The sequence below is a fragment of the Rhinoderma darwinii genome, chromosome 3 (genome assembly GCF_050947455.1).
Source record: "Rhinoderma darwinii isolate aRhiDar2 chromosome 3, aRhiDar2.hap1, whole genome shotgun sequence".
Classification (NCBI taxonomy): domain Eukaryota; kingdom Metazoa; phylum Chordata; class Amphibia; order Anura; family Rhinodermatidae; genus Rhinoderma; species Rhinoderma darwinii.
This window is the reverse complement of record NC_134689.1, coordinates 48,692,815-48,764,903: the sequence shown is the minus strand read 5'-3', so window position 1 is coordinate 48,764,903 and position 72,089 is coordinate 48,692,815. Positions and strand designations below refer to the sequence as shown.

Sequence of the window (72,089 nt, the reverse complement as noted above, 5' to 3'; positions counted from 1 at the left end):
GGCCGTCTCACGGACAACTTATACGCTCGTCTGAATGAGCCTTAAGGGTACTATTAGATGACCCCATATAGGCCGTGACAACGAGCACCGATCAACGAGACAGCTCGTTGATTGGCGCTCGTCTGCTCCTTTCACAAGAAACAATGATTGCTTATGTATGAGGACGACCGATTGCTTGTCCGCATACATTTTCATCATGTCGGCAGCATGCCGACAACGATGATTTTTAGTGCTGCATAAAAGAGCAGATAAGCCGATGAAGGAGCATTTGCTCCTTCATTGGCTGATCGTTGCCCTGATTACACAGGGCAATGATTGGAAACAAGCGTTCATTGGCCCGTGTAATAGGGCCTTAAAGCAGCGTAATGTTATCACCATAGTCTATAGTCCACATTCCTCCCTATTTTACTGAAACAAATAAGTTCTTCTGTGAAAATATAGTTTCCACAGTGTCCATAAAAAAAATTGATGCGTCCGTGATTTTCTTGAAGTTGCTAGAGCTTGTACAGATTTTTGGGATTGTAACCATCATTTTAGAGGTCACAGTACAGGTAATGCTAATGTGTTCATATCCGTTTTTAAGTTATACAGTATACATTTATTACTTATCTTTTTAATTTACTAGGGTTTTCCAATTTGTCCATAAATAATGTTGGATAAATTGTCCTAAAAAAAATCAGGTTGGCAACCCTGCTGATCTATATGGTATGAAAAAACTTAATGCCTCAAATATAAAATGTACATGCATCTATTCTAACAAATAACCTAAATATATTGGCATTTCTGTGATTTGGATACGTTTTTGCTAGAAATAATTCCAATATTATTAGCTATTAAAATGTTCTATTTTAGAGAAGCTCATATTTTCTCATCATTTTTTAAATTTCCATTTAATTATTAAAAATACATATGATACATTTATTAAAGTAACCTCAAGAATAGCAAAACTGCAAAATTCAGTTTGGTCTTGTAGGTCTCAATTACCATTGGTTATGATGGGGCTAATAAAAGTAATCTCCTCTTATATTCTGCTACTTTTTTTATACTAGATGTACTTTAATTATGTGGGCTTTGGCAGAGACTATATTCTCCTTACACATATTGCAGGCAACATATTGTAGGCAGTAAAGTGGGTAAGATAATTTGTTAAATACATGTTCGTAAAGATGTGGGTTAGCGTCTTTGTGTGTCAGATTCTTTCCTTATTGATGTGTCACGATATTAAACATTATTTCTCTCTGATCAATCTTTTTTTCATGTAAATTAAAGAGCCATACTGACTTTGATCTTTCCCTACACGTTTTAATTTTGTGTTTTCTCTTGATTACTCAATATAATTATTTACACATGCAGATAATATGACTCCATTTTCTTAGTTTCATATTAATCCACATCGCTCCTTTACTTCCCAACACTGTTAAAATTCACTGCTGTTTTTAGCCAACGGATCGTATATTTGTAGTAATAGAACTAATTACACGATACAACCTAATGCCATAGGGTTGAAAACTTGGACGTTGTTAAAAGGTGTGTCTTATCATGACAACCCCTTTCCATACACCTTACCAGGAAATATGACAAACATTGAGGGAGATTCCCTGCCCAGGACCCCTCTATTAGCAAAGCAGAGAGCTGCTGGAAAGACGGCTCATGCTCTGTAGGATTCAGCGCAACCACTTGTCACATGGTTGCCCCCATTCCCATGCGACACTGCAGTGAAAATGTGTGGCTGTCTACAGCTTCTCCAGGTGATATCAGCTGATTACCGTGTAATGCCTTGATTTGAAAAGTGTCTGTCCCGTTGGAAGAACTCCTTAAAAGGGAAGGTGTCACGAAAAAAATTTTTTTTATACAATATTGCTTTTAGTATGTCATTTAAAATAAATTGTATTTATTTGTGTTTTTGTGTTGTACTTTTTACTTTTTTATTTCTTTTACTTCTCTATGGGGGCTGGCATTTTTTTTTTCATCTCTGTATGTGTCGATTAACGACACATACAGAGATGGAATACGGCACATACATCCCCATAGAGAATGCGAACGGGAGCCGTTCCATTCACTATGGCGTACGCCGTCTGTGTGGGAACAGCGTATGCGCCGCTCCCACACAGACCAAAAGGAAGGTCTTTGGTAGAGCGACATCCGGCATCATTTTCATGTGGACCGGAAGCCGCGGCCAGACAATAAGATGACGACTTCCGGTCGCGGCTTCCAGCCATATGTTCAAGGCAGTGCAGACGCAAGGAATAGGAGCGGAGGCGGCAGCGGCGTCAGGAGCACGTAAGTTATGTTTGTGCGTGTGATGTGTGTGTATGTTAGTGTATGTTCACACGAGGTCATTACGTCCATAAATGACGGACGTATTTCGGCCGTAAGTATCGGACCGAACACAGTGCAGGGAGCCGGGATCCTAGCATCATAGTTATGTACGATGCTAGGAGTCCCTGCCTCGCTGCCGGACAACTGTCCCGTACTGTAATCATATTTTCAGTACGAGACAGTTGTCCTGCAGCGAGGCAGGGACTCCTAGCGTCGTACATAACTATGATGCTAGGAGCCCGGCTCCCTGCACTGTGTTCGGTCCGGGACTTGCGGCCGAAATACGTCCGTAAATTACGGACGTAATGACCTTGTGTAAACATACCCTTATTGTTAAGGATCTGCCAGGCACAGCTTCTGTAGCCACGCCCATAGGTAATCAGTCTGCACCTGCTTCTATGTCTGTGAGACTGACTCCATCTTCCACCACTCAGGATGGCAGGCTTAGGAGTGGGAGAGCCTATCACAGCCTGGCCAGACGGAGCTAGCTCCCGCCCTCTGTCTATTTATACCTGCCTTTCCTGTTCCTCCTTGCTTGTGATTCTTCTCTGTTGGTTTCCTGGCCCTGCTGCAGCTTCTTGAACTACTTGTCCCTGCTTCGTATTGACCCTGGCTTACTGACTACTCTTCTGCTCTGCGTTTGGTACCTCGTACACTCCTGGTTTGACTCGACTTGTTCACTACTCTCCTGCTCTGCGTTTGGCACCTCGTACTCTCCTGGTTTGACTCGTCTCGTTTACTACTCTTGTTGCTCACGGTGTTGCCATGGGCAACTGCCCCGTTTCCCTTTGTTTTGTGTTTCCTTGTCTGGTTGTCTGTCGTGCACTTACTAAGTGTAGGGACCGTCGCCCAGTTGTACCCCGTCGCCTAGGGCGGGTCGTTGCAAGTAGGCAGGAACTGAGTGGTGGGTAGATTAGGGCTCACTTGTCTGTCTCCCCACCCCCGTCATTACATAATCACAAGCCCATATACCTACTCTACCCTGGTCCCTCACACCACTATGGACCCCCTTGAGACCCTGGTTCAGCAAATGCAGGGTCTCTCACTACAGGTCCAGGCCCTGGCTCAGAGGGTCAACCAGCCTGATGCTACCATGGTAGTGCCCCTCACCTCACCTCTTGAACCCCACCTCAAGTTGCCTGACCGGTTCTCAGGGGACCGGAAGACTTTTCTCTCCTTTCGGGAGAGTTGTAGGCTCTATTTTCGTTTAAAGCCCCACTCCTCAGGTTCTGAGAGCCAGCGGGTGGGTATAATTATGTCCCGGCTCCAGGAAGGGCCCCAAGAATGGGCCTTCTCCTCGGCTCCAGAAGCCCCTGAACTTTCCTCCGTTGATCTTTTCTTTTCTGCTCTCGGACTCATTTATGACGAGACTGACAGGACTGCCTTTGCCGAGAGTCAGCTGGTGACCTTACGTCAGGGTAAGAGACCTGTTGAGGAGTATTGCTCTGACTTTAGGAAGTGGTGCGTAGCTTCTCGGTGGAATGACCCTGCCTTAAGGTGCCAGTTTAGGTTGGGTTTGTCGAACGCCCTGAAAGACCTGCTAGTTAGCTATCCCTCTTCTGACTCCCTAGACCAGGTTATGGATTTAGCGGTACGACTTGACCGTTGTCTCTGGGAACGACAACGTGAACGTTTTTATGTTTTCTCCTCTGACTCCCCCATGATGCCTCCCGAGGTTCCGTTGCTTCGTTCTTCCACGGAAGACTGGGAGGTATTTATGCAACTCGGGGCCTCCGTGTCCCCCCAACAACGTAGAGAGTTCCGCAGGAAGAATGGTCTCTGCTTCTATTGTGGGGATGACAAGCATCAAGTGAACACCTGCCCTAGGCGTAAGAATAAGCAGCCGGAAAACTTCCGCGCCTAAGTGATCATCGGGGAGGTCACTTGGGCGCACAGGTATTTCCCGTAAATATGAAACGTAATAAAATCTTGCTTCCCTTTCAGGTCTCTTTTGGTGGTAGGTCTGCTACTGGCAGTGCCTTCATGGATTCAGGGTCGTCTGCTAATATCATGTCTGTGGAATTTGCTATGTCTCTAGCTATGCCTTTGATTGATTTGCCTAAACCTGTCCCGGTAGTGGGTATCGACTCCACTCCTCTTGCTTATGATTATTTTACACAGCATACCCCTGTTTTTGAACTCCTTGTTGGGTTCATGCATTTGGAGCAGTGCTTGGATTATCGTCCGATTTGGTTTTAGGCCTTCCCTGGTTGCAGTTGCATAATCCCACGTTTGACTGGAATACTGGGGATCTTACCAAATGGGGTAATGAATGCTTGATGTCATGTTTTTCTGTTAATTTTATGTCTCCCCCTGAGGAGGTGAACACGCTACCTGAGTTTGTTCAGGACTTCGCTGATGTTTTCTCTAAGGAGGCCTCCGAAGTGTTACCTCCTCATAGAGAATACGATTGCGCTATCGATTTGGTACCAGGAGCTAAGCTCCCTAAGGGTAGGATATTTAATCTCTCTTGTCCCGAACGTGAAGCCATGAGAGAGTATATCCAGGAATGCCTGGCCAAGGGTTACATTCGCCCCTCTACTTCTCCGGTAGGTGCTGGCTTCTTCTTCGTAGGGAAGAAGGATGGTGGTCTTAGGCCATGCATTGACTACCGTAACTTGAATAAGGTCACTGTAAGGAACCAGTATCCCCTTCCTTTGATTCCTGATCTCTTTAATCAGGTTCAGGGGGCCCAATGGTTCTCTAAGTTTGATCTACGGGGGGCGTATAACCTTATCCGCATCAAAGAGGGGGATGAGTGGAAAACTGCGTTTAACACGCCCGAAGGTCATTTCAAATACCTCGTCATGCCCTTTGGGTTGTGTAATGCTCCCGCGGTCTTCCAGAATTTCATAAATGAGATTTTAAGAGATTACCTGGGGGTATTTCTTGTAGTGTACCTTGATGACATACTGGTGTTTTCCAAGGACTGGTCCTCCCACATTGAGCATGTCAGGAAGGTGCTCCAGGTACTTCGGGAAAACAAACTGTTTGTAAAGACCGAAAAATGTGTGTTTGGGGTGCAGGAGATACCATTTTTGGGTCAAATCCTCACTCCTCATGAATTCCGCATGGACCCCGCCAAGGTCCAGGCTGTGGCGGAATGGGTCGAACCTGCTTCCATGAAGGCGTTACAGTGCTTCTTGGGGTTCGCTAATTATTACAGGAGATTTATTGCTAACTTCTCGGTCATCGCTAAGCCTCTTACGGACCTCACTCGCAAGGGTGCTGATTTCCTCCACTGGCCTCCTGAGGCTGTCCAGGCTTTTGAGGCCCTTAAGAAGTGCTTTATCTCGGCCCCGGTGTTGGTTCAGCCCAACCAAATGGAGCCATTTATCGTGGAGGTTGACGTGTCCGAGGTGGGAGTGGGGGCTTCTTGTCCCAGGGTACCAGGTCCCTCACCCATCTCCGTCCCTGTGCCTACTTCTCCAGGAAGTTTTCGCCCACTGAGAGTAACTATGATATTGGCAACCGCGAACTCTTAGCCATTAAATGGGCATTTAAAGAGTGGCGCCACTTCCTGGATGGGGCTAGGCACCAGGTAACGGTCCTTACCGACCACAAGAATCTGGTTTTCCTAGAATCGGCCCGGAGGCTAAACCAGAGACAAGCTCGATGGGCGTTATTTTTTACCAGATTCAATTTTTTGGTTACCTATAGGGCTGGGTCTAAAAATATTAAGGCTGATGCACTGTCGTATAGCTTCATGGCCAGCCCTCCTTCGTAGGAAGATCCTGCTTGTATTTTGCCTCCAGGTATAATAATTTCCTCTATTGATTCTGATTTAGTCTCTGAAATTGCTGCTGATCAAGGTTCAGCTCCCGGTAACCATCCTGAGAACAAGCTGTTTGTTCCCCTGCAATTCCGTCTAAGGGTACTTAGGGAAAATCATGACTCCGCACTATCTGGTCATCCAGGCATCCTGGGTACCAAGCACCTCATTGCCAGAAACTATTGGTGGCCTGGGTTGCCTAAAGACGTTAAGGCGTACGTCGCCGCTTGTGAGGTTTGTGCTAGGTCCAAGACTCCCAGGTCCTGACCAGCGGGCTTACTACGTTCTTTGCCCATTCCCCAGAGACCTTGGACCCATATCTCCATGGATTTTATCACCGATTTGCCTCCATCTCAAGGCAAGTCGGTGGTGTGGGTTGTAGTAGACCGCTTCAGTAAGATGTGCCACTTTGTGCCCCTCAAAAAACTACCCAATGCTAAGACGTTAGCTACCTTTTTTGTCAAACACATCCTGCGTCTCCATGGGGTCCCTGTCAATATTGTTTCTGACAGAGGGGTACAATTTGTTTCTTTGTTTTGGAGAGCCTTCTGTAAAAATTTGGAGATTGATCTGTCCTTCTCCTCTGCCTTCCATCCTGAAACTAATGGCCAAACCGAGAGGACTAATCAGTCTCTAGAACAATATTTAAGGTGTTTTATCTCTGACTGTCAATATGATTGGGTCTCATTCATTCCCCTCACCGAATTTTCCCTTAATAACCGGGTCAGTAACTCGTCAGGGGTCTCCCCCTTTTTCTGTAATTTTGGGTTTAATCCACGGTTCTCCTCCGTTTCACCTGGTAGTTCCAACAATCCCGAGGTAGAGGTCGTTCATCGGGAACTGTGCACAGTCTGGGCCCAGGTTCAGAAGAACCTAGAGGCGTCCCAGAGCATACAAAAAAACTCAGGCAGATAGAAGACGTTCTGCTAACCCCTTGTATATGGTCGGGGATCTGGTGTGGCTATCGTCAAAGAACTTGCGCCTTAAAGTCCCGTCCAAGAAGTTTGCTCCCCAGTTTATAGGGCCGTACAAGGTCATTGAAGTCCTCAATCCTGTCTCCTTCCGACTGGAGTTGCCCCCATCTTTTCGAGTATACGACGTGTTTCATGCCTCCCTCCTTAAACGCTGCTCCCCGTCCTTGGCTCCCTCGAGGAAACCTCCTGTCCCCGTTCTCACCCCTGAGGGGGTAGAATTTGAGGTGGCCAAGATTGTGGACAGCAAGATGGTCCAAGGCTCCCTCCAGTACCTGGTCCATTGGAAAGGATACGGGCCTGAGGAGAGGACTTGGGTACCCGCCCGGGATGTTCACGCTGGGGTATTGGTCAGGAGGTTCCGCCTTCGTTTCCCCAATAAACCAGGTCCATCTAGAAAGGGTCCGTTGGCCCCTCATAAAAGGGGGGTACTGTTAAGGATCTGCCAGGCACAGCTTCTGTATCCACGCCCATAGGTTATCAGTCTGCACCTGCTTCTATGTCTGTGAGACTGACTCCATCTTCCAACACTCAGGATGGCAGGCTTAGGAGTGGGAGAGCCTATCACAGCCTGGCCAGACGGAGCTAGCTCCCGCCCTCTGTCTATTTATACCTGCCTTTCCTGTTCCTCCTTGCTTGTGATTCTTCTCTGTTGGTTTCCTGGCCCTGCTGCAGCTTCTTGAACTACTTGTCCCTGCTTCGTATTGACCCTGGCTTACTGACTACTCTTCTGCTCTGCGTTTGGTACCTCGTACACTCCTGGTTTGACTCGACTTGTTCACTACTCTCCTGCTCTGCGTTTGGCACCTCGTACTCTCCTGGTTTGACTCGTCTCGTTTACTACTCTTGTTGCTCACGGTGTTGCCATGGGCAACTGCCCCGTTTCCCTTTGTTTTGTGTTTCCTTGTCTGGTTGTCTGTCGTGCACTTACTAAGTGTAGGGCCGTCGCCCAGTTGTACCCCGTCGCCTAGGGCGGGTCGTTGCAAGTAGGCAGGAACTGAGTGGTGGGTAGATTAGGGCTCACTTGTCTGTCTCCCCACCCCCGTCATTACATAATCACAAGCCCATATACCTACTCTACCCTGGTCCCTCACACCACTATGGACCCCCTTGAGACCCTGGTTCAGCAAATGCAGGGTCTCTCACTACAGGTCCAGGCCCTGGCTCAGAGGGTCAACCAGCCTGATGCTACCATGGTAGTGCCCCTCACCTCACCTCTTGAACCCCACCTCAAGTTGCCTGACCGGTTCTCAGGGGACCGGAAGACTTTTCTCTCCTTTCGGGAGAGTTGTAGTCTCTATTTTCGTTTAAAGCCCCACTCCTCAGGTTCTGAGAGCCAGCGGGTGGGTATAATTATGTCCCGGCTCCAGGAAGGGCCCCAAGAATGGGCCTTCTCCTCGGCTCCAGAAGCCCCTGAACTTTCCTCCGTTGATCTTTTCTTTTCTGCTCTCGGACTCATTTATGACGAGACTGACAGGACTGCCTTTGCCGAGAGTCAGCTGGTGACCTTACGTCAGGGTAAGAGACCTGTTGAGGAGTATTGCTCTGACTTTAGGAAGTGGTGCGTAGCTTCTCGGTGGAATGACCCTGCCTTAAGGTGCCAGTTTAGGTTGGGTTTGTCGAACGCCCTGAAAGACCTGCTAGTTAGCTATCCCTCTTCTGACTCCCTAGACCAGGTTATGGCTTTAGCGGTACGACTTGACCGTTGTCTCTGGGAACGACAACGTGAACGTTTTTATGTTTTCTCCTCTGACTCCCCCATGATGCCTCCCGAGGTTCCGTTGCTTCGTTCTTCCACGGAAGACTGGGAGGTATTTATGCAACTCGGGGCCTCCGTGTCCCCCCAACAACGTAGAGAGTTCCGCAGGAAGAATGGTCTCTGCTTCTATTGTGGGGATGACAAGCATCAAGTGAACACCTGCCCTAGGCGTAAGAATAAGCAGCCGGAAAACTTCCGCGCCTAAGTGATCATCGGGGAGGTCACTTGGGCGCACAGGTATTTCCCGTAAATATGAAACGTAATAAAATCTTGCTTCCCTTTCAGGTCTCTTTTGGTGGTAGGTCTGCTACTGGCAGTGCCTTCATGGATTCAGGGTCGTCTGCTAATATCATGTCTGTGGAATTTGCTATGTCTCTAGCTATGCCTTTGATTGATTTGCCTAAACCTGTCCCGGTAGTGGGTATCGACTCCACTCCTCTTGCTTATGGTTATTTTACACAGCATACCCCTGTTTTTGAACTCCTTGTTGGGTTCATGCATTTGGAGCAGTGCTTGGATTATCGTCCGATTTGGTTTTAGGCCTTCCCTGGTTGCAGTTGCATAATCCCACGTTTGACTGGAATACTGGGGATCTTACCAAATGGGGTAATGAATGCTTGATGTCATGTTTTTCTGTTAATTTTATGTCTCCCCCTGAGGAGGTGAACACGCTACCTGAGTTTGTTCAGGACTTCGCTGATGTTTTCTCTAAGGAGGCCTCCGAAGTGTTACCTCCTCATAGAGAATACGATTGCGCTATCGATTTGGTACCAGGAGCTAAGCTCCCTAAGGGTAGGATATTTAATCTCTCTTGTCCCGAACGTGAAGCCATGAGAGAGTATATCCAGGAATGCCTGGCCAAGGGTTACATTCGCCCCTCTACTTCTCCGGTAGGTGCTGGCTTCTTCTTCGTAGGGAAGAAGGATGGTGGTCTTAGGCCATGCATTGACTACCGTAACTTGAATAAGGTCACTGTAAGGAACCAGTATCCCCTTCCTTTGATTCCTGATCTCTTTAATCAGGTTCAGGGGGCCCAATGGTTCTCTAAGTTTGATCTACGGGGGGCGTATAACCTTATCCGCATCAAAGAGGGGGATGAGTGGAAAACTGCGTTTAACACGCCCGAAGGTCATTTCAAATACCTCGTCATGCCCTTTGGGTTGTGTAATGCTCCCGCGGTCTTCCAGAATTTCATAAATGAGATTTTAAGAGATTACCTGGGGGTATTTCTTGTAGTGTACCTTGATGACATACTGGTGTTTTCCAAGGACTGGTCCTCCCACATTGAGCATGTCAGGAAGGTGCTCCAGGTACTTCGGGAAAACAAACTGTTTGTAAAGACCGAAAAATGTGTGTTTGGGGTGCAGGAGATACCATTTTTGGGTCAAATCCTCACTCCTCATGAATTCCGCATGGACCCCGCCAAGGTCCAGGCTGTGGCGGAATGGGTCCAACCTGCTTCCCTGAAGGCGTTACAGTGCTTCTTGGGGTTCGCTAATTATTACAGGAGATTTATTGCTAACTTCTCGGTCATCGCTAAGCCTCTTACGGACCTCACTCGCAAGGGTGCTGATTTCCTCCACTGGCCTCCTGAGGCTGTCCAGGCTTTTGAGGCCCTTAAGAAGTGCTTTATCTCGGCCCCGGTGTTGGTTCAGCCCAACCAAATGGAGCCATTTATCGTGGAGGTTGACGTGTCCGAGGTGGGAGTGGGGGCTTCTTGTCCCAGGGTACCAGGTCCCTCACCCATCTCCGTCCCTGTGCCTACTTCTCCAGGAAGTTTTCGCCCACTGAGAGTAACTATGATATTGGCAACCGCGAACTCTTAGCCATTAAATGGGCATTTAAAGAGTGGCGCCACTTCCTGGATGGGGCTAGGCACCAGGTAACGGTCCTTACCGACCACAAGAATCTGGTTTTCCTAGAATCGGCCCGGAGGCTAAACCAGAGACAAGCTCGATGGGCGTTATTTTTTACCAGATTCAATTTTTTGGTTACCTATAGGGCTGGGTCTAAAAATATTAAGGCTGATGCACTGTCGTATAGCTTCATGGCCAGCCCTCCTTCGTAGGAAGATCCTGCTTGTATTTTGCCTCCAGGTATAATAATTTCCTCTATTGATTCTGATTTAGTCTCTGAAATTGCTGCTGATCAAGGTTCAGCTCCCGGTAACCATCCTGAGAACAAGCTGTTTGTTCCCCTGCAATTCCGTCTAAGGGTACTTAGGGAAAATCATGACTCCGCACTATCTGGTCATCCAGGCATCCTGGGTACCAAGCACCTCATTGCCAGAAACTATTGGTGGCCTGGGTTGCCTAAAGACGTTAAGGCGTACGTCGCCGCTTGTGAGGTTTGTGCTAGGTCCAAGACTCCCAGGTCCTGACCAGCGGGCTTACTACGTTCTTTGCCCATTCCCCAGAGACCTTGGACCCATATCTCCATGGATTTTATCACCGATTTGCCTCCATCTCAAGGCAAGTCGGTGGTGTGGGTTGTAGTAGACCGCTTCAGTAAGATGTGCCACTTTGTGCCCCTCAAAAAACTACCCAATGCTAAGACGTTAGCTACCTTTTTTGTCAAACACATCCTGCGTCTCCATGGGGTCCCTGTCAATATTGTTTCTGACAGAGGGGTACAATTTGTTTCTTTGTTTTGGAGAGCCTTCTGTAAAAATTTGGAGATTGATCTGTCCTTCTCCTCTGCCTTCCATCCTGAAACTAATGGCCAAACCGAGAGGACTAATCAGTCTCTAGAACAATATTTAAGGTGTTTTATCTCTGACTGTCAATATGATTGGGTCTCATTCATTCCCCTCGCCGAATTTTCCCTTAATAACCGGGTCAGTAACTCGTCAGGGGTCTCCCCCTTTTTCTGTAATTTTGGGTTTAATCCACGGTTCTCCTCCGTTTCACCTGGTAGTTCCAACAATCCCGAGGTAGAGGTCGTTCATCGGGAACTGTGCACAGTCTGGGCCCAGGTTCAGAAGAACCTAGAGGCGTCCCAGAGCATACAAAAAAACTCAGGCAGATAGAAGACGTTCTGCTAACCCCTTGTATATGGTCGGGGATCTGGTGTGGCTATCGTCAAAGAACTTGCGCCTTAAAGTCCCGTCCAAGAAGTTTGCTCCCCAGTTTATAGGGCCGTACAAGGTCATTGAAGTCCTCAATCCTGTCTCCTTCCGACTGGAGTTGCCCCCATCTTTTCGAGTACACGACGTGTTTCATGCCTCCCTCCTTAAACGCTGCTCCCCGTCCTTGGCTCCCTCGAGGAAACCTCCTGTCCCCGTTCTCACCCCTGAGGGGGTAGAATTTGAGGTGGCCAAGATTGTGGACAGCAAGATGGTCCAAGGCTCCCTCCAGTACCTGGTCCATTGGAAAGGATACGGGCCTGAGGAGAGGACTTGGGTACCCGCCCGGGATGTTCACGCTGGGGTATTGGTCAGGAGGTTCCGCCTTCGTTTCCCCAATAAACCAGGTCCATCTAGAAAGGGTCCGGTGGCCCCTCATAAAAGGGGGGTACTGTTAAGGATCTGCCAGGCACAGCTTCTGTATCCACGCCCATAGGTTATCAGTCTGCACCTGCTTCTATGTCTGTGAGACTGACTCCATCTTCCACCACTCAGGATGGCAGGCTTAGGAGTGGGAGAGCCTATCACAGCCTGGCCAGACGGAGCTAGCTCCCGCCCTCTGTCTATTTATACCTGCCTTTCCTGTTCCTCCTTGCTTGTGATTCTTCTCTGTTGGTTTCCTGGCCCTGCTGCAGCTTCTTGAACTACTTGTCCCTGCTTCGTATTGACCCTGGCTTACTGACTACTCTTCTGCTCTGCGTTTGGTACCTCGTACACTCCTGGTTTGACTCGGCTTGTTAACTACTCTCCTGTTCTGCGTTTGGCACCTCGTACTCTCCTGGTTTGACTCGGCTCGTTTACTACTCTTGTTGCTCACTGTGTTGCCGTGGGCAACTGCCCTGTTTCCCTTTGTTCTGTGTTTCCTTGTCTGGTTGTCTGTCGTGCACTTACTGAGTGTAGGGACTGTCGCCCAGTTGTACCCCGTCGCCTAGGGCGGGTCGTTGCAAGTAGGCAGGGACTGAGTGGCGGATAGATTAGGGCTCACTTGTTTGTTTCCCTATCCCTGTCATTACACTTATACTGTCTGATTACCACTGTATCTAATCCTCCTACACTGTGCATTCGCTCAGAAAATGGCGGCACACAGTGTAGGAGGTTTGATTATTCAACCCCCTCCTTTCTCCTGGCACTAGCCAGGATAAAGTAGGGGGGATTGTGTGAGGACACTAGAGCGAGTGTGTCTACTCTAAATTTGCAGCATAAAGCAATGAGGTTGCTTTACCACATTGCCAATGCTGCAATTTTTGGAATTGCTCCCTCTAGTGACCAGCACGTGTAAATGTTATAAATTAGAATTAAATTTATAATATTTCCTGTCAAGGTACACTTGTGCAAGGTACAAAAGCATAGCTTGAAGATTCTGGACCCAGGGTTCTACTGGCCCACCAGACTATCAGAGGATCCTCCAGTGGGCCCAGGCTCTGAAACAATAATGTGCGCTAAAGGTACAGCAGAAGACAATGCCACGAGGGCTTACACTCTACAAGGGAAGTTGGGAAGGAGACAGTAGGTAAGGGTAGAAGCTATTCATCCGGTAGAGAAGTGGCAGCAGGGTTATTGCAGGTTGTAAGATTTTTTGAAAAGGTGGGTTTTCAGGTTGCTTTTGAACATTTGAATGGTAGTAGAGAGTCTGTACTGTTAGGGCAGTAAGTTCCAGAGTATAGGTGATGCACGGGAGAAATGTTGGAGACAATGATGTGAGGAGCAGATAAGAGGAGAGCACAGGAATTTACATGTGGGGAGGTATCGGGAGTTTAGGGAGGGATAGGTTATGGACAGCCTTGTATGTCATTGTTAATATTTTTAACAGAATTTGATGGGAAATGGATGTTATGCCCATGGTTGCTGAACCCAGGCATATCCCACCTACCGGCAGCCACGACCGCAGGCCTCTGGAACCTGGCCGGCATCTCCTCCCACAGAAACACTGGAACACACTGCTCTCTCCTCTTGCTGTTGCCTGTAGGGGGCATCAACATCGTCCCTGACTAATCCCAGCACACCCGGCACTTTAAGAAGAACTCTGACCACTTCTACTATGCCTGAGCATAGTCCATTGTCCGAGACGACGTCTGTGTTCAAGTCCAGTTGTTCAGCACAAGCCAGCTTATGATAGTCCGACAGAAGCCAGCTGTAACGTCAATGGCCGCGGACCGTCGTCCTGACTTACCCTGTGATGGCCGCGGCCATGGACCAGCAAGTGCCCGGCGGAATCTCCCTCCTGAATCTCCCTCCTGGGAGACGCCAGCACTCACTTCCTGGTCTGGACACTGTCTGCCGCAGGGTGCGCGAATGGCCTTAAAGGACCAGTACGCGCACAATTGCAGAATGCTTCTGGACTATAAAAGGGGCTCTGCCCTCTCGATCCTTGCCCAAGCATTGTTGTGTTACCTTAAGTTTGTCCTTGCAAATGGTCTCCTAGTGTTTTCCAGTTCCCAGTGTTACCCGTTCCTGCTGCCTGTACCCTGTATCCCGTGCTACCGTGCCTCTGTGCCTCTGTGCCTTCAAGAGCTAGAGTCGTGTTGTGCCCTCCGCTGCATCTATTGTGTCTCACCCTGCTGGGTGTCTCACCCTGCTGGGTGTCTTACCTACTGTCGGAGCCTCATCTTAGCCTGAATCCACTGCTACTGCCTACATTGCCTCAGGTACCCTTTCTGAACTATAGACATTGCATTATACCTGTTGGGCCAGCTGCTATCCCGCTACGCGGTACGCAACAGTGGGTCCACACCCCGCGCCGTGACACCAGCTTCTGATAGTCCGGCACAAGCAACCTTCATATAGTCCGGCACAAGCGAGCTTCCAATAATCTGGCACCAGCGTGCTTCTGATCATCCGCCACAAGCCAACAATCCAAGTACTCTTGCCCTAGTAACTGTTATTGACATTTTGTTTGACCAGCTGTTACTCCAGTGACAGTTTGCTCAGGTCATGGATCCGGCTGGTCAAACCAAGATGCCGGTGCAAGCCATAGAAGCAGATATGCGAGATCAATGCTATTGCCACCCACGTTGGATTTTGATTCAGTTGCTGTCACGCCTACTCCTCTGCCCGCCAGCACTCTACTCAGTTCTGGGTCCGGAATGTCGTTTCTAATTCCACCTCGTTACAGTGGAGATGCAACAACCTGTAGGGGCTTTCTTAACCAGTGCAAGATCCACTTCCAGCTGCACGCGCAAATCTTCTCCTCTGATCTTACCAAGGTTGTGTTTATTGTCTACCTCCTCTCTGGCAAAGCTCTGGCATGGGCGAACCCTATCTGGGAACGTAAGGGGGCGGAATCTTCCAACCTACAGCTATTCCTGGAAAAGTTTTGCACAGTGTTGGAAAAACCGGTCCGAAAGTTTTCCTCAGCTGCTTCAATTCTAACACTCCGCCAAGGGGAATAAACAGTTGGAGAGTACGCTTTTCAGTTCCATACATTGGCAGCAGAGCTTGCCTGAAAAAATTAAGCCTTTATGGCAATCTTCTGCCAAGAATTATCCCCTCAAATAAAAGATGAGCTGGCGGCCCGAAATTTTCCGTCTTCTGTACGCTTTCTAATTCTTCTAGCTACACGGATCGGCGTGAGATCCTAAGAACGCGCCCAGGAAGTTTGTAGCGAAAAAAGGTCATACAGACTGGCGACTAGATTCCAGTGACCTCTGCTACATCCTTCAGTTGTTGTCCCTCAAGAGCCAATGCAGGTGGACAGACTCAGGCTGCCTGACCAGGAGCGGCAGCATGGGATTATGTCTGTACTGTAGCCATAAGGGTAACTTTGTGTGTCAATGTCCCCCAGAAGCCGGGAAACTGCAGCACCTAGGGTTGGTAGGAGGGAATACCCTAGGTGGATCGATGCCAACTGCAAAATTCTTTCCCAAATGATCAATTCCTGTGACATTCTCCACTGTTGTTCCTGTTGCACTCTTTCTGCTTATATGGATTCTGGAGCAGCTGCGAATTTCATCCAACAGATCTTAGTAGACCGTCTCCACTTGCCCACAATTCCTCTGGAGAAACCTTTGGCGGTCACTTCAGTGAATGGTCAATCTCTGCCAGATCCGATTCTTCCCGTCACTAAACCTCTGAAGTTGCAAGTGGGGCAAATAGTTTTTATGTCCTACCAAAAGCTATTAATAGTATTCTGCTGTGTCTGCCATGACTTCGCCTACATGCTCTTGTCCTCGACTGGAATTCCAGAGAAGTCCTCCAGTGGGGATCCCGATCTCTTCACCGTTGCCTACCTCAGATTCGGCCTGCCTGTCCCCTATGCCTCAGACACTCTCTGGACTGCTTCCACAGTATGCCTGTTTTGCAAGAAGGAGGCTGAGGTCCTTCCTCCCCATTGTCTCCACGATTGTCCAATTGAATTGCTTCACCTCCTCGTGGACAGGTTTATCTCTCTCCTTGTCTAAAACCAAGGCCATGTCGGCATATGTCAAGGAGAAACTCGAGAGGGGGTTTATCAGGAAGTCTACTTTTCCAGCTGGAGCCAAATTCTTCTTCGTAGATAAAAAAGATGGATCTATCCGACCATGTATTCACTACAGTGGTTTAAACCAAATCAGTGGTATATCTGGAAGACATCTTGATTTACTCACCAGATCTGATGACTCATCGGAAGCATGTTCGCCAAGTCCTGTCGCAGTTAAGGGGGAATAACCTCTACGTCAAACTCAAAGTCTGTATTCGAAAATAAATCCTTGCACTTTCTGGGCTATATAATTTCAGATCGTGGACTCCAGTTGGATCCAGAAAAAGTGAAGTCTGTCTTAGAGTCACGGCTATGTCCTCAATGTCTCCGTGCCATACAGAGATTTCTTGGGATCGCAAATTTCTATCGTCTATTCAACCCAAACTTCTCATCACTTACTGCTCCAATCTCAGCTCACACCAAGAAGGGAGTGAACTCGAAGGTCTGGACCCCTGAGGCAGAGTCGGCATTCACCAACCTCAAGAGAGCCTTCACTTCAGCTTCCGTTCTTCACCATCCTGATGTGTCTCTGCAGTTCTCGATGGAGGTTGACACTTCTTCCATAGGTGCTAGAGCACTTATTTTTCAAAGAAACTCCAAGGGTAAGGCAGAATCCTCTGGCTTGTTCTCTAAACTGCAACTACTCCATTGGGGACCGTGAGTTACTGGCCATCAAATTAGCCTTAGAAGAGTGGTAGCACTGGTTAGAGGGGGCTGCTCATCCTATTATCATGTACACTGATCACAAGAATCTCACTTATTTACAGTCTTCACAACGACCAAACCCTAGTGTCACGGACACAGTGTTTGTGGACCCACTAGGCCGCTCCGCTGTAGCGGGGAGGCAGCTGACCAGGTCACAGTCTAAGCGGAAGTAATTGGCAGACAGTAATGCTTGGGTACCTGAAATAGTCCGGGCGGTGGCTGTGGCTTCAGCACGGATAAAGGCAGGTGCGGCAAGTGGCGCCAGACGTGGCGGGCAGTATCCGATGAAGCGGTAGACACTTGGCGTGGCAGATGACACTTGGCATGGCAGAAGACACTTGGCGTGGCAGATGACACTTGGCGTGGCAGAAGACACTTGGCGTGGCAGAAGACACTAGACGTGGCAGATGACACTAGACGTGGCAGATGGCACTTGACGTGGCAGATGACACTTGGCGTGGCAGAAGACACTAGACATGGCAGATGGCACTTAACGTGGCAGATGGCACTTGATGTGGCAGGCACAGGAACAATACGGGAACGGTAACAGGGCACGGGTAACAGCTGGAACGGGATACAATAAGGAACCATTTGCGAGACAGACTGGGAAAGACTAACAACGCTCAGGCATCGAACTGGGGGCTGGACCCCTCTTATAGCCCCGGGTACTCACGGGTCAAAGGTCGTTCAAGATGTCCGGTGCGCACGCTGCCCCTTTAAGAGCGGAGACGAGCGTGCGGGCTCCGGCGGAGGTGAGTGGATGCAAGCGCTGGCGTCTCCTGAGGAGGAGGCTGGGGCCAGCGCTTGCCGACTCGTGGCTGCGGCTGTCAGCGGGAGGCTGGAGCGGACAGTCCGCAGCCACGGACATTACAGTATCCCCCCTGTTACGCCCCCTCTTCTTGGGACCGGAGCAAGAGAGAAACTTCTTTAAAAGAGTAGGGGCATTGAGGTTCTCCTCTGGTTCCCAGGACCTCTCTTCGGGACCAAACCCCCTCCAATCCACCAAATAAAAGGTCTTTCCTCGAACTCTCTTGGTGTCCAAGATCTCCTTGACCTCAAAGATGTCCGAGGAGCCGCTGGGAGCAACCGCAGGGCTGGGAGTCTTGGAATAGCGGTTTAGGATCACAGACTTCAGGAGGGAGACGTGGAAGGAGTTGGGAATCCTGAGGGTAGGAGGCAGCCGAAGCTTGTAGGCGACAGGGTTGATCTGCTGCAGGACCTCGAAGGGTCCAAGGAACCTGGGAGCGAACTTGTATGAGGGCACCTTCAAGCGAATGTTCCGAGAGGACAGCCAGACTTTAGTCCCCGGAAGATACTGAGGCGGCTCTCTTCTCTTGGTATCTGCCTTTCGCTTCATGCGATCTACTGCCAGAGGACCGGGTCTGTTGCCAGATTTGCAGGAAGTCCCCATATGCAGAGTCAGCAGCGGGAACCTGTGATGAAGTCGACACAGGAAGAGGGACTCTGGGATGTTGACTGTACACTATGTGAAATGGAGTGGAGGTGGTGGACTCACTTGTGTGGTTGTTATATGAAAACTCGGCCCAAGGAAGGAGCTGTACCCAGTAATTGTGCTGAGAAGAGATGAAGTGGCGGAGATAATTTTCCATGATCTGGTTGATCCTCTCAACTTGCCCATTGGATTGGGGGTGGTAGGCAGAGGAAAAGTCCAAACTCACATCCAGGAGTTTACAGAGTGCTCTCCAGAATTTAGAGGTAAACTGAACCCCCCGGTCAGACACGATGTGAAGAGACAAGCCATGCAAGCGAAATATGTGCTGAATGAAGAGACTCGCCAGTCGGGGAGCAGAAGGTAGGCCGGTCAGCGGGATAAAATAAGCCATCTTAGAGAACCGGTCCACCACCACCCAGATGGTGTTGCATCCTGCTGAGAGAGGAAGGTCTGTGACGAAGTCCATTGCGATGTGCTGCCAGGGGGCACTGGGTACAGGCAGGGGTTGAAGCAGGCCGGCAGGCTTGGAGTGAGTCACTTTATTAGAGGCACACACCGTGCAAGCAGAGACAAAGTCCAGAACATCCTTAGGTAGCGTGGGCCACCAAAAGTGACGAGTAATCAGGTCTTGGGTTTTACGGACACCAGCGTGCCCAGCTAGTTTAGAACTGTGTCCCCAGCGGAGAATTCTTTTTCTGTCTGCCAACCGAACAAAAGTTCTCCCCGGAGGGATATTCCTAAGCTGCAGAGGATTGGCGGTGACAACGCAGGATGGGTCTATGATCGTCTGAAGGGACTCCACCGTGTCTTCCGTCTCAAATGATCAGGACAGGGCACCGGCCCTCACATTCTTGTCAGCGGGACAGTAGTGGAGCAGAAATTGGAAACGGGTGAAGAACAGTGACCACCTGGCTTGACGGGGATTCAGTCTTTGAGTGGACTGAAGGTAGGTGAGGTTCTTGTGGTCGGTGAAGATCAGGATGGGGTGAGCAGCTCCCCCCAGAAGATGTCTCCACTCCTCCAGGGCCAATTTGATAGCCAGTAGCTCCCAATCTCCAATGGAGTAATTGCGCTCAGCAGAGGAAAACAGTCTTGAGTAGTAGCCACATACTACTTCCTTTCCTTTGGAGCGCCTCTGGAACAGAAGTGCGCCTGCACCAACAGAGGAAGCGTCCACCTCTAGAGAGAACTGCTGAGATACGTCAGGGTGATGGAGGATCGAAGCTGAAGTGAAGGCTTTCTTGAGGCTAATGAATGCGGACTCTGCCTCCGGAGTCCGCACCTTGGTGTTCACACCCTTCTTGCTAAGGGTAGAGATGGGGGCCGTCAGAGAAGAAAAGTTCGGAATAAACTGCCGGTAGAAATTGGCGAAACCCAGGAACCGCTGTATGGCCCTTAGGCCGTGAGGACGTGGCCATTAAAGGACAGACTTTAGTTTCTCAGGGTCCATCTTAAGGCCTTGATCCGAGATGACATAGCCCAGGAAGGGCAAAGACCTCTTTTCAAAGGTGCATTTTTCTAACTTGGCATACAAGCGATTCTCTCTTAGTCGCAGGAGAACTTGACGAACATGCCTCCGATGGGTCATCAGATCTGGGGAGAAAATTAGAATATCGAGATAAACTACAACACACGTATAGAGGAGATCTCGGAAGATATCATTAACGAACTCCTGAAATACTGCGGGAGCGTTACACAGTCCGAAGGGCATCACTAGGTATTCGTAGTGCCCATCGCGGGTGTTAAATGCCGTCTTCCATTCATCACCCTGGCGAATACGGATTAGATTATAGGCCCCCCGCAGATCTAGCTTGGAAATTTTTTTGCCTCCTCGTATGCGATCAAACAGCTCGGAAATAAGTGGCAACGGGTACTTGTTCTTGACCGTCATCTGATTGAGACCACGGTAGTCAATGCAGGGTCGGAGAGATCCATCTCTCTTTTTAACGAAGAAGAAGCCTGCCCCGGCCGGGGAGGAAGATTTTCGAATAAAACCCCTCTCCAAGTTCTCCTTGATATAGGCTGACATCGATAAAGTCTCTGGCAAGGAGAGAGGATATACTCGTCCACGGGGAAGAGAAGCATTGGGAACCAGTTCAATGGGACAGTCATAATTCCGATGTGGAGGCAACGTCTCAGCCTCTCGTTTACAAAAGACATCCGCAAAACTGGCATACTGAGAAGGTAGATCGGAGAGTGACTGAGGCAGAGGGGGCACAACAGGACGGACTTGTGACAGGCTAAGGCATCTGGGACCCCATTGAAGAACCTCTCCAGAACTCCAGTCGAGTGTCGGGGCGTGTAGACGGAGCCATGGCAGACCCAGCAGGATAGGATTGACAGCCTTGGGTAGTACCAGGAAGGTGATCTGTTCTGAGTGAAGAACCCCGACCCGTAGTGTCAACGGCTCAGTGATGAGCATGATTGGATCAGGCAACGATAGACTATTCACAGAGGCAACTGCCAGGGGTCTCTCCAGACGGACTGTGGGTAGTTGAAACCGATCCACTAGATCCTGGTGGATAAAATTAGCAGCCGCTCCAGAGTCAAGATAGGCGGAGGAAGGATGTGATGTCTGTCCGGTGACGATGGCCACAGGTATCGACAATTTGGAAGTGGTTTTAACATTTGGAGACGTTCCACCTTGAGTTGCCTCTCCAACCAACCCTAGGTACTGGAGTTTCCCGGTTTCTGTGGGCATTGGCGCACAAAGTGACCCTTGAGGCCACAATACATACAAAGTCCAGAGGAGCGTCTGCGCTGCTTCTCCTGTTCAGATAACCGGACTCTGTCTACCTGCATGGGTTCCTCAGGTAGCGCACTAGGAGTGGACAATAGTGGTCTCTGGGCAGAGGGTGCTGGTCTGTGGGCCCGACTCTCCTGACGAACCTCTTGAGAGCGCTCCCGGATTCTCATATCAATCCGGGTGGCTAACAGGATGAGGGCATCCAAGGTAGAAGGAAGGTCTGCCAGTTCGTCCTTGATGTGAGAGGACAGTCCCTGCCAGAAGGTCGCCACCAGTGCCTCATTGTTCCATGCCAGCTCGGCTGCTAGGGTACGGAAGGAGATCGCATACTCCCCTACTGTGGAGCCTTCTTGCTTGAGGGTCAACAGAGTGGCTGTGGCAGAGGATGTTCGACCCGGCTCCTCGAACACGGCATGAAAGGACTGCAGGAACAAGGCTAGGTCCGAGGATACAGGTCCTTGTTGCTCCAAGATTGGGTTCGCCCATGCGAGGGGAAGAGATGAGGCCGTAGCCTAAAATGCACCGTGCATTGATTGAGAAATCCTCTACACGCTCTGGGATCACCGTCGTAGCAAGGAGGAAGAGGTAGAGGAACTGAGGATCCGGAACTCACAGGGGGAGCAACAGGCAGTGGCACAGCAACAGCCTCAGGAGGAAGAACCGGAGGTGGAACAGCGAGTAGATCCAGGCGGACCAGGATAGAATTCACCGCCTCAAGGAGTTGATCCTGACATGTGCGTAGGTCCTGCATCTCTGTCTGAATCTTCTGTACTGGGGTCTTGGGCTGGCCAGCGGGTTCCATGGCCTGAGCGTACTGTCACGGACACAGGGTTCGTGGACCCACTAGGCCGCACCGACGTAGCGGGGAGGCAGCTGACCAGGTCACAGTCTAAGCGGAAGTAATTGGCAGACAGTAATAATTGGGTACCTGAAATAGTCCGGGCGGTGGCTGTGGCTTCAGCACGGATGGAGGCAGGTGCGGCAAGTGGCGCCAGACGTGGCGGGCAGTATCCGATGAAGCGGTAGACACTTGACGTGGCAGATGACACTTGGCGTGGCAGATGACACTAGACGTGGCAGATGACACTAGACGTGGCAGATCACACTTGACGTGGCAGATGGCACTTGACGTGGCAGATGACACTTGGCGTGGCAGATGGCACTTGACGTGGCAGATGGCACTTGACGTGGCAGGCACAGGAACAATACGGAATACAGGAAAGGTAACAGGGCACGGGTAACAGCTGGAACGGGAGACAATAAGGAACCATTTGCGAGACAGACTGGGAAAGACTAACAATGCTCAGGCATCGAACTAGGGGGCTGGACCCCTCTTATAGCCCTGGGTACTCACGGGTCAAAGGTCGTTCAAGATGTCCGGTGCGCTAAGTGTGGGGACGAGCGTGCGCGCGCACCCTGCGGGCTCCGGCGGAGGTGAGTGGATGCAAGCGCTGGCGTCTCCTGAAGAGGAGGCTGGGGCCAGCGCTTTCCGACTCGTGGCTGCGGCTGTCAGCGGGAGGCTGGAACGGACAGTCCGCAGCCACGGACATTACACCTAGTCAAGCCAGATGGTCATTGTTCTTTGCCAGATTCCAGTTTCTACTTCACCTCCATCCTGTCGATAAAAATATAAAGGCCGATGCCCTGTCTGGGTCGTTTAAAACAGATGACTCAACATATCATTGATCCTTCTAGGATTATTTATTTTAACCCTCTGCAGATTAGAGACATTCCAAACAAAAAAAAAAAATCTCATCTGGGGTCATAATTCCAAGTTGGCTGGGCACTCTGGTGTCCGTGAGACTTGGGACTTTATTTCTCGTCACTACAGGGGCGTGGTGCCTAAAGATGTTGTGGACTATGTCTCTTCTTGTACCAACTGTGCCCAAAACAAGGGTACCCATTCCAAGCCTGCTGGTCTGCTTCAACCTCTGCCTGTTCCCGATGGTCCCTGGCAACACATTGTCATGGATTTTATTACCAACCTTCGTCCTTCTGCTGGATGTACCACTGTCTGGGTCGTGGTGGATCGTTTTTTTTTTAGATGATCCCGCTGTCTGGCCTCCCCTCAGCTCCTCGTTTGGCAAATTTATTTATTCAACATATATTTAGTCTGCAGGGAATATCGTGTCTGATCGGGGTGTACAATTTACGTCTAAATTCTGGAGAGCCCCGTGTAAACTTTTGGATGTGAATTTGGACTTTTCATCTACTTATCACCCACAATCTAACAGCCAAGTTGAAAGGACTAATCAAGTACTGGAAAATTATCTTCGTCATTTTATATCTGTTCAACATGACAATCTTCTTCCATGGGCCGAATTCTCTTTCAATAATCACACGAGTGAGTCCACTGCTTCTTCTCCATTCTTTATTGTTTACAGCGAACATCCACGTGTATTTCTTCCTGTACCGACTACATTTCAAGTGCCTTCAGCCAATTCTTCTTTCAGAAGCTTTCTTCACATCTGGCAGCAAACCAAGTCCGTGATCCTGCAGGCAGTGGATCGCATGAAAAAAAATATGGCGATAGGAAGAGAAGAATTCCACCCATGACCAAACCCAGCACACCCAGGACTTTAAGAAGAACTCTGCCCACTTCCAGTTTGCCTGAGCAATGTTGTGTCATCCCAGTGTTTGTCATGCGAATGGTTCCTTAGCTGTATCCCATATCCAGTATCTGTGTCCGGTGCCTGTGCCAAGTCAAGTGTCCGAGACGACTTCTGTGTTCACGTCCATTGTCCGAGACGACTTCTGTGTTCAAGTCCATTGTCCGAGACGACTTCTGTGTTCAAGTCCAGCATCTGTGCCAAGTCCAGTTGTTCAGCACAAGCCAGCTTCCTATAGTCCGGCACAAGTCAGCTTCTGATAGTCCGGCACAAGCCAGCTTCCGATAGTCTGGAACTAGCGTGCTAAGAATTCATTGCCCTAGTGACTGTTATTGACATTTTGTTTGACCAGCTGCTACTCCGCTACGGCGGAGCGGTCCAGTGAGTCCACATACCCCATAGCCATGACAATGGGTAGCCAGTAAAGGTATTAGCAGAGAGGAGAGGCAGAGGTGAAACAAGGGGAGAGATAGATTAACCTGCAAGCAAAGAGGATGGTAGATTGGAGAAGTGCAAGAGTGTTATATGGGAGGCCACAGAGAAGGATGTTGTAGTAGTTTAGGCGGGAGATGATGATGGCATGTACTACCAAGAACTCACAAATAATTAGTTTACCTTATTAATAATATGTCTTGTGTGTGCAAGTATAACAGCAACATTAACACTGTGATTAACTCTTTCGCTGCCAGGGTTTGTGGAAATTTTGCACCTCTCGTACCCAGGAAATTTTCACACTTTTCACATATGCAAATAAAACCTAAATTACAAAATAAATCATTATATTAAACCCTCATATCTATATATTTTATGAAAGTAGACACCTGGCACATTGTCAAAATGCCAATCAGCACTTTATACACACAAGCACCATCATACAATTCTTTGCAATAGTGCCATTTTGCATAAACAATGCACACATTTATATTTTTGGCTAAAAGTGTGATCTAAGCAGAAAATTAGATGCACCCCACATCCTAAAAATAAAAGTTCAATATATGCAGAGTTTATAAATAACACTTATGCTTATGTCATGCACATATCTTCACTAAATTACCAGGATTGAAGAGACCAAATATCAATTTTTAAGCTGGAAATAAACAAATAAAACAAAGTAAAAACCTAAAAAATACAGGGAATAAACACCTTAAGAAGTGAGTGCAACCCCAAACCCTATATATTTCCTTAAAAGTAAACAACCTGATGCTTGCAATTGTCTTGACTTGCTGTTGGCGGTCATGTTCACCTTCACGTAACAACAAATGCATTATAACATACATTTGCGCCTAAAACTCACATAGAATCAGGGGGTTGCACACAAAAACAATGTAAAAATAATAGGCAGGGGCGTAGCCAGGGGGGGCAGGCGGGGCATGTGCCCCGGGCGTAACTAGTTGGTAGGGAAGGGGGGCGCTGATCGCTGCTGATAGGCGCCCTGTATGCCGGACACCTGCAGCAGCTTTAGGAAGAGCCAGGAAATCATGCAGCAGCGTTCTAACTGGGGTCTGTGATGACCAGGGAGTGGACCGGTCCAGACACCTTACCTGTCACCTGACCTCACGTCAGTGACATGAGGTCAGATGACTCAGGTCAGGGGACTGGACTGGTCCACTCTCGCGCTGCACCCTCCCAGCATGTAGGGGGCGCCACTGGGCTCTGCCTCTACTCTGTGCTCTGCTGTTACACACATGGAATAAATAACAGCCGAGAAGCAGATGAGGAAGCTCCGCCCATAGCCCGTCCTGACCTGTGATCCTGTCAGCAAGAAGACATGGTGAGTGTCTGTGTGTGTGTGTGTGTGTGTGTGTGTGTGTGTGTGTGTGTGTGTGTGTGTGTGTGTGTGTGTGTGTGTGTGTGTGTGTGTGTGTGTGTGTGTGTGTGTGTGTGTGCGTGTGCATGTGTCTCTACATGTGTTTGTCTCTTACATCTACTACATTATCTGTAATCAGAGAGTTATCACTGTGTTATCTGTGATGTTACATAGGACAGCAGGCAACATCTATCACATCTGTAATCAGAGAGTTATCACTGTGTTATTTGTGGTGTTACATAGGACTGCAGATTACATCTACTACATTATCTGTACTCAGAGATTTATCACTGTGTTATCTGTGGTGTTACATAGGACTGCAGGTGACATAACTACATTATCTGTACTCAGAGAGTTATCACTGTGTTATCTGTGGTGTTACATAGGACTGCAGGCAACATCTACCACATCTGTAATCAGAGAGTTATCACTGTGTTATTTGTGGTGTTACATAGGACTGCAAATGACATCTACTACATTATCTGTACTCAGAGAGTTATCACTGTGTTATCTGTGGTGTTACATAGGACTGCAGGTGACATAACTACAATATCTGTACTCAGAGAGTTATCACTGTGTTATCTGTGGTGTTACATAGGACTGCAGGTGACATAACTACATTATCTGTACTCAGAAAGTTATCACTGTGTTATCTGTGGTGTTACATAGGACTGCAAGAAACATCTACCACATCTGTAATCAGAGAGTTATCACTGTGTTATTTGTGGTGTTACATAGGACTGCAGATGACATCTACTACATTATCTGTACTCAGAGATGTATCACTGTGTTATCTGTGGTGTTACATAGGACTGCAGGTGACATAACTACATTATCTGTACTCAGAGAGTTATCACTGTGTTATCTGTGGTGTTACATAGGACTGCAGGCAACATCTACCACATCTGCAATCAGAGCGTTATCACTGTGTAATTTGTGGTGTTACATAGTACTGCAGGTGACATAACAACATTATCTGTACTCAGAGTTATCACTGTGTTATCTGTGGTGTTACATAGGACTGCAGGTAACACTACTACATTATCTGTACTCAGTTATTACTGTGTTATCTGTGGTGTTACATAGGGCTGCACGTGAAATCTACAACAATATCTGTACTGTGCATACAGTATATGTGCTTGTGTGGGTATATATGGGTCTGTTTGTGAATGTGTCTTTTTGCTTCTATATATATATGTGCCTTTTATATATTTGTATATGTCTCTGTCTGTGTATTTATCTGCCGGTGTGTGTGTCTATGTGTATGTACGTCTATGTATTTACCTGTATGTATGTATTCCAGAATGTGTGTATGTATATTTGCTTGTATGTCTAAATATCTGTCTTTATGTATGTACAGTATATATGTCCCAGCCTGTCCATATATGTGGTTAATTTTTGGTTTGTGTAGGGGGTGGCAATAGAGAGTCTCGCACAGGGCGCCATCCAAGCTAAGGCCGGCCCTGGCTGTCACCAACCCTAGTCAGAAGGAACTCCACCGCTGCCTGCGCCACATGACTTCCTCGGCTCCTCCGGTAAGTCACACCAGGCAGAGCGGAGAGTGGTAGCGGTAGGCTACCGCTCACCGCTCTGTTTACAGTGTGGCGCTAAGTACAAGGGGGGAGTGTGGCGCTATTTAAAAGGTCGGGAATGTGCCACTATTTACAAGGGGGGAGTGTGGCGCTATTTAAAAGGGGGGGAATGTGCCACTATTTACAAGGGGGGGCGCTATTTACAAAGGGGCAGCGGACTGTGTGTGGCACTATCTACAATGGGGGGAACGTGCCGCTATCTACAAAGGGGAAGCGGGCTGTGTGTGGCACTATCTAGAAGGGGGGCTGTGTGGCGCTATTTACAAGGGGGCTGTGTGTGTGCTATCTACAAGAGCGGCTGTGTGTGGCACTATCTACAAGAGAGGGGCTGTGTGTGGCTCTATCTACAAGGGGGGCTGTGTATGGCGCTATCTACAGGGGGCTGTGTGTGGCCTCTTTAATTTATTTTCTTTTAATTTATTGTTATGTTAATTACATTATATAACTATATCGCTTGTAAAATGTAGAAATGCTTTTATGCTCGAGTTACATTAAAAAAATTGTGAAAAAAAATTACACCTCATTGGTAGAAAAAGCAAACATTGCGAAAGGGAAGGAGATGTCAGGAAATAAGTTGGGGGGCGCCAATCTGAATCTTTGCCCCGGGTGCAGGAGAACCTAGCCATGCCTCTGTAATAGGCAAAATGCATATAAACCACATATATCTATATAAACAAGACTTTGTGCTCTCAAAAACGCAGAGACAGAAGCCATGCAATATTTTCCCTTCATCCACAAATGTGTTAAAAATTATATACTGCATATGGCAAACTTGCTATGCTAGCAAAGTCTAAATTGCTTTATACAACTTAATCATTATACATAGCCACCTTCACGCAACTTTGCATTAGTGATTCTAAGCCAAAATTGCATGACAATTTTACTTTGTGACTAAAATGTGTTCTTAAATAGACACTAACTTTTCAAACAAGTTATGCTAATCTGATAGTCGCGTCTTTTTGGAGAATTATAAGTATACGCGCATGCGTGCTATTGGCTAAGTGTTGCGGTCATGAATAGGGATAGGATAACATACAAAAAGGTAATGTATTTAAAGCTATATTGAGGTAAGGACTGCACCATTGTATTAGAACTGGAAAAATTTATGTATTGATATATGGGTGATAAAACATACAACCTGATAGTGTAAAACCTGATAATGTAAAAAAGGATACCCATGATGGTATTGAGAGGCGGCAAAAGGGACCGAAGGATATTCAACGAACCTGAGGGAGAAAATAGAAAGATGTTAGTATATTAGGATCTATGGAAAAACTATAAAAAGCTGTGGATATCATAGTCTAGATTAAGGCCCCGTGGTGTAAGGCATTGTAATTTATGAATCCAATAGGCTTCTCTCTTTTTCAGTAATTGGATTCTATTGCCTCCCCTTCTGGGTTTTGGTACCTGTTCAAGGATCTGAAATTTTAGTTGTGTAATGTTATGATTTACATGACGAAAGTGATAGGGAATGTGTAGTAGAAGATTTTGGCAACCTATAGTGGATTTGTGTTTCCCAATCCGGTCACTGATGGTTTGTGTAGTTTTCCCTACGTATCCGAGATCACATGGGCATTTTATCAGGTAGACAACATATTTGGAGTTACAGGTAAGGAAGTCTCTAACTGTAATGTCGGGGTAGGGAAACAGACAAGTGAGCCCTAATCTACCCGCCACTCAGTCCCTGCCTACTTGCAACGACCCGCCCTAGGCGACGGGGTACAACTGGGCAAAGGTCCCTACACTTAATAGGTGCACGACAGACAAACAGACAAGGGTACAAAGAAGCCAGGGAAATGGGGAAGTTGCCCACGGGAACACCGTGAGCAACAAGCGAGGTGAACGAGCCGAGTCAAACCAGGAGATGACCGAGGTACAAAAACGCAGAGCAGAAGAGTGGTCAGAAAAGCCAAGGTCTATCACAAGCAGAGGATCAGTAGTTCAAGAAGCTGCAGCAGGGCCAGGAAACCAACAGAGAAGAATCACAAGCAAAGGAGGAACAGGAAAGGCAGGCATAAAAAGACAGAGGGCGGGAGCTAGCTCCGTCTGGCCAGGCTGTGATAGGCTCTCCCACTCCTAAGCCTGCCATCCTGAGTGGTAGAAGATGGAGTCAGTCTCACAGACATAGAAGCAGGTGCAGACTGATTACCTATGGGCGTCGACACAGAAGTTGTGTCAGGCAGATCCTTTACACTAACAGGACAAGTTTTACCTGTATGTGGGTGATGTATCCTATCTCCTTTAAGAATGTTAGAGCATTGTGCACAGTGTAAGCATGGGAATGTGCCTTTTTTGGGGGTTCTTAAAAAGAGTTGTCTTGGTAGCTTAATCTGGGATCCCTCGTCCGCCCTCACTAACTTGTCTCTGAGGTTTCTAGGTCTGCGATTGCATGGAAGAATTGGTGTATGAAATTCTTCTGCCGTGGGATAAGCTTTCAAAAGTACAGTATGTCCTTGTATTTTTTAAATCTTTATTACTACCTCCTTAGGAATTACCTCTGGTTGATTGACAGCATCCATTACAAAGGCGGGGCTTAGTGCAGAGGCAAACACAAACACAAAAAATCCCATTAGTAATACATGTGGTAGGCTTAGATACGGGTCCCATGTGTGATACTGTCTGTTAGACCATGTATCTAAGCCTACCACAAGCTAGGCTTAGATACAGGGCCACAACAGACAGTAATCTTATAATGTAGAATATTACGGTCTGCTGGGGCCCTGCATCTAATCCTATTATGTGGTAAGCTTATATACAGGGTCCATCAGACAGGATCAGACATGGGCCATGTATCTAAGAATACCATGTGGTAGGCTTAGCTACGAGGTCCATGTGTGACACGGTCTGTTAGACCCTGTATCTAAGCTTACCACAAGGTAGGCATAGATACAGGATACCAGCAGACAGTAATCTTATACTGTATAAGATTACTGTCTGCTGGGGCCCTGTATCTAAGTCTAATGTGGAAGGCTTAGATACAGTGTCCATGTGTGATACTGTCTTTTAGACCCTGTATCCAAGCCTACCACAAGGCAGGCTTAGATACAGGACCCCAGCAGACTGTAACGTTGCACTTACCCTCCTCTTTGGCTCCAGGTGAAGCGGTTGTCCCGACACCATCGAGCGTTGTGACGTCAGCCGCGACACACAGCGTCGTGACGTCATGATGCGAGAAGTCGTCAGGACTTCCGCTGCGCTTGGGAAGGAAGATGGGTAAGTATGTGTCATTACTATAGTAACAGGGGCCTGTGTATTTTATTACATAGGCCCCAGTTACTAGTAACTTTTATAGATGCAGGCGGCCGCGGCCCGGTCACAATAGCGACCCAAATGTGACAGTCGCCGGGGATCCATGGCACCAGGCCAAAGATCTTGGGCTTGGGCCCCAAAAGCCCAGTGCTAGCGACGCCCCTGACAGGATGTCTCCCTGTTTACTGCCTAGATACAATAATACCTCATTTATTAAAGAGGCTCTGTCACCAGATTTTGCAACCCCTATCTCCTATTGCAGCAGATCGGCGCTGCAATGTAGATAAGAGTAACGTGTTTTTTTTTTTTTTAAACGAGCATTTTTGGCCAAGTTATGACCATTTTTATATTTATGCAAATGAGGCTTTCTAAAGTACAACTGGGCGTGTTTAACCCCTTCCCGACATTTGCCGTACATGTACGTCATGGAAAGCATTGACTTCCCGCATCTTGCCGTACATGTACGCCGAATGTTTGGGACCGGCTCAGAAGCTGAGCCGGTCCCATCATCACCGGATCTCAGCTGTATCTTACAGCTGACATCCGGCTGTAACGGCGGGGACCGAAATTAGCTTCGATCCCCGCCATTAACCCCTTAAGTGCAGCGCTCAAACGCGATCGCGGCACTTAAGGTGTTTGCAGCTCATCGGAACCCCAGTAATGAAATTGCCGGGGTTCCGGTGGCTGCAATGGCAACCGGAGGCCTAATACTGGCCTCCCGGTCTGCCTAGCACCGAAGCCGGTCAAGATCCGCCCGGCGGCGGAGCCTGATCGGCTTCCGTAGCTGCCGGCAAGATGGCGCCGGGTCAGGAGCTGATCCGGCGTCATCAGCGGTGGAAGTCAGCTGTACTGTACAGCTGACATCCACCTGTAACGGCAGGAACCGGAGCTAGCTCCGATCCCTGCCATTAACCCCTTCGATGCAGCAATCGAAAGCGATTGCTGCTTCGTAGCGGTTACTAGCAGATCGCCAGCCCTGACAGGCAATCAGGACTGGCGACTACTGTTATGGCAACAGGAGACAAAATGGTCTCCTGCTCTGCCATTACTGAAGCCGATTTAGGCCCCGCCGGGAGGCGAAGCCTAATCGGCTTGCTGTCAGTGAATGACTGACAGATCTAATACATTGCACTACATAGGTAGTGCAATGTATTAGAAAAAAAAAAATCTGACCGTTTGACCTTCAAGTCCCCTAGTGGGACTTGAGAAAAAGTGTAAAAAAAAGTATAAAAAAGTGTAAAAAAAAGTGCAAATAATGAAAGTTTGAAAACAATAAAAGTTTCAAGTAATCAAATAAAACACAATCCCCCTTTTACTCTTATCAAGTACTTTATTATTGAAAAATAATAATAAACCATATGTATTTGGTATCGCCGCGACCGTAACGACATGAGGTATCAAAATATGATATTATTTATTGCACGCGGTGAACAGCGTAAAAAAAAACTTAAAAAACTTTACCAGGGTTTCTGTTTTTTAGTCACTTTGCCCTACAAATGTTAGAATAAAAAGTGATCAAAAAGTCGCATGTATCCAAAAATGGTACCTATAAAAACTATAGCTCGTCCCGCAAAAAACAAGCCCTCATACACTTCCGTCGACAAAAAAATTAAAAAGTTATGGTTCTCACAACTTGGCGACAGAAAAAATACATTCTTTTTACAAAAGTAATTTTATTGTGCAAAAAGTTGTAAAACATAAAAAAGTGCTATAAATTAGGTATCGCCGGAATCGTACTCACCCGCAGAATAAAGTTAACATGTAGTTTATAACGCGTGGTGAACGCTGTATAAAAAAAACTAAAAAAGCTGTGCCCGAATTGCGTTTTTTTGTTTACCTGGCATCCCAAAAAATAGGATAAAAGGTGATCAAAAAGTTGCATGTACCCCAAAATGGTACCAATAATAACTACAGCTCGTCCCGCAACACACCAGCCCTCATACCGCTACGTCTATGAAAAATAAAATTAGTTAAGGCTCCAATAAGTCAGGAAATAAAAAAATATGCAGTTGTGCCCGAGGGGAACATTTCTTCTGTTTGAAGAGGCGATTTATCAAGGACCTAAAATTAGGGAACCAGGAAAGGGAGGGCCCAAACATATCCGCTGGAAGCGACGGTGCCCGTATTATACCAGGACAACACTTCCTAGCAAAATTCCCCAAACTACAAAGGCGCGGAGTGTGGACCAAAAGGGGGATAATAAAGGACGCCATATATCAGTGCGACACCGGCCTGTGCAGAAAGGATTGCTTCACAGCGTAACACACATCTATGGATCATTTTATTGTTTTTTTTTACCCCATTATTATACCACCTGACTATGCCCCTTATATACTCCGCCCGGCTTACATGTACCCCCACATTATAAACGGAAACACCAGTAAGACTCCAAACAAAACTACTACCAAGCAAAATCCACGCTCCAAAAGCCAAATGGCGTTTCCTCCCATCTGAACCCTACAGCGGCCCAAACAGCAGTTTCCTTCCACATATATGGCACCGTCATACCCGGGAGAACCCTTTTAGCAATTTTTGGGGTGTGTGTCTCCAGTGGCATAAACTTGGCATGACATATTTGCCACTGAATGGCATATCTAGGGAAAAATATAAATTTTTAATTTGCACCATCCACAGCGCATTCATTTATGGAAAAGACCTGTGGGGTGAAAATGCTCACTACAGCCCTTAATAAATGCCTTGAGGGGTGCAGTTTCCATAATAGGGTCACTTCTCAGGGGTTTATTTTTATTATTTCACATCTGAGCCTCTGCAGTTGTGAACCAATACTTTGTAAATCGCCAAATTAGGCCTCAATTTGACATGGTACGCTTTCACTCCTGAGCCTGGTCGACTGTCCAGGCAAGAGATTAGGGCCACATGTAGGGTGTTTCTAAAACCAGGAAACCCAGCATAATAATTAGAGAGCTGTCTTGTTATGGTGGCACAAGCCGGGCACCACATATTGTCCACATATCTGTGGAAAAAATCCCATTTTCACTCTGCAACATCGAGTTCACACTAATTTCTACAAAACACCTGCAGGGTTAACATGCTCACTACACCCCTAGGTAAATACATTGAGGGGTGTAGTTTCCAAAATTGGGTCACTTCTGGGGGGTTTCCACTGTTTTGGGCCCACAGGCGCCCAGAAACCAATCCAGCAACATCTGCACTCCAAATGGCGGTCCTTCCCTTCTGAGCCCTGCCGTGTGCCCAAACAGCAGTTTATGACCACATATGGGGTATTGCCGTACTCGGTAGAAATTGCTTTACAAATGTTGGGTTCTTTTTTTTTCCTTTATTTGTTGCGCTAAAGCTACGTCTTATTGAAGAAAAGGATTGTTTTTATTTTCACTGCCCAATTCTAATAAATTCTATGAAACATCTGTGGGGTCAAAATGCTCACTACGCCCCTAGATGAATTCCTCAAGAGGTGTAGTTTCCTAAATGGTGTCACTTTTTGGGCGTTTTCATTGTTTTTTCCCCTCAGGGGCTTTGCAAATGTGACATGTCCTCCGCAAACCATTCCTGCTCAATGTGATCTCAAAAAGCCAAATAGCGCTCTTTCCCTTCTAAGCCAAGCCATGTCTCCAAACAGCCGTTTATTACCACATGTGGGGCATTGTTTTACTCGGGAGAAATTGCTTTACAAATTTTGTGGTGCTTTTTCTCCTTCAGTCCTTGTGGAAATGAGTAAAAATAAGCTAAACCTACATTTTCTTTGAAAAAATGTTGATTTTTATTTTCAGGGCCTACTTCCAATAATTTCTGCAAAAAACCTGTGGAGTCAAATCGCTCACTACATCGGCGTTTGCAGGTAAGTCGATGTAGCTACTTACCTGCAAACGCTGATGCTGCTGCAGAATCAACTGTATCCTCTGGTGCCGATGTGTCCTCGCTCGTCCGACACGATGCAGGAACTGGGGCAGGAAGTGACGTCACAGCGTGATCTCTCGAGAACACGCTGTGTGTCTGTGCACTGCCAGAAGCTGGGTGGTAACGAAGAGAAGTGGATGCTGCTGATTCGTCAGCATCATACACTTCCATTCACAACGCCCAGCTAGTAAAACAAGTAAAAACGCCCAGATGTATATACACAATACACGCCCAGTTGTACTTTAACTTTAAACACGCCCAGTTGTACTTTAGAAAGCCTCATTTGCATAAATCTAAAAATGGTCATAACTTGGCCAAAAATGCTCGTTTTTTAAAAAAACAAACGTTACTCTTATCTACATTGCAGCGCCGATCTGCTGCAATAGGAGATAGGGGTTGAAAAATCTGGTGACAGAGCCTCTTTCAGGCCTCATTTACACGAGCGTATTATACGCGCGTGCGACGCGCGTGCTTTTCACGCGTGTCGTACGCACCTATAATAGTCTATGGGGCTGTTTAGACGATGCGTGAATTTTGCGCTGCGTGAGTGCGTTGCGTAAAACTCACGACATGTTCTATATTCTTGCGTTTTTCACGCAACACGCACGCATTGACTTCAATGGGTGCGTGAAAACAACGCATGCCACACTGACGGTCCTGCGTTGCATGCGCGAAAATCACGCAAGAGCTGTCAAAAGGATGAATGTAAACAGAAAAGCACCACGTGCTTTTCTGGTTACAAACATCCAAATGGAGTGTCAAATTAGAGATGAGCGCACCGAACTTCACCGGGTTCGGCCGAACTCGTTTTAACCGAACCCGGCAAAAAATGTTCGGGTACGCGACGTCAGGAGACAGTCACTGCCCACGGTGCTCAAAGACTTAAACTGTTTCAGCACCATGGACAGTGACTTTCGATCACAATATACATATACGTGTAAAAAAAAACAGAAGTTCTGACTTACCGATAAGTCCCGGCTCCTTCCTCCAGTCCGACCTCCCGGGATGACAATTCAGGCCAAGTGACAGCTGCAGCCAATCACAGGCCAAGCACAGGCTGCAGCCAATCACAGGCTGCAGCGGTCTCATGGCCTGCCGCGTCATCCTGGGAGGTGGGGCCGGATGACAAGAGAGGGACGCGTCACCAAGGCAACGGCCGGGAGACCGGACTGGAGGAAGCAGGCAGTTCATGGTAAGTGTGAACGTCTTTTTTTATTCACAGGTTGGTGTATATTGTGCTCGGCATTCACTGTCGAGGGTGCTGAAAGAGTTACTGCCGATCAGTTAGATCTTTCAGCACCTTGGACAGTGACGGGCGTCGACTACCTCATCTCTATGATGGCGGCTGCGCGAAAATCACGCAGCCGCGCATCATACACGGATGACACACGGAGCTGTCAATTGCCTTTTGCGCACGCAAAACGCAGCGTTTTTTTGCGCGCGCAAAACGCACACGCTCGTGTAAATGAGGCCTCAAGCAGTGATTTTACTTGGAAGACTGCTACAGATTCAACAAGGTGAAATTCTAATACAGGCCGCAGATACTGCAGATCATTACATGATGATTTGCAAATTATTTTTAGATGTTTTACTTTGGCCGCAGACTTTTGATTTAAAAATAATTTAATGCTTCTAAATAATCCTGCTCACTCCAGCAAAATTGGTGAACAGCAAATACTTCCATTAATACTTAACCACAGATTGTTTCTATGTTTATAGATGTTTCCATGAGTCGTCTATATTTCACAAAGTGAATCACGGCAACATGACATTGTGTTTCTGAGCTTCAACAAGTTCAAGAACATCTATTTCAAGTATCATGGTAAAGCTGTGTGTTTTATATACATGTTGTTCACAGTGATATTCATCTAGTGTAAGGCTATGTTCACATGGGGCGGATACGCTGCGTAAAAGCACACAGCGTATCCGCCCTGGCGGCCACAGGAAATTTCCTCATAAAAAACACACCAAATTGTGGTGCAATTTTTCGGACGGAATGTTCGCTGCAGAAAACTGCACATAAAAAAAAAAGTTTATGTAAACGCAATCATGGACCAAAATATATTAGACTGAAATATGTAATGGGTATGTCAACCGATACCCGCCATCCAGTGATTTATCCAGTTTCCAAATCATAGGTGATCAATATATATATCTCTGAGAGAAAAGATGAGAGAAGAGACCATGCTTGTATGCTAAAAATCCTTCTCTGATCTTTATTGATCCAAACAACTATATAAGTATGATGACAGAAAAGATTTAGGCTTTGATTTCAGCCAATCATCTACAATATGATAATGACTCTGATTCAGCCAATGAGAATATTTCAATGCATTATAATGATTCTTCGCCCTTCAAGATCCCCCACCCCCAGGTGGCCTGTCCCTTGTTACATGGGGGAGACACACACAAGTTAATGTGTCTCTACTTCTCACTAGAGAATGGAGACTGCAGATAAGATGGCTGATACACAACATTGAATCATTTAAACAAAGCCCTTTTTCAAGGCTGACCCCCTCCCTTATGGTAAACAATGTCCTTCTCCATTCTCCCAAGGATGATTGATCTGCTCCTTACAAGAATAATTAAAACATTCAATTCAATAACACATAACATAGAATTGTTTCAAGGACTTAGATTAATATATTCGTTTTTACTTATTAATCTCAAGATGGCTCCTTCACAAGATGGATTCCAATGATCCAAAATGGACGCCTACCATACAAGATGGAGTCCATGCAAGATGTCATCTTTTAAACATATTGTAATCACTTTCACTGTTTAATACTTATGTAGCCATGGTGGCGCGTCCCTCTGGCTTCCTACAGGCCAGCCTCCTCGGAAGAAGTTTCATCCAATGTGAACGCTGCAGCCTGTGATTGGCTGCAGCGGTCACATGGGATGAAACGTCATCACAGGAGTCTGGCCTGGATGAAGAAGCATAGAATTTTGGGTAACTATACAATTGTTTTTTTCCGAGTTGGATTTATGCTGCGGAATTGCAGCTTTTCCGCTGCAAAAATCACAACATCTGCTATTTTTTGCGGGTTTTACCTTCTCATTGAATTCAATGAGGAAAATCCGCAACAAAAAAGCAGCGATTTTATGTTCAATTCTCATCCACTTGCTGCTACAGTATTTTGCTGCAAAAAATCCACAGTTTTTACGATACTATTGAACCTAACCTAAAAATTTGACCCTTACAGTTAGGACCAAAATTATTTGGACAGTGACAAAATCTTCATGATTTGGGCTCTGCATGCCACCACATTGGATTTGAATTGAAACAACTGAGATATCATTGAAGTGTAGTCTTTCAGGTTTAATTCAAGGGTTTGAACAAAAATATCCTATGAAACTGTAATGACGGGGTAGGGAGACAGACAGGTGAGCCCTAATCTACCCGCTACTCAGTCCCTGCCTACTTGCAATGGCCCATCCTAGGCGATGGCGTACAACTGGGCGACGGTCCCTACTCTCACTATGTGCACGACAGACAGACAGACAAGTGTACAAAGAAGCTAAGAGAAAAGGGGCAGATGCCCACGGCAACACCGTGAGCAACAAGAGTAGTGAACGAGCTGAGTCAAACCAGGAGTGTACGAGGTACCAAACGCAGAGCAAGAGAGTAGTCAGTAAAGCCAGGGTCAATATGAAGCAGAGGACAAATAGTACAAGCAGCAGAGCCAAGAAACAAGCAGAATCACAGGCAAAGGAGAAGCAGGAAATGAAAGTATAAATAGACAGGGGGCGGGAGCTAGCTCCGTCTGGCCAGGCTGTGATAGGCTCTCCCACTCCTCAGCCTCCCAGCCTGAGTGGTAGACGAAGGAGTCACTCTATCAGACTTAGGAGCAGGTGCAGACTGACTAACCACGGGCGTCGACAGAGAAGCTGTGTCTGGCAGATCCTTTACAGAAACATTTAGGAATTACAACCATTTTTCTACACAGCCTCCTCATTTCAGGGGCTCTGAAGTAATTGGACAAATTAACATTACCATAAAAAAAAATTTTTTTAATCTTTGTAAAGAATCCTTTGCCGGCAATGACTCCCGGAAGTCTGGAACCCATGGACATCACCAAACACTGGGTTTACTCCTTTGTGATGCTTTGCCAGGCCTTTACTGCAACTGTCTTCAGTTGTTGCTGATTTCTGGGTCTTTCTGCCTTAAGTTTTCTCCTATGCAAGTGAAATGCAGCTCGATGGGGTTGAGTTCTGGTGATTGACTTGGCCATTGCAGAATATTCCACTTCTTTGCCTTAAAAAACTCCTGGGTTCCTTTTGCAGTATGTTTTGGGTCATTGTCCATCTGTACTGTGAAGCGACGTCCAATCAACATTGGTTGAATCTGAGCAGAAAGTATATCCTTGAGCACTTCAGAATTCATCTGGCTGCTTCTGTCTTCAGTCACATCATGCCATCACACTGCCTCCACCATATTTTAGAGGGGATGTGGTGTGCTTTGGATCATGAGCTGTTCCAAGCGTTCTCCATACTTTCTTCCTCCCATCATTCTGGTACAGGTTGATCTTAGTTCCATCTGTCCAAAGAATGCTGTTCCAGAACTGGGCTGGCTTCTTTAGATGTTGTTTGGCAAAGTCTAATCTGGCCTTCCTATTTTTGAGGCTGATTAATGATTTGCACCTTGTGGTGAACCCCCTGTATTTGCTCTCATGAAGTTTTCTCTCTGTGGTAGACTTAGATACTGATACACCTACTTCCAGGAGAGTGTTCTTCACTTGGGTAGATGTTGTGAAGGGGTTTTTCTTCACCATGGAAAGGATTCTGCGATCATCCACCACTGTTGTCTTGTGTGGATGTCCAGGCCTTTTGGAGTTCACGAGATTAGCAGTGCACCCTATTTTTTCAAGAATGTACCAAACTGTTGATTTGGCCACTCCTAACATTTGTGCTTTCTCTATGATGGATTTCTTAATTTTTTTCAGCCTAATGATGGTCTGTTTCACTGGCATTGAGAGCTCCTTTGACCTCATGTTGTGGGTTCACAGCAACAGTTTCCAAATGCAAATGTCACACCTGGAATCAACTCCAGACCTTTTACCTGCTTAATTGATGCTGGATTAACAAGGGAATAGCCCATGCAGCCCATTAAACCCTTCAAGACTGAGCCAGTTTTGGCCTTAATGACGAAGCCGATTCTTAAAATCTGACATGTGTCACTTTATGTGGTAATAACTTCGGAATGTTTTTACCTATCCAAGCTATTATGAGATTGTTTTCTCATGACATATTGTACTTTATGTTAGTGGAAAAATTTATTTGTAATAAACAACATGATTTGGAGAAAATGTGCAAAAATTTGCATTTTTCTAAATGTAAATGTATCTACTTGTAAAAAAAGATAGCAATACCACACAAAATAGTTACTAGTTTACATTTCCCATATGTGTACTTTATGTTTGTATCATTTTTTGAGCATTCTTTTATTTTTCTAGGACGTTACAAGGCTTAGAACTTTAGCAGCAATTTCTCATATTTTCAAGAAAATTTCAAAAGCCTATTTTTTCAGGGACCAGTTGAGTTCTGAAGTGTTATATATTAGAAAGTCTCCATAAGTTACCCTATTTTGAAAACTGCAACCCTCAAAGTATTCAAAACAGCATTCAGAAAGTGTTTTAACCCCTTAGGCATTTCACAGGAATTAAAGCAAAGTAGAGGTGAAATTTACAAATTTCATTTTTTTTTTGCCAAAATTCATTTATAATACATTTTTTTCTGTACCACAGAAGGTTTTACCCGAGAAATGCAACTCAATATTTATTGCCCAGATTCTGTAGTTTTTAGAAATATCCCACATGTGGCCCTAGTATGCTACTGGACTGAAACACAGGCCTCAGAAGCAAAGGAGCACCTACTGGATTTTAGGGCCTCCTTTTTTTAGAATATATTTTAGGCACCATGTCAGGTTTGAAGAGGTCTTGTGGTGCTAAAACAGTGGAAATCCCCCAAAAATGACCCCATTTTGCAAACTACACCCCTCAAGGAATTTATCTAGGGGTGTAGTTAGCATTTTGACCCCACAGTTTTTTTTCCTAAATTTATTTGAATTAGTATGTGAAGATGAAAATCTACTTTTTTTTCCTGAAAAAACGTACATTTTTACAAGGAATAAAGGAGAAAAAATACCCCAACATATGTAAAGCAATTTCTCCCGATTATAGTAATACCATATATGTGGTAATAAACTGCTGTTTGGACCCACAGCAGGGCTCAGAAGAGTAGGAGCACCATTTAGATTTTGGATTTCTGATTTTGCTGGAATAGTTTTCAGTGCCGTGTCATGTTTGCAATGTACTGGAGGGACCAAAACAATGGAAACCCCCGAAAAGTAATCCATTTTGGAAACTACACCCTTCAAGGAATTTTTCTAGGGGGAAAGTTAGCATTTTGACCCCACAGTTGTTTTGCTGAATTCATTGCAATTAGTCTGTAAAGGTGAAAATCTACTTTTTTTTTTATGGAGAAAAAACTAGACTTTTTTAATTTTTACACATGAATAAAGGAGAAAAAGCACCCCAACATTTGTAAAACAATTTCTCCCGATTACGGAAATATGCCATATGTGGTAATAAACTGCTGTTTGGACCCACAGCTGGGTGATGAAGGAAAGGAGCGCTATTTGGCTTTTTTAAAGCTCAAATTTAGAAATGGTTTTCGGGTGCCATATAGAATTTGCAAAGCCCCTGAAAGGCCAAAACAGTGGAAACCACACAAAAGTGACACTATTTGGGAAACTACACCACTTAAAGAGGCTCTGTCACCAGATTTTGCAACCCCTATCTGCTATTGCAGCAGATAGGCGCTGCAATGTAGATTACAGTAACGTTTTTATTTTTAAAAAACGAGCATTTTTGGCCAAGTTATGACCATTTTTGTAGTTATGCAAATGAGGCTTGCAAAAGTCCAAGTGGGCGTGTTTAAAAGTAAAAGTACAAGTGGGCGTGTATTATGTGCATACATCGGGGCGTTTTTAATACTTTTACTAGCTGGGCGTTCTGATGAGAAGTATCATCCACTTCTCTTCAGAACGCACAGCTTCTGCCAGATCACGCTGTGACGTCACTCACAGGTCCTGCATCGTGTCAGACGAGCGAGGACACATCGGCACCAGAGGCTACAGTTGATTCTGCAGCAGCATCAGCGTTTGCAGGTAAGTAGCTACATCGACTTACCTGCAAACGGGATAGATAGGGGTTGCAAAATCTGGTGACAGAGCCTCTTTAAGGAATCTATCTAGGGGTAGAGTGAGCATTTAGACCCCACAGGTCTTTTGTAGAATTTATTAGAATTAGGCCGTGAATATGAATGTCAATATTATTTCCACTAAAATGTTGAATTTTTAAAATTTCACTAAGGATAAAGGAGGAAAAAGCCACCCAACATTTGTAAGCCAATTTCTCCCGAGTACGGCAATACTCCACATGTGGTCATAAATGTTTTTTTCATTAGAAAATATTTAACCCTTTCCAGACTGATCCATTTTTGCTTTTTCTTTTTAGTTTTTCCCTCCCTGATTTACAAGAGCCATAACTTTTTTATTTTTCCGTGAATAGAGTGGCGTGAGGGCTTATTTTTTGTGGAACAAGCTGTAGTTTGTATTGGTAACATTTTTTGGCACATACAACTTTTTGAGCAAGGTGACCAAAAGCGGCGGTTTTGCCGTTTTAAAGTCTTTATTTTTCACGGCGTTGACCGTGTGAGTTAAATAATGGTAGTTTGGACTTTTACAGACACAGCGGTACCAATATTGTGTATTTTTTTTTTTACATTACTTTAGAGAAAAAAATTTGAAAAGGTTTTTTTTTTTTACTTTAAATATTAATTTCATTTTTTTCACTAATAATAATTTACTTTTGTTTTTACACATTTTATTAGTCCCCCTAGGGGACTTGAACCAGCGATCATTAGATCACTGGTACAATACACTGCAATACTAATGTATTGCAGTATATTGTAATTTTTACATGCTCCTGTAACAGCGCGATCGCTGTTCCTGTCCGTTAGTCCCGGGTGTCAGCTATAATACACAGCTGACACCCGCAGCGTATGGCACGGGCTCAGCACGTGAGCATGCTCCATACATCACCCCCACACCACGACATGCTATTAAGTCGTGGTGCGCGAAGGTGTTAATGCGCAACGGATGGGGCGGGTTAAAAATTTAAATTTTCCGCAGATATGCCATTTAGTGCACTATATGTTATGCCCAGTTTGTGCCACTGAAGACAAATACCCCATAAAATATATTAACCGGGTTCTCGCGGGTATGGCGATGCCATATCTGTGGGCGTGAACTGCTGTTTGGGCACGTTGTAGGGCTTAGAAGGGAGGGAGTGGCATTTGGCTTTTGGAGCTCAGATTTAGCTTGGTAGTTGTTCTATTTAGCATTTTGCTGGTATTTCAGTTTATAATGTGGGGGCATATGTAATCTGTGCGGAGTACATCAGGGCATAGGTATAATAATGGGGTAAATAAATAATAATCCGCAGATATGTGGCCAGTGTTACACTGATAAATAGTGCCCAATCTTATCCGTTTTTGGAACACTGCACATTTTGCATCGCCATATTCTGAGAGCCGGAACTTTTTTATTTTTTCTCCACCGAAGCTGTGTGGGGGCTTATTTGTTGCGGGACAATCTGTACTTTTCATTGGTACCATTTTGGGGTACATGCGATTTTTTTGATCACTTTTTATTCCATTTTTTGGCAGGAAAGGTGACCAAAAACCATCAATTCTGACAATGGTTTTTATTATTATTTTTTACGGCGTTCACCCTAGGCTATAAATGAGCATTTTACTTTATTCTGTGGGTTGATACGATTACGGTGATACCATATGTATATAGTTTTTTTTTATGGTTTGCAATGTTTGCGCAATAAAATCACTTATTTATAAAATAATCAATTTTTTGTGTCACCATATTCTGAGAGCCATAAGTTTTTTATTGTTTAGTCAAAAAAGCTGTGTAAGGGCTTGTTTTTTGCGGGACGGGTTGTAGTTTTTATTGGTACTATTTTGGCGTACATGCGTCTTTTTGATCACCTTTTATTGTATATTTTGGGAGGGGTGGTGACCAAAAAATGGTGATTCTAGTATAGTTTTTTTTTTTTTTTTTAATTTGCGGTGTTCATCGTGCGTTAAAAATAATATTATAGTTTTATAGTTGGGGTCGTTACGAATACTGTGGTACCAAATATGTGTATTTTTTTTAACGTGTTCATTTTTTTCTATAATAAAAGGCTTATTATAGGGAAAAAAAACCATTTTTTGTTTATGTAACTCATAACTTTTATTTGTACACTTTTTTAAAACATTTTTATGATCTTTTTTTTTTACTTGTCCCACTAGGGGACATTTAGACTTGCAGCTCTGGTCGCTGCTAGAACACATTACACTACCTACGTAGTGTAATGTGTTCTAACTGTCATTGTGACGGGACAGTCAGTCATGCGCCATCTTGAAGATCCGGATCAGGTACGTGGGGGCTGATGGGGGGTGATCAGGGATGTAATAGGGGGGTGCTGGCCATTATTTTTTACCATTTCTCTCTTCTCTCACAGAATATATAACGGCGATCATGTGACTGGGGACCGGACAAAACGGTCCTCGGTCTGTGCTCCGAGGCCTCAGCTACCTCCGTAGCGGAGTCCGTGGAGTTTAACCGCCTCCCAGGGGCGCTATCTTATACCAAAGCGCTGCCGTGAAAAGGCGGCGCTCTGGCATAAGTACCCTTAATGGCCGCCATGAAAACACGTATAGGCGGTCATTAATGGGTTAAATAGCTTTTGAGATAATTGTCCAAATACCTTTGGTCCCTTGAAAAAGAGGCTTCTACTTATAAAAGAGCTGTAATTCCTAAACCCTTCCTCAAATTAGGATGTGAATCCCGTCAAATTAAAGCTGAGAGTCTGCCCTTTAAGCCCATATTGATTATATAACTGTATATTTAATATGTTTTGGTAAACAACTGAAATGCCAAAACTTGTGTCACTGTCCAAATAATTCTGGCCCTAACTGTATGTGGGTTGTGGAAAAATGTGAAGGAAGCATGATCAAGTAAATAACTGTTTTACCGACCATTCAGAACCTGGACTATGCCCGGCTCCAGTAAGTAGGGGACTCCTCGTGGATAGACGGGCAATTAGTCAGTCCCAGGAAGCTGAGATATGTGGAGTTATTTGCAGGGTCCTTTTACTTTTATTTCGCTTCTGTGTGTCTGTTTTTGACATTGAGGGAAAAAAAAATTGTGGTTACTATTTAATATTTCTTTCTATTTCACTAGTGCTTAGAGTGTTCCCCCCGCCCCCCTCCCCCGTGTCACAGGCTTTCACAGGGAAAGCAAAAGCAGATCTCGAGTTTAAAGACCCAGTGGCGGATTAAGTAGACCATAGGCTCTGGGCTTTTACCCAAACTTGGACTCCCTTCTCCACAGCCGCCCTAGCGCCGTAACTATTGTTAACAATTTTGTTACGATTCCCCTTGTCAAAGGGCTGAGTCCCTACATACTTACAGTCACAAACCATCGCTGACAGTATCAACCTGTGCAGAGACACATGGGTGTTACCATTTCCCTTGTCAGTAGTCAAGTGACTCACAGGAGATGACTTCTCACATTCTAGTATTTTTTTTCCTTTTTTCTTCTCCATGCGGTTCAGACTTCACGACGACTTCTCCTGACCATGACCTATTTCTGCAGAATTTGCCACTCAGATGTCTTCGGGTCCTCACTTTTCCAACATTTCCACACCTATAAATGAAGACAAAATTCTCATGGTGCCACACACTGTGCCCCTAAATATAATAGCACCCTATCTGAATAAAATAGTACCAAACACTGTGCCCCTGAATATAATTGTGTTAAATCCTGTAAAGTAAATCACCATATACACACAGTCCCCTGTAGATAGCATCACACACACCGCCCTATAAATAGCGCCACACCTCCAGCTGTAGATAACACCACCCCCCTGTAGATAGCATCACACACACCCTCTATAAATAGTGCCACACACACCCCTGTAGATAGCGCCACACACAGCCCCTGCAGATAGCACATTCCCTGTAGATAGTGCCACACACAGCCAATGTAGAAAGTGCCGCACACCCCCCCTGTATATAGCACCACACACATCCCCCTGTAGACAGAGTCACACACAGCCGCCCTGTAGAGAGCCACACACAGCCCCCTGTAGATAGCGCCACACACATACCCATATAGATAGCGCCACCCCCTCTGTAGATAGCGCCACACAGCCCCCTGTACATAGCACCACACAGACCCTCTTTTGATAGCGCCACACAGCCCTCCCCCTCTTGTAAATAGTGCCACACAGTCCCCCTTGTATATAGTGCCACACAGCCCCCCTTGTATATAGTGTGTCACGGACACTGGGTTTGTGGACCCACTAGGCCGCTCCGCCGTAGCGGGGAGGCAGCTGACCAGGTCACAGTCTATGTGAAACTAAGATGGCAGACAGTAATGCTTAGGTACCTGAAATAGTCTGGATGGTGACTGTGGCCTCTGCACGGATGGAGGCAGGTGCGGAAAGTGGCGCCAGACGTGGCGGGCAGTATCCGATGAGCAGATGGCACTTGACGTGGCAGATGGTACTTGACGTGGCAGATGGTACTTGATGTGGCAGATGGCACTTGATGTGGCAGATGGCACTTGACGTGGCAGATGGCACTTGACGTGGCAGATGGCACTTGAACACGGGTAGGCACAGGAACAATGCGGAATACAGGAACGGTAACAGGGCACGGGTAACAGCTGGAATGGGAGACACTAAGGGACCATTTGCGAGACAGACAGGGAAAGACTAACAACGCTCAGGCAAGGATCAGAAGGGCTGGGGCATTCTTATAGAGCAGGAAATCATGTGGGTTAATGATCATTGTTTTCATGTGCGCGCGCTGGCCCTTTAAGAGCGAGCGCGCGCGCGCACCCTACGGGACCCGGCCGGACGGAGCGGAAGTGAGCGCTGGCATCTCCTAGGAGGAAGACGGAGGCCAGCGCTCACAGATCCATGGCTGCGGGCGTCGGGAGGTGAGTGAACCCGACGGCCCGCGGCCATGGGCGCTACAGTATCCCCCCTCTTACACCCCCTCTTCTTGGGACCAGAGTGAGAGAGGAACTTTTTAATAAGAGCAGGAGCACTGAGGTTCTTTTCTGGCTCCCAGGACCTCTCCTCAGGACCAAACCCTCTCCAGTCCACCAGATAGAAAGTCTTTCCTCCTACCCTCTTGCGGTCCAGGATCTCCTTTACCTCGAATACATCAGAAGGATTGCTGGAAGCAACTGTGGAACTAGAGGTCTTGCTGTAGCGGTTCAGGACCACTGGTTTCAGGAGGGACACATGGAAGGAGTTAGGGATTCTGAGGGTAGGGGGCAGCCGCAGCTTATAGGAAACAGGGTTAATTTGTTGCAGGATCTCGAAGGGACCAAGGAACCTGGGAGCAAACTTGTATGAAGGCACCCTCAAGCGAATGTTCCGAGAGGACAGCCAGACTTTAGTCCCAGGAAGATACTGAAGCGGCTCTCTTCTTTTGGTATCTGCCTTACGCTTCATGCGATCTACCGCCAGCAAAATAGAGGACCGGGTCTGTTGCCAGATTTGCAGGAAGTCCCCATATGCAGAGTCAGCAGCGGGTACCTGCGATGAAGTCGACACTGGAAGAGGAACTCTTGGATGTTGACTGTACACGATGTGAAACGGAGTGGAAGTGGTGGACTCACTTGTGTGGTTATTATATGAAAACTCCGCCAATGGTAGAAGCTGTACCCAGTTATCGTGCTGTGAAGAGATGAAGTGGCGGAGGTAATTTTCCATGATTTGGTTGATCCTCTCAACTTGCCCATTGGACTGGGGGTGATAGGCAGAGGAAAAGTCCAAACTCACATCCAGGAGTTTACAGAGGGCTCTCCAGAACTTGGAGGTAAACTGAACCCCCCGGTCGGACACAATGTGAAGAGGCAAGCCATGCAAGCGGAAGATGTGCTGAATGAAGAAGCTTGCCAGTCGAGGAGCAGAGGGTAGGCCGGTTAGCGGGATAAAATGTGCCATCTTAGAGAACCGGTCCACCACCACCCAGATGGTGTTGCATCCTGCTGAGAGAGGAAGGTCCGTGACGAAGTCCATAGCGAGAGGCAGGGGTTGAAGCAGGCCGGCAGGCTTGCTGTGAGTCACTTTGTTGGAGGCACACACCGTGCAAGCAGAGACAAAGTCCAGAACATCTTTAGGTAGCGTGGGCCACCAGAAGTGACGAGCGATCAGGTCTTGGGTTTTACGGACACCAGCGTGCCCAGCCAGTTTAGAACTGTGTCCCCAGCGGAGAATTCTTTTTCTGTCAGCCAACCGAACAAAAGTTCTCCCTGGAGGGATATTTCTAAGCTGCAGAGGATTGGCGGTGACAACGCAGGATGGGTCTATGATCGTCTGAAGGGACTCCACCGTGTCTTGCGTTTCGAATGATCTGGACAGGGCATCGGCCCTCACGTTCTTGTCCGCGGGACGGTAGTGGAGCAGAAATTGGAAACGGGTGAAGAACAGTGACCACCTGGCTTGACGAGGATTCAGTCTTTGAGTGGACTGAAGGTAAGTGAGATTCTTGTGGTCGGTGAAGATCAGGATGGGGTGAGCAGCGCCCTCCAGAAGATGTCTCCACTCCTCCAGGGCCAATTTGATAGCCAGTAGCTCCCAATCTCCAATGGAATAATTGCGCTCAGCAGGGGAAAACAGTCTTGAGTAGTAGCCACACACTGCTGCCTTTCCTTTGGAGCTCCTCTGGAACAGAAGTGCGCCTGCACCAACAGAGGAAGCGTCCACTTCCATTGAGAACTGACGAGATATGTCAGGGTGATGGAGGATCGAAGCTGAAGTGAAGGCTTTCTTGAGGCTAATGAATGCGGACTCTGCCTCCGGAGTCCACACCTTGGCGTTCACACCCTTCTTGGTAAGGGTAGAGATGGGGGCCGTCAGAGAAGAAAAGTTCGGAATAAACTGCCGGTAGAAATTGGCGAAACCCAGGAACCGCTGTATGGCCCTTAGGCCTTGAGGACGTGGCCATTCCAGGACAGACTTTAACTTCTCAGGGTCCATCTTAAGGCCTTGATCCGAGATGACATAGCCCAGGAAGGACAGAGACCTCTTTTCAAATGTGCATTTCTCTAACTTGGCATACAAGCGATTCTCTCTTAGTCGCAGAAGAACTTGACGAACGTGCCTCCGATGGGTCATCAGATCTGGGGAGAAGATTAGAATATCATCGAGATAAACTACAACACACGTATAGAGGAGATCTCGGAAGATGTCATTAACGAACTCCTGAAATACTGCGGGAGCGTTACACAGTCCGAAGGGCATCACTCGGTATTCGTAGTGCCCATCGCGGGTGTTAAATGCCGTCTTCCATTCGTCACCCCGGCGAATCCGGATTAGATTATAGGCCCCCCGCAGATCTAGCTTGGAAAAATTTTTGGCTCCTCGTATGCGATCAAACAGCTCGGAAATGAGTGGCAACGGGTATTTGTTCTTGACCGTGATCTGATTGAGACCACGGTAGTCAATGCAGGGTCGGAGAGATCCATCTTTCTTTTTAACGAAGAATAATCCTGCCCCGGCCGGGGAGGAAGATTTTCGAATAAAACCCCTCTCCAAGTTCTCCTTGATATAGGCTGACATCGATAGCGTCTCTGCCAAGGAGAGAGGATATACTCGTCCACGGGGAAGAGAAGCATTGGGAACCGATGTGTAGGCAACGTCTCATCCTCTCGTTTGCAGAAGACATCCGCAAAACTGGCATACTGAGAAGGTAGATCGGAGAGTGACTGAGGCAGAGGGGGCACAACAGGACGGACTTGTGACAGGCAATGGCTATGGCATCTGGAGCCCCATTGAAGAACCTCTCCAGAACTCCAGTCGAGTGTCGGGGCGTGTAGACGGAGCCATGGCAGACCCAGCAGGATAGGATTGATAGCCTTGGGTAGTACCAGGAAGGAGATCTGTTCTGAGTGAAGAGCTCTGACCCGTAATGTCACCGGCTCAGTGATGAGCATGATTGGATCAGGCAGCGGTAGACCATTCACAGAGGCAACTGCCAGGGGTCTCTCCAGACGGACTGTGGGTAGTTGAAACCGATCCACTAGATCTTGGTGGATAAAATTAGCAGCTGCTCCAGAGTCAAGATAGGCGGAGGAAGGATGTGATGCCTGTCCGGTGACGATGGCCACAGGTATCGATCATTTGGAAGAGGTTTTAACGTTTGGAGACGTTCCACCTTGAGTTGCCTCTCCAACCAACCCTAGGTACTGGAGTTTCCCGGTTTCTGTGGGCATTGACGCACAAAATGACCCTTGAGGCCGCAATACATGCAAAGTCCAGAGGAGCGTCTGCGCTGCTTCTCCTGTTCAGATAACTGGACTCTGTCTACCTGCATGGGTTCCTCAGGTAGCGCACTAGGAGTGGACAATTGTGGTCTCTGGGCAGGGGGTGCTGGTCTGTGGGCCCGGCTCTCCTGACGAACCTCTTGAGAGCTCTCCCGGATTCTCATATCAACCCAGGTGGCTAACAGGATGAGGGCATCCAAGGTAGAAGGAAGGTCGCGGGCTGCCAGTTCGTCCTTGATGTGAGAGGACAGTCCCTGCCAGAAGGTCGCCACCAGTGCCTCATTGTTCCATGCCAGCTCGGCTGCTAGGGTACGGAAGGAGATCGCATACTCCCCTACTGTGGAGCCTTCTTGCTTGAGGGTCAACAGAGTGGCTGCGGCAGAGGATGTTCGACCCGGCTCCTCGAACACGGCACGAAAGGACTGCAGGAACAAGGCTAGGTCCGCGGATACAGTTCCTTGTTGCTCCAAGATTGGGTTCGCCCATTCGAGGGCCTTGCCACCGAGGAGGGAGATAATGAACGCTACTTTAGCCTCCTCGGAGGGGAAGAGATGAGGCCGTAGCCTAAAATGCACCGTGCATTTATTAAGAAATCCTCTGCATGCTCTGGGATCACCGTCGTAGCGAGGAGGAAGAGGCAGAGGAACTGAGGATCCGGAAGAAACAGGGGGAGCAACAGGCAGTGGCACGGCAACCGCTTCTGGAGGAAGAACCGGGGGTGGAACAGCGAGTAGATCCAGGCGGACCTGAATAGAATTCACCGCCTCAAGGAGTTGATCCTGACGAGTGCGTAGGTCAAGCATCTCTGTCTGAATCTTCTGTACTGGGGTCTTGGGCTGGCCAGCGGGTTCCATGGCCTGAGCGTACTGTCACGGACACTGGGTTTGTGGACCCACTAGGCCGCTCCGCCGTAGCGGGGAGGCAGCTGACCAGGTCACAGTCTATGTGAAAGTAAGATGGCAGACAGTAATGCTTAGGTACCTGAAATAGTCCGGATGGTGACTGTGGCCTCTGCACGGATGGAGGCAGGTGCGGAAAGTGGCGCCAGACGTGGTGGGCAGTATCCGATGAGCAGATGGCACTTGACGTGGCAGAAGACACTTGACGTAGCAGATGGTACTTGATGTGGCAGATGGCACTTGATGTGGCAGATGGCACTTGATGTGGCAGATGGCACTTGAACACGGGTAGGCACAGGAACAATGCGGAATACAGGAACGGTAACAGGGCACGGGTAACAGCTGGAACGGGAGACACTAAGGGACCATTTGCGAGACAGACAGGGAAAGACTAACAACGCTCAGGCAAGGATCAGAAGGGCTGGGGCATTCTTATAGAGCAGGAAATCATGTGGGTTAATGATCATTGTTTTCATGTGCGCGCGCTGGCCCTTTAAGAGCAGGCGCGAGCGTACGCACGCACCCTACGGGACCCGGCCGGACGGAGCGGAAGTGAGCGCTGGCATCTCCTAGGAGGGAGACGGAGGCCAGCGCTCACAGATCCATGGCTGCGGGCGTCGGGAGGTGAGTGAACCTGACGGCCCGCGGCCATGGGCGCTACATAGTGCCACACATTCCTCCCCTTGTATATAGTGGCACACGGCCCCCCTCCCTTGTAAATAGTGCCACACGGTTTCCGCCTTGTATATAGTGCCACACAGCCCCCCTTGTATAGAGTGCAACACCCCCCCTTGTATATAGTGCCACACAGCCCCCCTTGTATATAGTGCCACACAGCCCGCCCCTTGTATATAGTGCCACACAGCCCTGCCCTTGTATATAGTGCTACAAAGCAATTCACTCGTGTATATTGCCAAATAGCCCCCCAAAAAATGTTGTACTTACCTTGCCCTGTTTCCGCAATGGACGCAGAACTGCACAGCCTCGTGACGGCCCACTTGCGCAGACCAGCATGATACAGTGACGTCATCATGCCGGCCTGCGCAGATTTCCCAGCGCCTTACAGGCTGCAGGCGTAACGTGGCCTGCAGCCTATAGTATTCATTTCTATCTGCGGCAGATACAAGTGAATGTGGCTGTCGCTAGCATCGGGGCCACCTCCGGTGCTAGCACAGCAACCGGGCATGATGGGTCCCGTGTCGCCCGGCCCATAAATGTTATGGGCCGGGTTGCGCGGGCCCCCTCATGCCTCGGGCCCTGTAGCAGCAGGGGGCCCTAAGAGGATGGGGCAATGGGCAATTGATCAGTCCCCCCCCAACAGCCCTTGGGCCCCGAGCGGCCACCCGAACCCCCCCTATGATGATCCACCACCAAACAACTCCCCATATCTCAGCTTCCAGGGTGTCCTCTGTTTGGATAACTCTTTAAGACCTCCTATGTTTTAAGGCTTAAAGGGTTATCCAAACAGATACACACAGAGGAGTAGTAAGTTACTAACTTACACACCGTGCATTTCATGGATGTTTCCGTAACTCTCATAGAACATAATGGCGAGAGCCGCACGCATGAGTGGACATCTCTCCACATAGTCCCCGTCTGGAATAGGCGGCCAGTGGACTCCTCACTGGGTCGGGTGTCAGGTGACCCCAAGTCTCGATATAGGTGGGGGTCCTTGAGCTGGGATATATGTTGTGGATATGCCATAAATGTTTGAGATGGGAATAACCCTTTAACCAGTTAAAAATTAACCGTATCAAAGTTAGTTCTTACTACTTCTCCATGTGTGTCATTTGTATTGAGATTCGGCTGCCGCTGTCTACATGCACCAGCAGCAGTCCAATTTGTCTGTCTGTCTCTGTCTCTGTCTCTCTGTCTGTTCTTCATGTGCACTAGACCTGACATTCCAGTCTCCTCTCTTGCACATATGCAGACGGCATCATGGAGGAGCAAATGGACACTGTGGGAACCTGGTAGCGTTGCGCATAGGAATTATGGGGCAGCAGCATAACGTCAGGGGAAGCGCACAGCCTTCCCGACACAAGCTGGAAGTAAGTGGATCCCATGGGGACACAACGACTAGCAAGAAGTAAGGATTTTTCCCCCAAAATATTCCCATTTTTACTGAAATGTACAATGTATGTGGTAAAGGGAGCATTTAGGTGATTTTAATTTGTGGGGAAACCCCTTTAAGGACCACATGCCAGAAATGTACAGCATGCAGTCTTGGGCTTTAAACCCGTGGTATTGTAAATGAACAGGGCAGGTTTGAAGCCTCTAAGGCCCTGTTCACACGGAGTTTTCTGACGAGTTTTTTGGGGCAGAAACCACACCAAAAAACTCCTCAAAAACCGCCCGAAAATGCCTCCCATTGATTTCAATGGGAGGCAGACGAGTTTTTTTTCCACGAGTAAAAAAAACTCGTCGTGGTAAAAAGAAGCAACATGACCCATCTTGAGGCGGTTTCCTCCTCCAAAACCCCATTTCAATGAGTCAGAAAGAGGAAAAAAAACCCTCGACGAGTGTTTTGACGAGTTTTTGTCAAACCACTGTGCAAAAACCTACTGGAGCAGTTTTTGCAGGAGGAATTTTCCTCCTGCAAAAGCCTAGCAGTAGCATATCTGGAGACCCCGACAGCCGGGGACCCAGAGAAAAAGTGGTTTATTACTGCTTCTTTCTTCTCTCTTTCACCATAGATAACGCTCAATGATCAGTAATGCCGCTGACTCTACTAGACTTATGTGGATGCCCCTCCTGAATGACAGAGCAGCTGGGTCTTATGCCTCATGCACACAACCGTGTGTGCCATCCGAGTCCCGTCAGTGATCCGAGGAAAGATAGGACATGTTCTATCTTTCCTCGGATCGGAGACTCGGACCATTTTTCACGGACCCAATTCACCCGGTAAAGTGAATGGGTCCGTGAAGACTATCGGGTGCGACTCAGATGCCGTTAAAAATGGACCGAGGGGCACAACGGTCGTGTGCAAGAGACCTTAGAAGACTGGAATGAGCTTTCCCAGCCTAACACCAGCGGCGGTAGCCGCTCCTGCCAGCAGTCTACCTGTGCTACCAGCGGCACGGTCCCTCTACTGTCCATGGCCACGGGTGTCTCCATCCTGCGTCCTGTGACCACACCTCTCCTCCTGCTTGCAGCTGCATGTTCCTTAGGGGGTACGCACTCCCTTGCCGCATCTTAAAGGCCCAGCGCACATGGAAAAAAAACTCCCTATCCAATCCCTGTTGCTCTAGGGCTATTTAAGGTAGCTCATGTTATCACGTGGTGCCTGAGCTACTTTGATGCAACTTAGTTGCTTCCTGCAAAGGTTCCTATTTGTATCCTGATAACAGTCCGCACCTCGCTACCTGCTATCAGTCATATCCAGCTAGCTGCTACTAATCTGTATCCTGCTACCCGCTACCAGTCTGTATCCAGCTACCTTCTACCAGTCTGTATCCAGCTACCTGCTACCAGTAAGCATCCTGTTACCTGCTACTAATCCGTATCCTGCTGCCCACTACCAGTTGATGTCCCACTACCAGTCCTTATCCTGTTACCCACTTTCAGTCTCCATTATTCTATCTACTGCCAGTCTGTATCCTGCTACCCGCCACCAGTCGGTATCATGCTACCTGCTACCAGTCTGCTGCCTGAGACGAGCCTGAGGCTTGCTACCTGTTTCGAACTGTGTCTTCAGATCCACAACCGTCTGCCAAGGTATCAACTGCAAGTGCCTGTACACTCGGTGTGCTACAGTATTATTTCCTGGCCCACTGGGCCAGCTGCCACTCACACCGGGACCACCTCAAGAGGTAGAGACCTGTAAGTCTCCCCGCAGCGAATTCCAGAACGCTGTATGGGGGTTAGAGGGAGGCTACTTAGATAATAGCCCTTACAGTTGACCCTAAGTTAAATTGGTTGAGTAGCCCAGTGGGTCAGCAACCCGCTGGTCCTTACACCCAGTTACTAGTGTCATCTTAGGTGGATGTTTTTCCCTGTACAGGCTCTTCTGAATGCCCCAGTTAGAATGGAAAATTGCATAGTAAGAAGAAAAATCTAAAGTATGAATATGCCCCAGAGGTCTTTTATGACTTGGGTTTTGGGGGACATTTTATCCAAACAAAGACTGAACCCTGATGGACACCATTGTAAGTCAATGGTATCTTTCGGGGCGCCTATGGTTGTACGACGGATGTGGCACTGTGTTGCGGCTTCGAAGCCTTCTATTATAAATGAAAGTGTGATCGCAATGGGGTCACTTTACGCCTTGATCATCTATGCAGGTTCAAATCAGGTGGGGGGGTGCGAGCTCGGAGAAGTAAAGACACACTGAGACCAAGTTCTCAAAGTAATACTTCTAATTTATTGAACTACAGTGCTCATACTTATAGCATCAGACGAACAAAGAACATTCCATAACATATGAGTCATCTGTATGTTCAAGCCTTACATCTTCCTTTCCCATAAAAGCTCATTGGTGGAGCACCAGGTATTCCCTTAGGTTTCCTTTATGCTTAGGGGGGTGGTCAAGCGATTGACCTCCATCTGTTTGCAATTTCAAGGGACGGCAGAGCATCTGCAAACTATTTCTTCTCTTAAACTTTCTAAAACACCCATTATTCTGTATAGTCATAAGAGCATAAACCATTTATCTCTCACAAATTCCCCCTTTTGTGATTTTAACCATCTTATCTCTTAAACTCACAACATCCGTCTCTGCTCATAGTGTATAGGTCTTCGAGAAAAAGCATTTCTTATCTTACAAAAAGCATAACAATTGAAACATGTAAGTAGTACAAATAATATCATCATACAGATTAAAGGTTGAAACAATACGTGTAATATTGTAGTGGCTGTAGGGGAAAATCCTGTGAAAATATCATACCAGTGGTGGGCACTAACATCCTTTATGGCTGAGGATAAATGCACTATTTTTCCTGAAGCTATAGTAGCCAATACTTTTACTTTATTTAGGGTTACATTGTGTTCTTTTATTAATTTCTGGACATCTTGTGATTTTTGTAATACCCTTCTTAGTTCTTCTAACGGTAAACTAAAATTGCTATAAGGTAGTGGTTCAGGAACCCATATTGTAGACATAATTTCTTCTAGGGTGGGCAAGAAGACTACCGTATCATTACCCCAATTCAAATGAGTCACATTATACAAACACCCTGAGAATGGACTGGTGACATTAAATTGTTTAAGTGTCTTTAGGTCATCCGTTATGAGACATACATGCAAGGGGCCTACTTCTATATATATTCTCAATTGTGAAGCAGGGATAACTGTGAGTGAACAAACATTATCTTGATGCTGCATCAAACAGGGTTCATATATTCCTGATTGCTGATTACACACATACCCCTGTTCCGTCAATTGGCATAGGTCAATGTCAACAGTCGTGTTTTGTGAACTTATGTGAGTTCCCTTTATCTCTGGCATCCAGTACTGTCCTTCAAACATAACTGGGTCTATCATCACCATAGGCATAACTATAAATTTGCATAACAATGTAGGGCTTTTTACCTTGAAAGCTATTAGTCTACCAGCACACCAAGTGGGAGTGCATTCAGTATGTTCGGGTTGCAGCAATAACCAAGTATCATCCACTTTTTCTACCGGTAGAATATCTGTCCACTGTCTTACGTGTGTGCTGAATAATTTTGATTTAAAATCATCCATCTGTTCTCTTTGCCATATTGTTTTGAGAGTACATACAGTCCAGTTTACAAACGCTGAGATATTCTCCATGGTTCTATATTGCACTAGCATAGATTCGTTAAAAACATTTAAAAACAGCTGATCTATTTTGAGACCACTCTGTTGGGCAGCAAAACTCGTAGGCAACCATGTAGCTCCTACGCGTAAGGCTGTTGCTGTGTCGTCTCCTACGGAACCAAGTTTATTCATGACTGTTTCTAACTGTATACCATTCAATACCAGTCCCGTTCCTACCCCTCCTAACATTGTGTCATACCATTCTCTCTTTATTCTAGTGTGACAATCTGGGGGTTTAGGGAAGGAGATATTGAAATGTATATTCTTCCTTTGTTCTTGAGTAACAGCATTCTTACATGTATGTGGTATTCTTTCTAAACTTTGTTCAGTTATGTGTGGCTTATGTTCATCATGTAACATTTCAATTGATAATACAAAAATCGTTCTGTTACTTATTTCTGATGCATTGGTACAGAGTATTCTATTCATACCTCGTGTAACAAATACAGTTTCATTTACCTTATCACATCCTTTTACACTTTCATTATAGTAGTCTCTTCGTTGTATCGTTTGGTTTTCCAAATATTTCTGCACAAAATGTTTGTCAGTGTTAATGCAACAAATAAGCAATTTACTTGACACCTGGGTAATCGTGACATTTGGTTGTTCCCCATATTTTAGCTGTAAGTACCCACTCCTTCCCATTGGTCCTGACTTAAAAGTTCCTGCTGTGGTTGTCCAATTGGCAATCAAACACCTGGTATTTTCTTGACATGTAAAATTGCCTTGTTTCCGTGTCCTTGTAGCATTGTTCCAGCTCATTGTGAACATTTTTCCCTGGCCTTCCCCTTGTATTTTTACCACAGGGGTTGCTGTCCATACATTGTGTAACATCATAAAAACAGTAATTATCGCAACAACCGAGAAAAGCTTCATCTTGACTTCTCAGTCCTTCGTCTTTGGCGCTTCTTGATATTCTTCTGATAGTATCAGGACCTTTTTACAGTGGCTGGCATGTATCCAACTGGGTTTTCCTTCTAGCTTTACTGAGGTGCTTGTAACGAGCAAAACTTGAAAAGGACCATCAAACCGTGGCTCAAGGCTCCTCCTCACATGTCTTTTGACAACGACCTAATCTCCTGGTTCTAGCTTATGAGCGCCGGCAACCGATTCTGGGTCTGGAATGGAAGAAAATACTTGTGCATGCACCTTGGTCAATTGTTTGTTCAGGGTTGATACATAGTCAGTTAACCTACCATACTGCATCTGGAGCACCTGTGGAAAATAACATCCTAGTCTGGGAGCCGACCCAAATAAGATCTCATACGGGCTGAGACCTGTTCTTTTTGTGGGCGTGTATCTTACTGAGAACAAGGCTAATGGTAGACACTCGGTCCATGGTTTCCCGGTTTCTACCATAGCTTTTTGGATTTTCAATTTGAGAGTCCCGTTTAATCTCTCAACCTTACCACTACTTTGCGGATGGTATGGTGTGTGGAATGCTTGGTTTATACCTAACGAAGATAAAACATTGTTCATGATTTCACCCGTAAAGTGTGTTCCTCTGTCGCTCTCAATTACTTCCGGCACTCCATATCTGCAGACCACTTCATTTATCAGCTTCTTGGCTGTGGCTACTGCTGTAGCTTTGGTGACTGGAAAAGCTTCTGGCCATCCTGAAAAGAGATCAATACAAACAAGCACATACTCATAGGTACCAACTTTGGGTAGTTGAATATAGTCTATCTGCAGTCTCTGGAACGGATATATAGGTCTGGGTGTGTGCTTCTGTGGTACTTTTACAGTTCTTCCAATATTATGTGTTGCACAGATCATGCATCCTTGTGTAAAACTGCTGGCCATCACACTAAACCCTGGGGCATACCACACCTTGTTTACCAAGTCCATCATTGCCGTTTTTGATTGGTGAGTCGCTCCATGTGTTATTTGGGCCATCATTGGGAACATTGTCTTAGGCAGGCACAGTTTATTCTGCAATTGCCAGAGGCCATCTTTTCGTAGCGTTGCTCCTTGGGCGTCCACTTATCTTTTTCTTCTTTTGTTGTTTGTCCTTGAAGTTTTTGCAGTAATTCCGGGCTTACAGCTAGTCTTGTTTCCTCTGGATCTTTTATCTGACATACGGCTGCTAACACGGGTAGCTTCTGTGCTGCTTGCTTTGCCGCTTCGTCTGCCAGGGCATTTCCCCTTGCTTCTGGTGTGTTGGCCGTAGTGTGAGCTTTTATCTTTATTACTGCTACCTCAGTTGGTAATAATAAAGACTCCATCAAATACTTTACGAAATCCGCATTCTTAACTGGGGTACCTTCTGAAGTCAAAAATTGTCTTGCCCTCCATATGGGGCCATAATCATGTGCAATCCCAAATGCATACCGAGAGTCAGTGTAGATATTTGCTGTTTTACCTGTGGCCTGATGGCAGGCTTGGGCAAGTGCTTTTAGTTCTGCTTCTTGTGCGGAGCGTGAGGCCGGTAAGGATGCTGTTTCAAGTACGGTATGTTCTGTGGTGACTGCATAGCCTGTGAAGAAAGAACCTTGCACACAATACCGTGAACCATCCACAAAGAGTATCAGGTCTGGATTTTGGAGTGGGGTATCTTTCACATGTGCGAACCCTACTGTTTCCTGGGCCATAAGGGCCATACAATCATGTTCTTCAGTATCTGGTAGATATTCCGACCATACTTTACCTGTCTCTACTCCCCCTTGCTCCAGAGGCAGTAAGGTAGCTGGGTTCAAAGTGGTACACCTATGGAGTGTAACCTGCTCATGGAGAAGAAGCACACAGGTTAATTTTAGATGTCTGGCAGTGGACAAATGCTTAGGTTGTACTTGAGTTAGAATAGCCGTAATATCATGGGAGGCATATATCTGTACAGGAAATGCTAATACAAGATCAGAAGCTTTATTCAACATAAGGTTAACTGCAATAATAGCTCGTACACAGGATGGGGATCCACGGGCAACCGGGTCAAGCCTAGCTGAATAGTAGGCAACTGGGCGCTGTTGTGGACCATGTGCTTGCGTAAGTACAGACGTGGCATGGCCATTTTGTTCAGTACAATATAATCGAAAAATCTTGTCATAATTGGGGGTCCCGAGAGCTGGGGCTGTCTGGACCACCAATTTCAAAGTGTGGAAGTTCTCTTCAGCTTCGGGCGTAAGATGGAAAGGCTGGCTACTGAGGCAGTCATACAGAGGCTGCATGAGAATGGATGCGGAACGAATCCATGGTCTGCAGTAAGAGACTAAACCTAAAAATGTACGTAAAGCATTTAAAGATTTTGGAACTGGTATTTGTACAATAGTTTCTACTCTGCTGTGTGTGAGATGCCTCGTGCCTTGTGCTACACAGTGTCCTAAAAATACAACTTGAGTACAACAAAATTGCAATTTATCTTTAGAGGCCTTGCACTCATTTTCCGCTAAAAACTTCAACAGTGATACCGAAGCTTGGATACACGCTTCGGAAGAGGGACAGCAAAGAAGTAAATCATCGACATACTGTAATAATACAACATCCGGTGGTGGAAGCCAATCGGCTAATACTGTTTGCATAGCAGCCGTGTAAGCACTGGGTGAGTTGTGGGCACCTTGAGGTAGAACGGTCCATGCATATTGTTTGCCTTGATGGGTGAATGCAAAAAGGTATTGGCAATCAGTATGTAGAGGGACTGAAAAGAATGCATTTGCCAGGTCCACCACCGTAAAATGAGAGGCGGTAGGTGGAATCTGGGCTAAGAGCACATGAGGGTTTGGAACAATGGGCGTATTAAATACAGTGGCTGCATTTAATGCCCTAAGGTCTTGAACCATTCTATATTTAGTGGGCTGCCCTTTGTCTGATTTCTTCTTGACTGGATACAGTGGGGTGTTACAGGGGGAGACTATTTCCACCAGAATCCTTAATTCAGAAAATCTTTTATGCTATCCGAGATAGCGTCTGATTGAGCCTGGCTGAGAGGATATTGCTTTTTCTGGGGCAGTGGGTGGCCAGGTTTTAGTTGTACAGTGACAGGGGGTACTGGTAGAACTCCTACGTCCGTAGGGCTTTTCGACCATAAAACATGAGGTATATGTTTTAAATGGTGATGCTGTTCTACTGGAGTACACACGTGGACTCCTACTGGCGGTCGGTCTTCCCATGGATCTGTATCACAGGCTGCTATGAGACACAGCTCTTCATCATTTAAACTACCGGTCAACTTGACCGTACCATCTGGAAGATATTCTATGTGGGCTTGTAATTTCTGCAACAAATCTGCACCTAATAGGCAGACGGGAGTTGATTGGCTAGCAACTAATCTAGTGACCAGAGACCGATGTGGGCCAAAATGTAGGGTGACAGGTTTTGTCACTTGATTATTCGTTATACTTCCTCCTACGCCTATGCATTCCTGATAATCCGGGGATAGGAGGTCTGAAGGGACGTGTGCAGTTTTTATGACAGTGGTGGCTGCTCCCGTGTCTATCAAGAATGGAATCGGGGTTCCATCATTAATACTCAAAGGAACTGTAGGGGCAGGTCCTAAAGTTACTGATTGTATTAGGACCACTGCACTTTCCCTGGGGTTGCCACTGTCCTATGCTTGATATGTTTGTATCTGTTGGTCACTAAGTGGGGCCGTGGGTATGTTTCCTTCGGTCTGTCTGGGGCGCTTTGGGCCTCTACAATTTCTGGCAATATGCCCTGTCTTTTGACAGTTGTAACATATTATTTCCCTATGGGGGGGTCTATTCTGTGTCCCCTGTGGGTTCTGGTATATCCCTACCCCCGTGATCTGCTTCCTACGCTGAGTCTGGGCTTTTAATCCCTGCTCCACTCCCTGAGCTACCTTCAGCAAATCTCTAGGGTCTAGACTACGATATTCTGGTCTGACCGTTTTCAGCCCGTCTTGTATGGGTCTTTTTAATCCTTCCACAAAACTACTAGTAAGCAGTCTACAGTCCAATCTCGATACCCCATGTTCTTCCAGCTTGTCTGGAGCCTAGTGAAGAATTTCTCCACCGTTTCTGAGTTTTCCTGAGTGAGGTCCGTTAGATTTACTCCTAACTCGGCTTGCTTGTGAGTTGCCCACTCTTTTAGCTGTATCACCAGTTGATCCCCTGAATCCTCACTCTGTCTCCATTCCTCCCCTCCCGCTAGGGGTTCTAAGTGATCCAATACTGTGGCACTATATCCTCCCATTTTTGTATGTATCAATTGTGCTAGGTCCTGCCAGGTTGCTTTGTACATACTCTGTATCTGTTCTAGATATCTATAGAAGGGTATGGGTTCTGCCTCTGGATCCGGTGCTTTTTGGACTAATATAAGTGCATCCCTGGGATTCCAGGGTTTGTACTTATATTCCCTTTTCCTAATTTTCTTATCTGCCTCGCTAGCGTATATGTTGGTCAGTACCTGGAGCTTGGAGGCAACTGCATTCAGCGCCTCTGTAGCATCTTTCCCCACTTGTATATTCCTCCCTTCATCCATCTGGTCTTGGAGGGTTTGGAGCTGCCTTTCTCTTTCTCTTTCTTGTTCCTCTCTTTTTGCCTTGTCCTTCCTGTTTTGCTCTTTTTGCTCCTCTTCGTCTTCCTCATCCCCTCCCTCTGCTCCTTTATTTGTTTTACCTGCCCTAGTAATTACCCCTGCTGGTGCTAACACCACTGGGGCCATTCCCGCAACCTGCTTATATGGTTCCGGTATATGCGTGGGGGCAGGCGCAAAAGGGTTGTTGTTCGAGTATCCTGGCACTACTGGGTATATACCTAGAGGATTTTTGTCCCTAGGTCTGGGAGCGCCACATGCATAACATACATCCCTCCACTCCAGGTTCTGAGAACCGCACCTAAAACACGTCCATCCTTCTGGACCATTTAACGTTCTGTCTCCATACCCCGGGGGTCTACCTACTTCTCTGTCCTTTTTCCTGGATTTTCATTATAACAATCATAATAAAACTTTTTCTTACATTCTGTTTCCATGCATCCCCCTCGTGTTACTTCCTCTGACACCTTCTTCCATGCTTCGGCTTTCTCAGTCAACCCTTTATCTTTCAGCCATCCACGCTTTGTGTCACAACATTCATTCCATTTGTCTGCATCTAACCGTCCATGGGATTCTAGACCACATGCTTTCATTAATTTTTTTATTCCCTGTGTCGTCTTTTTACCTTCTCTTTCTGCTACTACCTGTTTGGCGGTTTGTCCTTTGGGGTGTTCATCTTTAAAGAGGGTAACCAAGTTTCCCATCTTGTGACTGTAAGTGGTGGCCTTAGGCGCACCCGTATTTTGTTACAGATTTTAGCTACTGACAGATGAATTCTATTCTCATCTATTTTAGACAGTTTCTAGTTTCCGTACTTACTTTCTACTCTGGCCAGAGAATCTTCCTTTTACAGTCCTTCTTATTTACTTTAAACACCACTCAAGGAGATATCCTCCACACCATAACAGTAAAACGGCTAGTATCCCTAGTCCAAATAATAGGGCGAGTGTCAAATCCAAGTGTTGATTCATCATGCCGGATTGTTGGACTGCACAAAATTTTCGATTTCCGGGCTAAAATTTAGCCTATCATAATCCCCGTAGTCACCTGAAGCATGTACACATGTTTCTGGTAATTTGCCGGATTATCGGAATTTTTTTTTTTTCATCTTTAAAAAAATTTCCTTATTCTAAAATGCATTTGTGACACAAAACTGGGTTTCTACAACATTCATACAAATACTGCCATAGATATCAGGCACTTTATCCTGAGGGTAGGATTTATTTTAGACTTGACCAGATTTTTACACTAAAAATACCCTCATGTGGCCCCTCTATTCCTTAGGAGTACTACTGGGAAGGTGACCTACCAGACAGGAAGGTGCAGAGCAGAGTTTGTAAGAATGAAGTCTTCTTACCTTGCTGCAGCAGTGGTCTGCCCGTTCCTTCGTCCGGGAGGTCGCCACTCTAGTCCCGGGAGATCCCCTAGGTGGGGTGCCGTCCTTCTGGTCAAGTCCCTGTTCGGGCGCCAATTTCTGTGATCGCAATGGGGTCACTTTACGCCTTGATCATCTATGCAGGTTCAAATCAGGTGGGGGGGGTGCGAGCTCGGAGAAGTAAAGACACACTGAGACCAAGTTCTCAAAGTAATACTTCTAATTTATTGAACTACAGTGCTCATACTTATAGCATCAGACGAACAAAGAACATTCCATAACATATGAGTCATCTGTATGTTCAAGCCTTACATCTTCCTTTCCCATAAAAGCTCATTGGTGGAGCACCAGGTATTCCCTTAGGTTTCCTTTATGCTTAGGGGGGTGGTCAAGCGATTGACCTCCATCTGTTTGCAATTTCAAGGGACGGCAGAGCATCTGCAAACTATTTCTTCTCTTAACCTTTCTAAAATACCCATTATTCTGTATAGTCATAAGAGCATAAACCATTTATCTCTCACAAAAGCCACAACGTGAATGCGAGCAGAGCTTTACGGAGCTCATGTAATACAGTGAGACTGTTTCCTACATGAGAGTTCTCGGTAGAATTTTGCGCAGAGTTTGAGCCAATAAGAGTCTGATGGTATGCTTCTAATAGAGGCTAGAACATAGGTTCAGTAAAAGATAATAAATGCAATGCATTTACAAAGTTTCTCAACTTTTTATGTACATTATTTCCATATATAAACTGTCAAATGATCTTGAACAGTGGTAGCACTAAAGGGGTTGTCCAGGACTAAGTAGGTTTTTTTTAGCGTTGCCCATATTTACTACAAATTAACTTTCTAGTAGTTGTATTTAAAATTCTGCTCCATTTATTTTCTGGGTGCTCCCCCCTCACTGCCTGTACACCCCCTCCTCCTGTCTATTATTATTGCTATAAGTGTCCATGTGACAAGGTCATGTATGTATAGGATGGATGGCATAGGTGGGCAATATATAAGCTGATCCTCGGCTGCAATGTTTAAATGTGGTCTCTGGCTGCCATGTGGAAGCTCAGCAAAAATAAGTTTGTTTTAAATTAAACTCAATAAGAAAGTTAGTTTATTAGTAGTAACATGGTCACTGATGCCTTATTTAGAGGAGCGTTTTTTTAAGGGCCTGTGAAAAAATAGGATCCTTCAATAGACTCATTTTTTTCACGGCCGATTTGACACACGCTCGTTTCAATAAGGCTTTATAATGTTAAACTCTACAAAAAAACACTTAATCCCAGAAAACCCCTTTAATGACATTTGGCCAGTACTTTTTAACCACTTCCCACCCTGTGCCTTAAAAGTGTATGTCGCAGTGGCAGTGGCATAATAAATTGCAATACAGGAGTAATGCAATGTATTATAGAAGCAATCAAGAGAAAAAAGTTTAATAAAGTTTATTGAAAAATACATAAAGAAACCCATCTTTAACTATAAGTGTGCCAAAAAAAAATATAACTCTTCTCGCAACAAACAAGCCCTTATACAGTCACATCAACAGAAAAATAAAAATGTATGGCTTTTGAAATACAAAGAGGGAAAAAACCCCCAAAAAAAACACTGTGTTCTTTTTGTTTGTCACCCCACTATTATATTTCATTACTGTATCCGTTGCATGCTTTAACATGAAATGTTACAGATGGTCATAAGTACCTATACATTTTAGGTGCAGTTGAGGAGGCCAATAAGACAGTGTTTTCTACAGACTATGTGACTGCTTGAGATATATTGAAAAACAACGTTGGTGCTGGGCGCAGATCTACATGTTGTGGTGTAACATGCTACATTTAGCAAACATGTGAGCTCATGACTTTGTGACTACAGTTACTATTTCCGATTCTAGAAAAGTTAAAATTAACTGGATCATAGTGTGAAGGTTAGTAGACACTGTAATTGTTTTAACTGGTCTTCCTAGAAATGTAAACATGACTGACGTGCAGACTAGCAGGGAACAAACTATTATCTACTCATGAAAACTAGGGAACAAACTATTATATTTTATTTATAAAAATAATGTACTGTAAAGTACTGTACTCCTAGAAAACATACAATCCCTGATTATGGTATATTGCACTATTATATAATGCATGAAGTGTAGCTAAACAAGCTGCATAGCCTGAGGGGAAGTCCTAAAAACACGTGGCCCACCTCCTACCAGCATACATTCCTAAGGCTCCATGTACACGACCGTAGTTTTCATCCGTAATTACGGACCCGTAATTACGGATGACATTGCAGACCCATTCATACACCTTTCTGTATATTTACAGATATGTGTCTGGGCTGTAGAGATGATCCGCAACATATAGAACATGTCCTATTTTTGTCCGCAATTGCATCATGGACTCCCCCATAGGTTGTAGGCCTAATCACACAAGCAGCATCCCTTGAGAGTGAAGAGGTCTTTGAGCAAAAGCCAAGTAGAGCAGCTCATCCACGCAATACAGGACCACCCAGTCATATGGGACAATCGCCTTAAGGACTACAAGGATACTATTTTGAAGGGCCAGACGTGGACAGAGGTAGTCCAAGAGCTCAACTCAGATGAATGGGAAACTGCAACAACAAAGCAATTGGCCAAGTTCTACAAGTTGTCATCCTGCCCCAAACTTTTTACCTTAAACCCCCCACCCTCCCGTGATTTTTTTGTCCTGTATTTTGATACAAATTTTTTTCTTTTTTACACAGTTAGTGAGGCAAAATCGTGGTGGAACACGTCACGACAAATACAGGAGGGAGCAGATGTCCAAGGGGAGGAGCGGTGATGGGCGGCTCAAAAAAAGCCGCACCTGTACACGGAGCATCTAATGTCCCTCAGCGATGTAATGGATATTGGGCCGTAAGTATATAATCAATAATTTTTTTAATTTTTTTCTACATTTTTGAAGCATCGGGCTATGCTATGTCCCACAGATACCTGTGCGACATAGCATACTTCTATCTGTCACACAATTTTATGTTGCTCAGTGTGTAGCTAGGGCTCATGTAGACACATGGGCCTATGCTATTTCCCACAGATACCTGTGCGACATATCATACTTCCATCCGTCACACAATTTTATGTTGCTCGGTGTGGAGCTAAGGCTCATGTAGACACATGGGGCTATGCTATGTTCCACAGATAGCTGTGTGTAGCTAGGTGTGTAGCTATGGCTAGATAAAATCAATTTTTGAGTAGGTAGGGCATAGTTTACAGAGCTAACATATTTTCTCTGTTTTCAATCATAGAACTAGAGCTAGTCTTCACGATGATGAGATGAGACGCAGATCGAGTCTCCAGGTGCCGGATCCTCCCAGCCTGCAAAACAGCCTCTGGCACGGGACCCAGAAGTTCAAGCGGAACCTACCAGTGACCCTACTCTTCCAAGACCAAGAGGTTGCAAGAGGGGTCATGGACAGCCATACAAAAGGGACTTGATAGATGCCCTGGTGCTGGCCCACCTGTCCAGAAGATCAGAGGAGACAGTGGAGGACACCTTTGGACACGTGGTGGTCATGCATTTGAAGCAGGTCCCCCGGGACTGGCTTCTTAATTGTGCCAGCCATACTTGGGGTCCTGCAGGTGCTCACCTTCAGTCCTGTGTCGGTGGAACTCTGTAATGCCATAGAGTTCCATAGGAAAAATCTGGGTCTGCAAAACCCATCACACCTGCAAACTCCACCACCACCACCACCACCCCCGAGGCCACCGCAGTGCAGGGGTTACTACCTGTCACGATCTGTGGGCATGTAGACCCACTAGGCCACACCCCGTAGCGAAGTAGCAGCTGGCCAAACAACAGTGTACCAAGTCTATACAAAGTCCAAGCACAATGTTACCTGCAATAGTCCAGGCAGTAGTAGCAGCTTAGGCACAGATGGTACTTTGACGACAGGTGATGCAAAACGTGGCAGGAGGTACCAGGCATGGCAGATGACACCAGACGTGGTGTAAGACAGCAGGCGTAATAGACGGCACAACACGAGTCCAACACTAGAGAGGGCACAGGAACAAATACAGCACGGGATACAGGATACAGGTAGCAAGGCACAGGAACAGGATACGACTAAGGAACCATTTGCAAGACTAACATAGGAATACAAACAACGCTCAGGCAAAGAGTGAAAGGGCACAGCCCTTTTTATAGTCCAGGGTGATCTGGGGATAATTTGTTAATTCTGTACATGTGCGCGTGCTGTCCCTTTAAGGCCGGGAACGAGCTCGCGCGTGCACCCTGGTGGTCATTGCAGGGCAGGGCGGCCGCATATCCTGGCATCTCCATGGAGGGATACGTCAGCAGGATGAGAGGGGTCTGCGGCCGTCAGCAGGTAAGGGGAGGCAGTGGTCCGTGACCGTGGCCGTTACACTACCTTCTCAGCCACTGTACTCCCAGGATAGGCCCATGTTTCAGACCCCCAGCCCCTCTTATACAGGTGGGCAGTTTACCACTTAGCCACACTCCACACAAGGGCAGTGTGGTGACCAGCACAGAGTCAGTGTACCTGGTGCTGCATCACAGGATCTGTTTGAACTGTGATTTTTATTTTTTTCTTATTTATTTTTGTAATCTTCTTTAAAAAAAAAAGTTTTGTTTAAAAAAAAATTCAACAAGTTTCATTATATTTTTTTTGTTCTGTTGTGTGTATGTCTATTGTATGTAGAATGTATGGGTATATGTGAGCTGTATGTAGAATGTATAGTTATGTGTGCTGTACGTAGAATGTATGGGTATGCGTTCTGTAAGTGGAATGTATGTATGTTTGCACATAGATAAGGTACCAGAACCAAGTCTAGCACATAGATACAGTCAGGACCGGCCCTCGGATAGCTGGCGCCCTGTGCGAAATGATCTTTCGGCGCCCCACCCCATCATTAAAAAAAAATTATAATGCCCCTTTAGAGCCCCCATACAGTATAATAATAATATTTAATATTATAATATATTACAACCCCTTCAAGGACACAGTATTTTGTCCTCTAATTGTGCCCACAGTATTATGCCACCTGTAGTACCCCTACACAGTATAATGTCCACTTAGTGGCCCCCACACAGTATAGTGCCCCCTGTAGATTTTGCCATATAGCCTCCCTGTAGACAGTGCCAAAATCCTCCACCTCCTTTTTGTAGATTGTGCCATACAGCCCCCCACCTCCCCCTTGTAGACAGTGCCATACAGTCTCCCACCTACCCCTTGTAGACAGTGCCCCCAAACAAAAACAAAAATTGTACTCACCTAGGCCCAGTTTCCATGACGAACTGAGCTCCTCCATGACGGGATCCTGTAGCCTAGTACAGAGTTTCCCAACCTTTTCAGACTCGAGGCAGCACTGGAAAAATAAAATTTCCTCAGGACCCCCCTACTAAAAATTGTTTCGAGAAAGACAGAAAACGGCTAAGAACAAGCACTGCACTCGTAGGGTATGTTCACACACGTTTTTTGTAAGGCAAAAATAATCTGCCTCAAAATTCCTTCAGCAACTGACAGCGTTGTTTGACCTTTTTTTGTGTTTTTTGTTAAACTGTTGAAGCGAATGCAAAAGACGCAGGGAAAAAAAGCTCCAAACGAGCAACGCAGGAATTTATTGCCTCCAATTAATTTCAATTGGAGGTCAGAGGCGGAAACCACTTGAAGACCATCAGCCCCCCCACTCACAGTAAAATGACCATCAGCCCCCCCACTCACAGTAAAATGACCATCAGCCCACCACTCACAGTAAAATGACCATCAGCCCCCCATTCACAGTAAAATGACCATCAGTCCACCACTCACTGATTCCCCCGTAGGTAGCGCCACACAGCCCCTTGTGGGTAGCACCACACAGCCCCCTTGTGGGCAGCACCACACAGCCCCTTGTAGGTAGCACCACACAGCCCCCTTGTAGGTAGCGCTAGACAGCCCCCTTGGAGGTAGCGCCAGACAGACCCCTTGTAGGTAGTGCCAGACAGCCCCCTTGTAGGTAGGGCCACACAGCCCCCTTGTAGCTAGCGCCACACAGCTCCCTTGTAGATAGCGCCACACAGCCTCCTTGTAGATAGCGCCACACAGCCCCCTTGTAGATAGCACCACACAGCCCCATGTAAAGAGCGCCACACAGCCCCCTGTAAAGAGCGCCACACAGCCCCCTGTAGGGAGTGCCGCACAGCCCCCTGCTATGGAGTGCCGCACAGCACCCTGGTAGGGAGTGCCGCACAGACCCCTGGTAGGGAGTGCCGCACAGACCCCTGGTAGGGAGTGCCACACAGCCCACAGCCCCCTGGTAGGGAGTGCCACACAGCCCCCTAGTTGGTAGTGCCCCACAGCCCAAAGCCCCCTGGTTGCTGGTGCCAGACAGCCCACAGCCCCCATGTTTGTAGTGCCACACAGCCCACAGCCCCCTGGTTGGTAGTGCCACACAGCCCCCTGGTAGTTAGTGCCACACAGCCCCCTTGTAGGTAGTGCAAGGACTACGAAATGACCCTGATAGCTGGCGGGCAATAGACATTCAAAAAAGGAAAATTGTGCAGGAGATTAAATAAAAGTTATATCTTAGTTTATTTCCACACATTTATTTGATAGCCGGGAAAGCTGGGTATGTTGTGTGCTCCTGCACAGCTGTCCTTTTTTGTAGGTAGTGCCACACAGCCCACAGCCCCCTTGTAGATAGCAAACCCCCTACGCCCCCCCTTTCCAATATAGATAGCGCCATTATAGGTCGCTGAAGGAGCGGAATCCCAGTGTGGCCGAGGATTCCGCTCCTGGAACGCTGCTTGATATCTCTGTCCAACTCCTGAAGCAGAATCCCCATCCACAGCGTTGCCGACGCTGCGACCGCCGATTCCACTCCAGGAGAAGCTCCTGTCGTCTGTCTCCATGACGTCATTGGCTTCTCCTGGAGTGGAATCCCCGGTCATAGCATCTGCAACGCTGTGACCGGGGATTCCGCTTCAGGAGTTTCCCCTGATGTCACTGTCCATATATGGACAGAGACATCAAGCAGCGCTCCAGGAGCGGAATCCTCGGCCACATGGGGATTCCGCACCGTCAGGGAGCTACAGTGGCACTAGTAGATAGCAGAGCAGGGAGATACCTCCCTTATCTGCTATAGTGCCGTCACTACCGCTATAACAGCCGCAGCGCTGCTAGCGGTGCCACCGCCGTCATGCCCGGTGTCGCCGCTAGCAGCCGCTATGGCTGCTACAGCGGTAGCAACGGCCACTAAGTGAAGAAGCGCCCGGGCGGAAAGGCGACTGCCTAAGGCCGGCCCTGGGTGCAGTTAGCGAGTGGCACCTGACCCACTGGTATTTGCAACGGTGCGGGGATACACACACCCGCTGGCGCCCCTCTTGCAGTGTGACGGCTGGCGCCCTGTGCGACCGCACTTATCGAACGTATCTAAGGCCGGCCATGGATACAGTAACCGAACCAAACCTAGCACATACATATGGTAACAGAACCAAGCCTAGCACATATATACAGTAACACAATTGAGCCTAGCACACAGAAACATTAACAGAACCAAGCCTAGCACATACATACAATAATAGAACCAAGCCTAGTCCATACACATGATAACCGAATTAAGCCTAGCACATATAGATATGATAACAGAACCAGGCATTGCACATAGATACATTACCAGAACCAAGCCCAGCACAGAGATGCAGTAGTAGAACCAAGCCTAGCACATCCATACGGTAACAGAACCAAGCCTAGCACATGGATATGGTAACAGAACCAAACCTACAAAATACAATAGCACAACGTGTAGCATGTAAATACAGTAACATAACCAAGCCTAGCACATGCATATGGTAACAAAACCAATCCTAGCACATAGATACAGTCAGGGGCGGATTGGGAGCATAAAGTTACCTTGGAAATTTTTTTTAAAAGTGAACCCATGTTGTGGGTGGGGCCAGCACACGTAGGTGGAGTCAGCAAACCATTAGCTGTAGCCACATTTGTAATGTCCCCCAAGACATTGCTTGAGAGATAATGTGTTGTAAATGTATTTCATTAAATTTTTGCACTTGTAGGTACTGTCACTTTAAAATAAGAAATGTGAAGTTACAATGCACTGTGTTACAGCCTATGCAGGAGTGTCTTATACGGGGAAGTTTCCAGAAGGTGGGAGGAACTTAGGAGATAGGGGGGGGGTCCAGTGGCAGTTAGTGTCAGAAAAGTTTAATAAATTCCATTGAAATCAATGGCAATACAAACGGAACGTCTACTTTCCGTTTGTCTATTCCTCTGACGGAAGAGATAAACGGAAAGCCAAACGGAAGCCCAACGCTGATGTGAACAGGCCCTAAGTTTGCAGTCAGTGAGTGATCAGTTGAGTTAACAGTAAAGTGGAGTTACTCCTGGGTCCATCCATCTAGGATCCAGAGACAGGCTGTCTATAACATCAGGCCATAGAGAAGCTTGCAGAAAGAAAGAGGAAGAGAACTGTCTGCAGAGAAGGAATTCTTAAAAGAGAAACTGAGAGTAACAAGAAGCCATTATTGGGATTTTGAACACTGCCACCATATATGTTGGTGAGTCTCATCCTTCATATATTAGCCCTGACTACACATTAGAGGCAGAAGTAGCACAGGCCAGGATCCATTACAGAGAAGCAGAGAATTGCAGAATTGGACAGATCTTGTATTGTCCCACTTACTATGGGATCAGCTATGCCCTAGAATTGCCAAGGGTAGTATCAAAA

General features: G+C 46.6%; 1 long non-coding RNA gene across 1 annotated transcript; it reads left to right on the top strand.

Moving 5' to 3' along the window:
* The first annotated feature begins 25,602 nt into the window (after nt 1-25,602).
* Nucleotides 25,603-67,894, top strand: LOC142750984 (uncharacterized). The gene is made up of 3 exons (XR_012882664.1): nt 25,603-25,685; nt 66,110-66,260; nt 66,650-67,894. It is a non-coding gene; the product is annotated as an uncharacterized LOC142750984 (long non-coding RNA).
* Nucleotides 67,895-72,089: the final 4,195 nt, after the last annotated feature.